This window comes from Chiloscyllium punctatum, chromosome 42, assembly GCF_047496795.1.
Source record: "Chiloscyllium punctatum isolate Juve2018m chromosome 42, sChiPun1.3, whole genome shotgun sequence".
In the NCBI taxonomy this organism is placed as follows: domain Eukaryota; kingdom Metazoa; phylum Chordata; class Chondrichthyes; order Orectolobiformes; family Hemiscylliidae; genus Chiloscyllium; species Chiloscyllium punctatum.
Genome location: NC_092780.1, coordinates 64,855,834 through 64,927,922, shown reverse-complemented (window position 1 = coordinate 64,927,922; position 72,089 = coordinate 64,855,834).

Sequence of the window (72,089 nt, the reverse complement as noted above, 5' to 3'; positions counted from 1 at the left end):
AGTCAGTGATGGGAATACAGTCAGTGATGGGGATAAAGTCAGTGATGGGGATACCGTTAGTGATGGCGACATAGTCAGTGATGGGGATAAAGTCAGTGATGAGCATACAGTCAGTGATGAGGTTACAGTCAGTGATGGGAATACAGTCAGTGATGGGGATAAAGTCAGTGATGGGGATACAGTCTGTGATGGGAATATTGTCAGTGATGGGAATACAGTCAGTGAAGGGCATAAAGTCAGTGATGGCGAAAAAGTCAGTGATGGTGATACAGGCAGTGATAGGGATACAGTCAGTGATGGGAATACAATCATGATGGGAATACAGTCAGTGATGGGGAGAAGGTCAGTGATGGGAATACAGTCAGTGACGTGCATAAAGTCAGTGATGGGGACACAGTCAGTGGTGGGGAAAAAGTCAGTGATGGTGATACAGTCAATTATGGGAATAATGTCAGTGGTGGGAATACAGTCAGTGATTGTAAGACAGTCAGTGATGTGGATACAGTCAGTGATGGGAATACAGTCAGTGATGGGAATACAGTCTGTGATGGGAATATTGTCAGTGATGGGAATACAGTCAGTGATGGGAATAAGGTCAGTAATGGGAATACAGTCAGTGACGTGCATACAGTCAGTGATGGGAATACAGTCAGTGATGGGGACACCGTTAGTGATGGGGACACAGTCACTGATGGGGAAAAAGTCAGTGATGGTGATACAGTCAATTATGGGAATAATGTCGGTGGTGGGAATACAGTCAGTGATTGTAAGACAGTCAGTGATGTGGATACAGTCAGTGATGGGGATAAAATCAATGAAGGGGATACAGTCCATGATGGGAATACAGTCAGTAATGAGATACATTAGGTGATGGGAATAAAATCAGTGATGGGAATAAAATCAGTGATGGGAATTCAGTCATTGATGGGAATATAGTCAGTGATGGGGGTACAGTCAGTGAAGGGGATAATGTCAGTGATGGGAATACAGTCAGTGATGGGGATAAAGTCAGTAATGGGAATATAGTCAGTGATGGGGATAAAGTCAGTAATGGGAATATAGTCAGTGACGGGGATAATGTCAGTGATTGGGAATACAGTCAGTGATGGGAACACAATCAGTGATGGGAATACAATCAGTGATGGGAATACAGTCAGTGATGGGGATAATGTCAGTAATGGGAATATAGTCAGTGACGGGGATAATGTCAGTGATTGGGATAAGGTCAGTGATGGGAATAGAGTCAGTGATGGGGATACAGTCAGTGATGGGAATATAGTCAGTGATGTGAATACAGTCAGTGATGGGAATAAAGTCAGTAATGGGGATACAGTCAGTGATGGGAATACAGTCAGGGATGGGAATAAAATCAGTGATGGGAATACAAGTAGTAATGGGGATACAGTCAGTGTTGGAAATACTTTCAGTGATGGGAATAATGTCAGTGATGGAACTCAATCAGTGATGGGGATAAAGTCAGTGATTGGAATACAGTTAGGTGATGGGGACACGGTCAGAGATGGGAATACTGTCCGTGATGGGGTTAGGGATACCGTTAATGATGAGGTAAGAGTCAGTGATGGGGATACAGTCAGTGAAGGTGATACAGTCAGTGATGGGGATACAGTCAGCAATGGGGTTAGGGATACAGTTAATGTTGGAGTTGCAGTCAATGATAGGAATACATTCAGTGTTGAGGACACAGTCAGTGATGTGGATACCGTCAGTGATGGGAATACAGTCAGTGATTGGAATACAGTCAGTGATGGGGACACGGTCAGAGATGGGAATACTGTCCGTGATGGGGTTAGGGATACCGTTAATGATGAGGTAAGAGTCAGTGATGGAGATACAGTCAGTGAAGGTGATACAGTCAGTGATGGGCATACAGTCAGCAATGGGGTTAGGGATACAGTTAATGTTGGAGTTGCAGTCAATGATAGGAATACATTCAGTGTTGAGGACACAGTCAGTGATGGGGATACAGTCAGTGTTGAGGACACAGTCAGTGATGTGGATACCGTCAGTGAGGGTGATACAGTCAGTGATGGGGATATAGTCTGTGATGGGGTTAGGGATGCAGTTAATGATGGAGTTAAAGTCAGTGCTGTGGATACAGTCAGTGATGTGGATATCACCTGTGATGTGAATACAGTTCATGCTGGGAATACAGTCAGTGATGGGGATACAGTCAGTGATGGGAATACAGTCAGTGATGAGAATACAGTCAATGATGGGGACACAGTCAGTGATGGGGACACAGTTAGTGATGGGGATACAGTCAGTGATGGGGACGCCGTCAGTGATGGGAATACAGTCAGTGATGGGAACACCGTTAGTGATGGGGATACAGTCAGTGAAGGGGATAAAGTCTGTGATGGGAATACAGTCAGTGATGGGGATAAAGTCAGTGATGGGAATACAATCAGTGATGGGGATACAGTCAGTGATGGGCAAACAGTCAGTGATGGGAATACAGTCAGTGATTGGGATCCAGACAGTGATGGGAATAAATTCAGGGATGTGAATACAGTCAGTGATGGGAATACAGTCAGAAATAGGAATACAGTCAGTGACGGGAATAAGGACGGTTATTGGAATACAATCAGTGATGGGAATACAGTCAGTGATCGGGATACAGACAGTGATGGGAATAAAGTGAGGGATGGGAATACAGTCAGTGATGGGGATACAGTCAGTGATGGGAATACAGTCAGAAATGGGAATACAGTCAGTGATGGGATTACAGTCAGTGATGGGAATATAGTCAATGACGGGGATAAAGTCATTGATGGGAATACAGTGATGGGGATACATTCAGTGATGGAAATACAGTCAGTGATGGGGATAAAGTCAGTGATGTGAATACAGTCAGTGACGGGAATACTGTCAGTGAAGAGGATACAGTCAGTGATGGGAATATAGTCAGTGATGGGGATAAAGTCAGTGATGGGGGTAAAGTCAGTGATGGGTGTACAGTCAGTGATGGGAAAACAGTCAGTGATGGGGACAAAGTCAGTGATGGGAATACAATCAGTGATGGGGATACAGTCAGTGATGGGGATACAGTCAGTGATGGGAATACAGTCAGTGATGGGGATACAGTCAGTGATGAGAATGCAGTCAGTGATGGGGATACAGTCAGTGATGAGAATGCAGTCAGTGATGGGGATAAAGTCAGTGATGGGAATACAGTCAGTGATGGGAATGCAGTCAGTGATGGGGTTACAGTCAGTGATGGGGATAAAGAAAGTGATGGGAATACATTCAGTGATGGGGATACAGTCAGTGATGGGGATACAGTATGTGATGGGAGTACAGTCGGTTAGGGGAATACAGTCAGTGATGGGGATAAAGTCAGTGATTGGAATACAGTCAGTGATGGGGTACAGTCAGTGATGGGAATAAAGTCAGTGATGGGGATACAGTCAGTGATGGGAATAATGTCAGTGATGGGAACACAGTCAGTGATGGGGGTAAAGTCAGTGATGGGAATACAGTCAGTGATGCGGATACAGTCAGTGATGGGAATGCAGTCAGTGATGGGAATACAGTCAGTGATGTGGATACAGTCAGTGATGGGAATACAGTCAGTGATGGGGTTACAGTCAGTGATGGGGATAAAGAAAGTGATGGGAATACATTCAGTGATGGGATACATGCAGTGATGACAATACAATCAGTGATGGAGATACAGTCAGTGATGGGGATAAAGTCAGTGATGGGAAAACAGTCAGTGATGGGGATACAGTCAGTGATGAGACTACAGTGAGTGATGAGAATGCAGTCAGTGATGGGGATAAAGTCAGTGATGGGAATGCAGTCAATGACGGGGATACAGTCAGTGATGGGAGTACAGTCAGTGATGGGAATGCAGTCATTGATGGGGATAAAGTCAGTGATGGGAATACAGTCAGTGATGGGGATACATGCAGTGATGGGGATAAAGTCAGTGATGGGAAAACAGTCAGTGATGGGGATACAGTCAGTGATGAGAATACAGTCAGTGATGGGAATACAGTCATTGACTGGGATAAAGTCAGTGATGGCGAAAAAGTCAGTGATGGTGATACAGGCAGTGATGGGGATACAGTCAGTGATGGGAATACAACCATGATGGGAATACAGTCAGTGATGGGGATAACGTCACTGATGGGAATACAGTCAGTGATGGGAATAAAATCAGTGATGGGAATATCGTCAGTGATGGGGATAAAGTCAGTGATGGGAATACAGTCAGTGATGGGGACACTGTTAGTGATGGGGTCACAGTTAGTGATGGGAATACAGTCAGTGAGGGGAATACAGTCAGTGATGAGGATACAGTCATTGATGGGAGGACAGTCAGTGATGGGGATACAGTCAGTGATGGGGAAAAAGTCAGTGATGGTGATACAGTCAATGATGGGAATAATGTCAGTGATTGGAATACCGTCAGTTATTGTAAGACAGTCAGTGATGTGGATAAAGTCAGTGAAGAGAATTCAGTCAGTGATGTGGATACAGTCAGTGAGGGGGATAAAGTCAATGATGGGAATACAGTCCATGATGGGAATAATGTCAGAGATTGGAATACAGTCAGTGATGGGTATAAAGTCAGTGACGGGAATACTGTCTGAGATGGGAATACAATCAGTGATGGGGATAAGGTCAGTGATGGGAATACAGTCAGTGATTGGAATACAGTCAGTAATGGGATACATTAGGTGATGGGAATAAACTCAGTGATGGGAATAAAATCAGTGATGGGGATACAGTCAGTGATGGTGATAAAGGCAGTGATGGGGATACAATCAGTGATGGAATACAATCAGTGATGGGGATACAATCAGTGATGGGAATACAGTCAGTGATGGGAATAAAGTCAGTGATGGGGTTACAGTCAGTGACATGCATAAAGTCAGAGATGGGGATACAGTCAGCGATGGGAATACAGTCAGTGAAGGGGATACAGTCAGTGATGGGGACAAAGTCAGTGATGGGGATACAGTCAGTGATGGGGATACAGTCAGTGATGGGAATACAGTCAGTGATGGGGACATGGTCAGTGATGAGGATACAGTCCGTGATGGGGTTAGGGATACAGTTAATGATGAGGTAACAGTCAGTGATGGGGATACAGTCAGTAAAGGTGATACAGTCAGTGATGGGGATACAGTCAGCAATGGGGTTAGGGATACAGTTAATGTTGGAGTTGCAGTCAATGATGGGGATACATTCAGTGTTGAGGACACAGTCAGTGATGTGGATACCGTCAGTGATGGGAATACAGTCAGTGATTGGAATACAGTCAGTGATGGGGACACTGTCAGTGATGGGAATACTGTCCGTGATGGGGTTAGGGATACAGTTAATGATGACGTAAGAGTCAGTGATGGAGATACAGTCAGTGAAGGTAATACAGTCAGTGATGGGGATACAGTCAGCAATGGGGTTAGAGATACAGATAATGTTGGAGTTGCAGTCAATGATGAGGATACATTCAGTGTTGAGGACACAGTCAGTGATGGGGATACAGTCAGTGATGGGAATACAGTCAGTGATGTGGATACAGTCCGTGATAGGGTTAGAGATACAGTTAATGATGGAGTTAAAGTCAGTGATGTGGCTACAGTCAGTGATGTGGATATCACCTGTGATGTGGATACAGTTAATGCTGGGAATACAGTCAGTGATGGGGATACAGTCAGTGATGAGAATACAGTCAGTGATGAGAATAAAGTCAGTGATGGGGGCACAGTCAGTCATGTGGATACAGTCTGTGAATGGGACACAGTCAGTGATGGGGATACAGTCAGTGATGGGGGCATAGTCAGTGATGGGGACACAGCTAGTGATGGGGATACAGTCAGTGATGGGGACACCGTCAGTGATGGGAATACAGTCAGTGATGGGGACACAGTCAGTGATGGGGACACAGTTAGTGATGAAGGTACAGTCATTGATGGGGACACAGTAGGTTATGGGAATACAGTCAGTGATGTGAATACAGTCAGTGATGGGGATAAAGTCAGTGATGGGAATATTGTCAGTGATGGGAATACAGTCAGTGAAGGGGATAAAGTCAGTGATGGGAATACAGTCAGTGATGGGGATAAAGTCAGAGTTGGGAATACAGTCAGTCATGGGAATACAGTCAGTGAAGGGGATAAAGTCAGTGATGGGAATACAGTCAGTGATGGGGATAAAGTCAGAGTTGGGAATACAGTCAGTGATGGGAATACAGTCAGTGATGGGAATATTGTCAGTGCTGGGAATACAGTCAGTGATGAGGATAAAGTCAGTGATGGGAATACAATCAGTGATGGGAATACAGTCAGTGACGGGAATAAGGACGGTTATTGGAATACAATCAGTGATGGGAATACAGTCAGTGATCGGGATACAGACAGTGATGGGAATAAAGTGAGGGATGGGAATACAGTCAGTGATGGGGATACAGTCAGTGATGGGAATACAGTCAGAAATGGGAATACAGTCAGTGATGGGATTACAGTCAGTGATGGCAATACAGTCAGTGATGGAAATACAGTCAGTGATGGGGATAAAGTCAGCGATGGCAATAAAGTCAGTGATGGGGATACAGTCAGTTAATGGAATAATTTTAGTGATGGTAATACAGTTGGTGATGGGAATGCAGTCAGTGATGGGGATAAAGTCAATGATGGAAATACAGTCAGAAATGGGAATACAGTCAGTGATGGGATTACAGTCAGTGATGGGAATATAGTCAATGACGGGGATAAAGTCATTGATGGGAATACACTCAGTGATGGAGATACAGTCAGTGATGGGAATACAGTCAGTGATGAGGATACAGTCAGTGATGGGAATACAGTCAGTGATGGGGATAAAGTCAGTGATGGGGATACCGTTAGTGATGGCGACATAGTCAGTGATGGGGATAAAGTCAGTGATGAGCATACAGTCAGTGATGAGGTTACAGTCAGTGATGGGAATACAGTCAGTGATGGGGATAAAGTCAGTGATGGGGATACAGTCTGTGATGGGAATATTGTCAGTGATGGGAATACAGTCAGTGAAGGGCATAAAGTCAGTGATGGCGAAAAAGTCAGTGATGGTGATACAGGCAGTGATAGGGATACAGTCAGTGATGGGAATACAATCATGATGGGAATACAGTCAGTGATGGGGAGAAGGTCAGTGATGGGAATACAGTCAGTGACGTGCATAAAGTCAGTGATGGGGACACAGTCAGTGGTGGGGAAAAAGTCAGTGATGGTGATACAGTCAATTATGGGAATAATGTCAGTGGTGGGAATACAGTCAGTGATTGTAAGACAGTCAGTGATGTGGATACAGTCAGTGATGGGAATACAGTCAGTGATGGGAATACAGTCTGTGATGGGAATATTGTCAGTGATGGGAATACAGTCAGTGATGGGAATAAGGTCAGTAATGGGAATACAGTCAGTGACGTGCATACAGTCAGTGATGGGAATACAGTCAGTGATGGGGACACCGTTAGTGATGGGGACACAGTCACTGATGGGGAAAAAGTCAGTGATGGTGATACAGTCAATTATGGGAATAATGTCGGTGGTGGGAATACAGTCAGTGATTGTAAGACAGTCAGTGATGTGGATACAGTCAGTGATGGGGATAAAATCAATGAAGGGGATACAGTCCATGATGGGAATACAGTCAGTAATGAGATACATTAGGTGATGGGAATAAAATCAGTGATGGGAATAAAATCAGTGATGGGAATTCAGTCATTGATGGGAATATAGTCAGTGATGGGGGTACAGTCAGTGAAGGGGATAATGTCAGTGATGGGAATACAGTCAGTGATGGGGATAAAGTCAGTAATGGGAATATAGTCAGTGATGGGGATAAAGTCAGTAATGGGAATATAGTCAGTGACGGGGATAATGTCAGTGATTGGGAATACAGTCAGTGATGGGAACACAATCAGTGATGGGAATACAATCAGTGATGGGAATACAGTCAGTGATGGGGATAATGTCAGTAATGGGAATATAGTCAGTGACGGGGATAATGTCAGTGATTGGGATAAGGTCAGTGATGGGAATAGAGTCAGTGATGGGGATACAGTCAGTGATGGGAATATAGTCAGTGATGTGAATACAGTCAGTGATGGGAATAAAGTCAGTAATGGGGATACAGTCAGTGATGGGAATACAGTCAGGGATGGGAATAAAATCAGTGATGGGAATACAAGTAGTAATGGGGATACAGTCAGTGTTGGAAATACTTTCAGTGATGGGAATAATGTCAGTGATGGAACTCAATCAGTGATGGGGATAAAGTCAGTGATTGGAATACAGTTAGGTGATGGGGACACGGTCAGAGATGGGAATACTGTCCGTGATGGGGTTAGGGATACCGTTAATGATGAGGTAAGAGTCAGTGATGGGGATACAGTCAGTGAAGGTGATACAGTCAGTGATGGGGATACAGTCAGCAATGGGGTTAGGGATACAGTTAATGTTGGAGTTGCAGTCAATGATAGGAATACATTCAGTGTTGAGGACACAGTCAGTGATGTGGATACCGTCAGTGATGGGAATACAGTCAGTGATTGGAATACAGTCAGTGATGGGGACACGGTCAGAGATGGGAATACTGTCCGTGATGGGGTTAGGGATACCGTTAATGATGAGGTAAGAGTCAGTGATGGAGATACAGTCAGTGAAGGTGATACAGTCAGTGATGGGCATACAGTCAGCAATGGGGTTAGGGATACAGTTAATGTTGGAGTTGCAGTCAATGATAGGAATACATTCAGTGTTGAGGACACAGTCAGTGATGGGGATACAGTCAGTGTTGAGGACACAGTCAGTGATGTGGATACCGTCAGTGAGGGTGATACAGTCAGTGATGGGGATATAGTCTGTGATGGGGTTAGGGATGCAGTTAATGATGGAGTTAAAGTCAGTGCTGTGGATACAGTCAGTGATGTGGATATCACCTGTGATGTGAATACAGTTCATGCTGGGAATACAGTCAGTGATGGGGATACAGTCAGTGATGGGAATACAGTCAGTGATGAGAATACAGTCAATGATGGGGACACAGTCAGTGATGGGGACACAGTTAGTGATGGGGATACAGTCAGTGATGGGGACGCCGTCAGTGATGGGAATACAGTCAGTGATGGGAACACCGTTAGTGATGGGGATACAGTCAGTGAAGGGGATAAAGTCTGTGATGGGAATACAGTCAGTGATGGGGATAAAGTCAGTGATGGGAATACAATCAGTGATGGGGATACAGTCAGTGATGGGCAAACAGTCAGTGATGGGAATACAGTCAGTGATTGGGATCCAGACAGTGATGGGAATAAATTCAGGGATGTGAATACAGTCAGTGATGGGAATACAGTCAGAAATAGGAATACAGTCAGTGACGGGAATAAGGACGGTTATTGGAATACAATCAGTGATGGGAATACAGTCAGTGATCGGGATACAGACAGTGATGGGAATAAAGTGAGGGATGGGAATACAGTCAGTGATGGGGATACAGTCAGTGATGGGAATACAGTCAGAAATGGGAATACAGTCAGTGATGGGATTACAGTCAGTGATGGGAATATAGTCAATGACGGGGATAAAGTCATTGATGGGAATACAGTGATGGGGATACATTCAGTGATGGAAATACAGTCAGTGATGGGGATAAAGTCAGTGATGGGAATACAGTCAGTGATGGCAATAAAGTCAGTGATGGGGATACAGTCAGTGATGGCAATACAGTCAGTGATGGAAATACAGTCAGTGATGGGGATACAGTCAGTGAAGGGGATAAAGTCAGTGAAGGGGATACAGTCAGTGATGGGGACAAAGTCAGTGATGGGGATACAGTCAGTGATGGGGATACAGTCAGTGATGGGGACAAAGTCAGTGATGGGAATACAGTCAGTGATGGGGACACGGTCAGTGATGAGGATACAGTCCGTGATGGGGTTAGGGATACAGTTAATGATGAGGTAACAGTCAGTGATGGGGATACAGTCAGTGAAGTTGTTACAGTCAGTGATGGGGATACAGTCAGCAATGGGGTTAGGGATACAGTTAATGTTGGAGTTGCAGTCAATGATGGGGATACAGTCAGTGTTGAGGACACAGTCAGTGATGTGGATACCGTCAGTGAGGGTGATACAGTCAGTGATGGGGATATAGTCTGTGATGGGGTTAGGGATGCAGTTAATGATGGAGTTAAAGTCAGTGATGTGGATACAGTCAGTGATGTGGATATCACCTGTGATGTGAATACAGTTCATGCTGGGAATACAGTCAGTGAAGGGGATAAAGTCAGAGTTGGGAATACAGTCAATGATGGGAATACAGTCAGTGATGGGGATACAGTCAGTGATGGGAATATTGTCTGTGCTGGGAATACAGTCAGTGAAGGGGATAATGTCTGTGATGGGAATACAGTCAGTGATGGGGATAAAGTCAGTGATGGGAATACAATCAGTGATGGGGATACAGTCAGTGATGGGCAAACAGTCAGTGATGGGAATACAGTCAGTGATTGGGATCCAGACAGTGATGGGAATAAATTCAGGGATGTGAATACAGTCAGTGATGGGAATACAGTCAGAAATGGGGATACAGTCAGTGATGGGAATACAAGTAGTGATGGGGATACAGTCCATGAAGGTGATACAGTCAGTGATGGGGATACAGTCAGTGATGGGGATACAGTCAGTGATGGGAATACAAGTAGTGATGGGGATACAGTCCATGAAGGTGATACAGTCAGTGATGGGAATACAGTCAGTGATTGGGATCCAGACAGTGATGGGAATAAATTCAGGGATGTGAATACAGTCAGTGATGGGAATACAGTCAGTGATGGGGATACAGTCAGTGAAGGGGATACCGTCAGTGATGGGGATAAAGTCAGTGATGGGGATACAGTCAGTGATGGGGATAAAGTCAGTGAAGGGGATACAGTCAGTGAAGGGGATACAGTCAGTGATGGGGATAAAGTCAGTGATGGGGATAAAGTCAGTGAAGGGGATACAGTCAGTGATGGGAATACAGTCAGTGAAGGGGATAAAGTCAGTGATGGGAATACACTCAGTGATGGGGATACAGTCAGTGATGGGAATACAGTCAGGGATGGGAATAAAATCAGTGATGGGAATACAAGTAGTAATGGGGATACAGTCAGTGTTGGAAATACTTTCAGTGATGGGAATAATGTCAGTGATGGAACTCAATCAGTGATGGGGATAAAGTCAGTGATTGGAATACAGTTAGGTGATGGGGACACGGTCAGAGATGGGAATACTGTCCGTGATGGGGTTAGGGATACCGTTAATGATGAGGTAAGAGTCAGTGATGGGGATACAGTCAGTGAAGGTGATACAGTCAGTGATGGGCATACAGTCAGCAATGGGGTTAGGGATACAGTTAATGTTGGAGTTGCAGTCAATGATAGGAATACATTCAGTGTTGAGGACACAGTCAGTGATGGGGATACAGTCAGTGTTGAGGACACAGTCAGTGATGTGGATACCGTCAGTGAGGGTGATACAGTCAGTGATGGGGATATAGTCTGTGATGGGGTTAGGGATGCAGTTAATGATGGAGTTAAAGTCAGTGCTGTGGATACAGTCAGTGATGTGGATATCACCTGTGATGTGAATACAGTTCATGCTGGGAATACAGTCAGTGATGGGGATACAGTCAGTGATGGGGACACCGTCAGTGATGGGAATACAGTCAGTGATGGGAACACCGTTAGTGATGGGGATACAGTCAGTGAAGGGGATAAAGTCTGTGATGGGAATACAGTCAGTGATGGGGATAAAGTCAGTGATGGGAATACAATCAGTGATGGGGATACAGTCAGTGAAGGGGATAAAGTCTGTGATGGGAATACAGTCAGTGATGGGGATAAAGTCAGTGATGGGAATACAATCAGTGATGGGGATACAGTCAGTGATGGGCAAACAGTCAGTGATGGGAATACAGTCAGTGATTGGGATCCAGACAGTGATGGGAATAAATTCAGGGATGTGAATACAGTCAGTGATGGGAATACAGTCAGAAATAGGAATACAGTCAGTGACGGGAATAAGGACGGTTATTGGAATACAATCAGTGATGGGAATACAGTCAGTGATCGGGATACAGACAGTGATGGGAATAAAGTGAGGGATGGGAATACAGTCCGTGATGGGGTTAGGGATACAGTTAATGAAGAGGTAACAGTCAGTGATGGGGATACAGTCAGTGAAGTTGTTACAGTCAGTGATGGGGATACAGTCAGCAATGGGGTTAGGGATACAGTTAATGTTGGAGTTGCAGTCAATGATGGGGATACAGTCAGTGTTGAGGACACAGTCAGTGATGTGGATACCGTCAGTGAGGGTGATACAGTCAGTGATGGGGATATAGTCTGTGATGGGGTTAGGGATGCAGTTAATGATGGAGTTAAAGTCAGTGATGTGGATACAGTCAGTGATGGGGATATCACCTGTGATGTGAATACAGTTCATGCTGGGAATACAGTCAGTGAAGGGGATAAAGTCAGAGTTGGGAATACAGTCAATGATGGGAATACAGTCAGTGATGGGGATACAGTCAGTGATGGGAATATTGTCAGTGCTGGGAATACAGTCAGTGAAGGGGATAATGTCTGTGACGGGAATACAGTCAGTGATGGGGATAAAGTCAGTGATGGGAATACAATCAGTGATGGGGATACAGTCAGTGATGGGCAAACAGTCAGTGATGGGAATACAGTCAGTGATTGGGATCCAGACAGTGATGGGAATAAATTCAGGGATGTGAATACAGTCAGTGATGGGAATACAGTCAGAAATGGGAATACAGTCAGTGATGGGGATAAAGTCAGTGAAGGGGATACCGTCAGTGATGGGGATAAAGTCAGTGATGGGGATAAAGTCAATGACGGGGATATAGTCATGGATGGGGATACAAGTAGTGAAGGGGATACAGTCCATGAAGGTGATACAGTCAGTGATGGGGATACAGTCAGTGATGGGAATACAGTCAGTGGTGGGGATACAGTCAGTGATGGGCAAACAGTCAGTGATGGGAATACAGTCAGTGATTGGGATCCAGACAGTGATGGGAATAAATTCAGGGATGTGAATACAGTCAGTGATGGGAATACAGTCAGTGATGTGGATACAGTCAGTGATGGGGATAAAGTCAGTGAAGGGGATACCGTCAGTGATGGGGATAAAGTCAGTGATCCGGTTACAGTCAGTGACAGGGATACAGTCAGTGATGGGGATAAAGTCAGTGATGGGGATACAGTCAGTGATGGGGATAAAGTCAGTGATGGGGATAAAGTCAGTGATGGGGATACAGTCAGTGATGGGAATACAGTCAGTGATGAGAATACAGTCAGTGATGGGGACACAGTCAGTGATGGGGATACAGTCAGTGATGGGGATAAAGTCAGTGACGGGGATAAAGTCAGTGAAGGGGATACAGTCAGTGATGGGAATACAGTCAGAAATGGGAATACAGTCAGTGATGGGATTACAGTCAGTGATGGGATAAAGTCATTGATGGGAATACAGTGATGGGGATACATTCAGTGATGGAAATACAGTCAGTGATGGGGATAAAGTCAGCGATGGGAATACAGTCAGTGATGGCAATAAAGTCAGTAATGGGAATACAGTCAGTGATGGCAATAAAGTCAGTGATGGGGATACAGTCAGTGATGGCAATAAAGTCAGTGATGGGGATACAGTCAGTGATGGCAATACAGTCAGTGATGGAAATACAGTCAGTGATGGGGATAAAGTCAGCGATGGCAATAAAGTCAGTGATGGGGATACAGTCAGTTAATGGAATAATTTTAGTGATGGTAATACAGTTGGTGATGGGAATGCAGTCAGTGATGGGGATAAAGTCAATGATGGAAATACAGTCAGAAATGGGAATACAGTCAGTGATGGGATTACAGTCAGTGATGGGAATATAGTCAATGACGGGGATAAAGTCATTGATGGGAATACACTCAGTGATGGGGATACAGTCAGTGATGGGAATACAGTCAGTGATGAGGATACAGTCAGTGATGGGAATACAGTCAGTGATGGGGATACAGTCAGTGATGGGAATACACTCAGTGATGGGGATACAGTCAGTGATGGGGATACCGTTAGTGATGGCGACATAGTCAGTGATGGGGATAAAGTCAGTGATGGGCATACAGTCAGTGATGAGGTTACAGTCAGTGATGGGAATACAGTCAGTGATGGGGATAAAGTCAGTGATGGGGATACAGTCTGTGATGGGAATATTGTCAGTGATGGGAATATTGTCAGTGATGGGAATACAGTCAGTGAAGGGCATAAAGTCAGTGATGGCGAAAAAGTCAGTGATGGTGATACAGGCAGTGATAGGGATACAGTCAGTGATGGGAATACAATCATGATGGGAATACAGTCAGTGATGGGGAGAAGGTCAGTGATGGGAATACAGTCAGTGACGTGCATAAAGTCAGTGATGGGGATACAGTCAGTGATAGGAATAAAGTCAGTGATGGGACTACAGTCTGTGATGGGAATATTGTCAGTGATGGGAATACAGTCTGTGATGGGAATATTGTCAGTGATGGGAATACAGTCAGTGATGGGAATAAGGTCAGTAATGGGAATACAGTCAGTGACGTGCATACAGTCAGTGATGGGAATACAGTCAGTGATAGGGACACCGTTAGTGATGGGGACACAGTCACTGATGGGGAAAAAGTCAGTGATGGTGATACAGTCAATTATGGGAATAATGTCGGTGGTGGGAATACAGTCAGTGAGTGTAAGACAGTCAGTGATGTGGATACAGTCAGTGATGGGGATAAAGTCAATGAAGGGGATACAGTCCATGATGGGAATACAGTCAGTAATGAGATACATTAGGTGATGGGAATAAAATCAGTGATGGGAATAAAATCAGTGATGGGAATTCAGTCATTGATGGGAATATAGTCAGTGATGGGGGTACAGTCAGTGAAGGGGATAATGTCAGTGATGGGAATACAGTCAGTGATGGGGATAAAGTCAGTAATGGGAATATAGTCAGTGACGGGGATAATGTCAGTGATTGGGAATACAGTCAGTGATGGGAACACAATCAGTGATGGGAATACAATCAGTGATGGGAATACAGTCAGTGATGGGGATAATGTCAGTAATGGGAATATAGTCAGTGACGGGGATAATGTCAGTGATTGGGATAAGGTCAGAGATGGGAATAAAGTCAGTGATGGGGATACAGTCAGTGATGGGAATAAAGTCAGTGATGGGAATACAATCAGTGATGGGAATACAGTCAGTGATGGGGATAATGTCAGTAATGGGAATATAGTCAGTGACGGGGATAATGTCAGTGATTGGGATAAGGTCAGTGATGGGAATAAAGTCAGTAATGGGGATACAGTCAGTGATGGGGATACAGTCAGTGATGGGAATACAGTCAGTGATGGGAATAAAGTCAGTAATGGGGATACAGTCAGTGATGGGAATACAGTCAGGGATGGGAATACAGTCAGTGATGGGAATAAAGTCAGTGATGGGAATACAGTCAGTGATGGGGATACAGTCAGTGATGGGAATACAGTCAGGGATGGGAATAAAATCGGTGATGGGAATACAAGTAGTAATGGGGATACAGTCAGTGTTGGAAATACTTTCAGTGATGGGAATAATGTCAGTGATGGAACTCAATCAGTGATGGGGATAAAGTCAGTGATTGGAATACAGTTAGGTGATGGGGACACGGTCAGAGATGGGAATACTGTCCGTGATGGGGTTAGGGATACCGTTAATGATGAGGTAAGAGTCAGTGATGGGGATACAGTCAGTGAAGGTGATACAGTCAGTGATGGGCATACAGTCAGCAATGGGGTTAGTGATACAGTTAATGTTGGAGTTGCAGTCAATGATAGGAATACATTCAGTGTTGAGGACACAGTCAGTGATGGGGATACAGTCAGTGTTGAGGACACAGTCAGTGATGTGGATACCGTCAGTGAGGGTGATACAGTCAGTGATGGGGATATAGTCTGTGATGGGGTTAGGGATGCAGTTAATGATGGAGTTAAAGTCAGTGCTGTGGATACAGTCAGTGATGTGGATATCACCTGTGATGTGAATACAGTTCATGCTGGGAATACAGTCAGTGATGGGGATACAGTCAGTGATGGGGACACCGTCAGTGATGGGAATACAGTCAGTGATGGGAACACCGTTAGTGATGGGGATACAGTCTGTGATGGGAATACAGTCAGTGATGGGGATAAAGTCAGTGATGGGAATACAATCAGTGATGGGGATACAGTAAGTGAAGGGGATAAAGTCTGTGATGGGAATACAGTCAGTGATGGGGATAAAGTCAGTGATGGGAATACAATCAGTGATGGGGATACAGTCAGTGATGGGGACACCGTCAGTGATGGGAATACAGTCAGTGATGGGAACACCGTTAGTGATGGGGATACAGTCAGTGAAGGGGATAAAGTCTGTGATGGGAATACAGTCAGTGATGGGGATAAAGTCAGTGATGGGAATACAATCAGTGATGGGGATACAGTCAGTGAAGGGGATAAAGTCTGTGATGGGAATACAGTCAGTGATGGGGATAAAGTCAGTGATGGGAATACAATCAGTGATGGGGATACAGTCAGTGATGGGCAAACAGTCAGTGATGGGAATACAGTCAGTGATTGGGATCCAGACAGTGATGGGAATAAATTCAGGGATGTGAATACAGTCAGTGATGGGAATACAGTCAGAAATAGGAATACAGTCAGTGATGGGAATATAGTCAATGACGGGGATATAGTCATTGATGGGGATACAGTCAGTGATGGGAATACAGTCAGTGATGGGGATACAGTCCATGAAGGTGATACAGTGAGTGATGGGGATAAAGTCAGTGATGTGGATATCATCTGTGATGTGGATACAGTTAATGCTGGGAATACAGTCAGTGATGGGGATACAGTCAGTGATGGGAATACAGTCAGTGATGGGGATAAAGTCAGTGATGGGGATACAGTCAGTGATGGGGATAAAGTCAGTGAAGGGGATACCGTCAGTGATGGGGATAAAGTCAGTGATCCGGTTACAGTCAGTGACAGGGATACAGTCAGTAATGGGGATAAAGTCAGTGATGGGGATACAGTCAGTGAAGGGGATACAGTCAGTGATGGGGATACAGTCAGTGACAGGGATAAAGTCAGTGAAGGGGATACAGTCAGTGATGGGGACAAAGTCAGTGATGGGGATACAGTCAGTGATGGGGATACAGTCAGTGATGGGAATACAGTCAGTGATGGGGACACGGTCAGTGATGAGGATACAGTCCGTGATGGGGTTAGGGATACAGTTAATGATGAGGTAACAGTCAGTGATGGGGATACAGTCAGTGAAGTTGTTACAGTCAGTGATGGGGATACAGTCAGCAATGGGGTTAGGGATACAGTTAATGTTGGAGTTGCAGTCAATGATGGGGATACAGTCAGTGTTGAGGACACAGTCAGTGATGTGGATACCGTCAGTGAGGGTGATACAGTCAGTGATGGGGATATAGTCTGTGATGGGGTTAGGGATGCAGTTAATGATGGAGTTAAAGTCAGTGATGTGGATACAGTCAGTGATGGGGATATCACCTGTGATGTGAATACAGTTCATGCTGGGAATACAGTCAGTGAAGGGGATAAAGTCAGAGTTGGGAATACAGTCAATGATGGGAATACAGTCAGTGATGGGGATACAGTCAGTGATGGGAATATTGTCAGTACTGGGAATACAGTCAGTGAAGGGGATAATGTCTGTGATGGGAATACAGTCAGTGATGGGGATAAAGTCAGTGATGGGAATACAATCAGTGATGGGGATACAGTCAGTGATGGGCAAACAGTCAGTGATGGGAATACAGTCAGTGATTGGGATCCAGACAGTGATGGGAATAAATTCAGGGATGTGAATACAGTCAGTGATGGGAATACAGTCAGAAATGGGGATACAGTCAGTGATGGGAATACAAGTAGTGATGGGGATACAGTCCATGAAGATGATACAGTCAGTGATGGGGATACAGTCAGTGATGGGGATACAGTCAGTGATGGGAATACAAGTAGTGATGGGGATACAGTCCATGAAGGTGATACAGTCAGTGATGGGAATACAGTCAGTGATTGGGATCCAGACAGTGATGGGAATAAATTCAGGGATGTGAATACAGTCAGTGATGGGAATACAGTCAGTGATGGTGATACAGTCAGTGAAGGGGATACCGTCAGTGATGGGGATAAAGTCAGTGATGGGGATACAGTCAGTGATGGGGATAAAGTCAGCGAAGGGGATACAGTCAGTGAAGGGGATACAGTCAGTGATGGGGATAAAGTCAGTGACGGGGATAAAGTCAGTGAAGGGGATACAGTCAGTGATGGGAATACAGTCAGTGAAGGGGATAAAGTCAGTGAAGGGGATACAGTCAGTGATGGGGACAAAGTCAGTGATGGGGATACAGTCAGTGATGGGGATACAGTCAGTGATGGGGACAAAGTCAGTGATGGGAATACAGTCAGTGATGGGGACACGGTCAGTGATGAGGATACAGTCCGTGATGGGGTTAGGGATACAGTTAATGATGAGGTAACAGTCAGTGATGGGGATACAGTCAGTGAAGTTGTTACAGTCAGTGATGGGGATACAGTCAGCAATGGGGTTAGGGATACAGTTAATGTTGGAGTTGCAGTCAATGATGGGGATACAGTCAGTGTAGAGGACACAGTCAGTGATGTGGATACCGTCAGTGAGGGTGATACAGTCAGTGATGGGGATATAGTCTGTGATGGGGTTAGGGATGCAGTTAATGATGGAGTTAAAGTCAGTGATGTGGATACAGTCAGTGATGTGGATATCACCTGTGATGTGAATACAGTTCATGCTGGGAATACAGTCAGTGATGGGGATACAGTCAGTGATGGGAATACAGTCAGTGATGAGAATACAGTCAGTGATGGGGGCACAGTCAGTGATGGGGATACAGTCAGTGAATGGGGCACAGTCAGTGATGGGGATACAGTCAGTGATGGGGGCATAGTCAGTGATGGGGACACAGTAGGTTATGGGAATACAGTCAGTGATGGGAATACAGTCAGTGATGGGGACCCAGTCAGTGATGCGGACACAGTCAGTGATGGGAATACAGTCGGTGATGGGAATAGTGTCAGTGATGAGGATACAGTCAGTGATGGGGGCACAGTCAGTGATGGGGACACCGTCAGTGATGAAGATACAGTCGGTGATAGGGACACAGTTAGTGATGGGAATGCAGTCAGTGATGGGAATACAGTCAGTAATGCGGACACAGTCAGTGATGTGGATACCGTCAGTGAGGGTGATACAGTCAGTGATGGGGATATAGTCTGTGATGGGGTTAGGGATGCAGTTAATGATGGAGTTAAAGTCAGTGATGTGGATATCACCTGTGATGTGGATACAGTTCATGCTGGGAATACAGTCAGTGATGGGGATACAGTCAGTGATGGGAATACAGTCAGTGATGAGAATACAGTCAGTGATGGGGGCACAGTCAGTGATGGGGATACAGTCAGTGAATGGGGCACAGTCAGTGATGGGGATACAGTCAGTGATGGGGGCATAGTCAGTGATGGGGACACAGTCAGTGATGGGAATACAGTCAGTGATGAGAATACAGTCAGTGATGGGGGCACAGTCAGTGATGGGGATACAGTCAGTGAATGGGGCACAGTCAGTGATGGGGATACAGTCAGTGATGGGGGCATAGTCAGTGATGGGGACACAGTCAGTGATGGGGACACCGTTAGTGATGGGGATACAGTCAGTGATGGGGACACAGTCAGTGATGGGGACACAGTTAGTGAAGGGGACACAGTCTGTGATGGGGACACAGTCAGTGATGAAGGTACAGTCGGTGATGGGGACACAGTAGGTTATGGGAATACAGTCAGAGATGGGAATACAGTCAGTTAGGGGGACACCATTAGTGATGGGGATACAGTCAGTGATGGGGATACAGTCAGTGATGGGGACTCAGTTAGTGATGGGAATACAGTCAGTGATGGGGACGCCATTAGTGATGGGGATACAGTCAGTGATGGGGACACAGTCAGTGATGGGGACACAGTTAATGAAGGGGATACAGTCAGTGATGGGGTCACAGTCAGTGATGGGGACCCAGTCAGTGATGCGGACACAGTCAGTGATGGGAATACAGTCAGTGATGGCGACAGCATTAGTGATGGGGATACAGTCAGTGATGGGATTACAGTCAGTGATGGGACTAGTGTCAGTGATGAGGATACAGTCAGTGATGGGGGCACAGTCAGTGATGGGGACACAGTCAGTGATGGGGGCATAGTCAGTGATGGGGACACAGTCAGTGATGAAGATACAGTCGGTGATAGGGACACAGTTAGTGATGGGAATAAAGTCAGTGATGGGAATACAGTCAGTGATGGGAATACAGTCAGTGATGCGGACACAGTCAGTGATGGGGATAAAGTCAGTGATGGGAATACAGTCAGTGATGGGGATAAAGTCAGTGATGGGGACACAGTCAGTGATGCGGACACAGTCCGTGATGGGGATAAAGACAGTGATGGGAATACAGTCAGTGATGGGGATAAAGTCAGTGATGGGGACACAGTCAGTGATGGGGATACAGTCAGTGATGGGGACACAGTCAGTGATGGGGACAGTCAGTGATGGGGACACAGTCAGGGATGGGAATACAGTTTTACTTCCTTCTTCCATCAGTGGATTATAATTTGAATTAGAATGGTTTATGACGCAGGCCGGATTAACCGTTTGGGTACTATCTGGCAGTAATAGGGACTCACTGAAACTTCGACACATCTGGACATCAGCATCTGTTGGCAAACACTGTCCACATCCCTCATGGCCTGGCATCTGGAGAACCTCTCAAACAGGGGCTAGCGGACTGTTGGCAGCTCTGCTGTTCCATTCCCCTTTGTGTGCAGATTGTGTGCGTCATTCTCCCCCCTGAGACCCAAAATCACAACAGCAGGCTAAGAGCCAAGCTGGGGATGGAGCGCCTGATATTATGGAGGAGTGGAACTCCCTGCAGTATTGCATATCCAATAACATTGTCAACTTTTTGAGTCTTTATCAGGCTGCGATGTAAGGCTTCGGTTTCTCTCTCAGTGTGTTTTATGTTGGTATTATCGTGCAGCCTGTTGGACTGTCTTGCTGAACTCAAATCTGGGCAGGAGGAAGATGGTGTTATGAAGGAAGAAAGATTCTTACCACAGATGGTATTGTAACCTGACGCACACACACGCTCACCCACACAAAAAACACACACATACTCACACACATACATGCTCACGCACGCACACACACACACACATGCTCACGCACGCACACACACTCACACACATACCTACACACACACAACAAACACACGCATGCTCACACACACACTCACACTCATACACAACACGCATACTCCAACATACGCACACACACTCACACTCACACGCATGCGCACACGCACACACAGAACACAGACACAGACACACACACACACAGACACAGGCACTCCCACATACACACACACAGACATACACACACAGACACACACACACACACACTGACACACAGGCACACACACACACAGACACACACTTGGACACACACACACACAGACACACACACACAGACACACACACACACACACACAGGCACACACACACACAGACACACACACACACAGGCACACACACACACAGACACACACACACACACAGACACACACACACACTGACACACACACACACACACACACACACACACACACACACACACATGCAAGTCTGCACGTGTTCCTGAGGTAGGGTCTAATTGCCAGACCTTAAAAATGTGTTGCTGGAAAAGTGCAGCAGGCCAAGGAGCAGGAGAATCGACATTTTGGGCATAAGCCCTTCTTCAGGAATGAGGAAGGTGTGCCAAGCAGGCTAAGATAAAAGGTAGGGAGGAGGGACTTGGGGAAGGGGCATTGGGAATGTGATAGGAGGAAGGAGGTTAAGATGAGTGTGATAGGCCGGAGAGGGGGTGGGGGCGGAGAGGTCAGGAAGAAGATTGCAGGTCAGGAAGGTGGTGCTGAGTCCGAGGGTTGGGACTGAGACAGGGTGGGGGGAGGGGAAATGAGGAAACTGGAGAAATCTGCATTCATCCCTTGTGGTTGGAGGGTTCCTAGGCGGAAGATGAGGCGCTCTTCCTCCAACCGTCGTGTTACTATGGTCTGGCGATGGAGGAGTCCAAGGACCTGCATGTCCTTGGTGGAGTGGGAGGGGGAGTTGAAGTGTTGAGCCATGGGGTGGTTGGGTTGGTTGGTCCGGGTGTCCCAAAGGTGTTCTCTGAAATGTTCCGCAAGTAGGCGGCCTGTCTCCCCAATATAGAGGAGGCCACATCGGGTGCAGCGGATGCAGTAAATGATGTGTGTGGAGGTGCAGGTGAATTTGTGGCGGATATGGAAGGATCCCTTGGGGCCTTGGAGGGAAGTAAGGGGGGAGGTGTGGGCGCAAGTTTTGCATTTCTTGCAGTTGCAGGGGAAGGTGCCGGGAGTGGAGGTTGGGTTGGTGGGGGGTGTGGACCTGACGAGGGAGTCACGGAGGGAGTGGTCTTTCCGGAACACTGATAGGGGAGGGGAGGGAAATATATCCCTGGTGGTGGGGTCCGTTTGGAGGTGGCGGAAATGACGGCGGATGCTCCAATGTATCTGGAGGTTGGTGGGGTGGTAGGTGAGGACCAGTGGGGTTCTGTCCTGGTGGAGGTTGGAGGGGCGGGGCTCAAGGGCGGAGGAACAGGAAGTGGAGGAGATGCGGTGGAGGGCATCGTCGATCATGTCTGGGGGGAAATTGCGGTCTTTGAAGAAGGAGGCCACCTGGGTGGTACAGTTTTGGAACTGGTCCTCCTGGGAGCAGATGCAGCGGAGACGAAGGAATTGGGAATATGGGATGGCGTTTTTACAGGGGGCAGGGTGGGAGGAGGTGTAGTCTAGGTAGCTGTCAATGCCACTGCCTGCCCCCGCCCCCAAAGCCACTGCCCGCCCCCCATCCCAAAGCCTCTGCCCACCCCCACCCCCAATGCCACTGCCTGCACCCCCGACCCCCTGCCTCTGCCTGCCCCTGCCCCTAATGCCACTGGCTCCCCGCCCCCAAAGCCACTGCCTGCCCCCTGCACCAATGCCACTGCCTGCCCCTGCACCCCCAATGCCACGGCCTTCGCCCCTGCCCCAATGCCACTGACTGCCCCCCGCTCCAATGCCACTACCCAACCCTGCCCCAATGCCACTGCCCCCTGCCCCGAAGCCACTGCCTGCCCCCCTGCCCCGATGCCACTGGCTGCCCCCTGCACCAATGCCACAGCCTGCCACCCACCCACCCACAATGCCACTACCCGCCCCTGCCTTAATGCCACTGCCCCCTGCCCGAATGCCACTAGCCCCCCTCCCCAATGCCACTGCCTGCCCCTGCCCAAATGCCACTACCCCCCCCTCCCCCAATGCCACTGCCTGCCCCAATGTCACTGCTTGCCACTCCGCCCCCAATACCACCAGCCGCCCCTGCCCCAATACCACGTCCCACCCCCACCCCCAATGCCACTGCCCGCCCCCTGCTCCAATGCCACTGCCCCCTGCCCCAATGCCATTGCCCACCCCATGCCCCAATGTCACTGTCCCCCGCCCCAATGCCACTGTCCCCCGCCCCAATGACACTGACCCCCACCCCAATTCCACTGCCTGACCCCCAACCCCCAATGCCACAGCCCGACCCCGCTGCTCCAATGCCACTGCCTCCTGCCCCAATGCCACAGCCCGACCCCGCTGCCCCAATGCCACTGCCGCCCGCCCCAATGCCACTACCCACACCCCGCCCCAATGCCACTGCCCCTGCCCCAATGCCACTACCTACCCCCCTCCCCAATGCCACTGCCCGCCCCCGTCCCAATGCCACTGCCTGCCCCAATGTCACTGCTTGCCACTCCGCCCTCAATGCCACTGCCCGCCCCGCCCCAATACCACTGCCCGCCCCATGCCCCAATGCCACGTCCCACCCCCGCCCCGAATGCCACTGCCAGTACCCCGCCCCAGTGCCACAGCTTCCCCGCCCCAATGCCACTGCCTCTGCACCAATGCCACTGCCCGCCCCCTGCCCCAATGCCACTGCCCCTTACCCAATGCCATTGCCCACCCCACGCCCCAATGCCACTGTCCCCGCCCCAATGCCACTGCCCGACTCCCCGCCCCAATGCCACTGCCCCCTGCCCCAATGCCTCTGCCTGCTCTACGCCCCCAATGCCACTGTCCCCCGCCCCAATGCCACTGACCCCCGCCCCAATTCCACTGCCTGACCCCCCACCCCTAATGCCACTGCCCCCTGCCCCAATGCCACTGCCGCCCGCCCAATGCCACTACCCACACCCCGCTCCAATGCCACTGCCTGCCCCCGACCCCAATGCCACTGCCTGCCCCCTGCCCCAATGCCACTGCCCCCGACCCCAATGCCACTGCCAGTACCCCGCCCCAGTGCCACAGCTTCCCCGCCCCAATGCCACTGCCTCTGCACCAATGCCACTGCCCGCCCCCTGCCCCAATGCCACTGCCCCTTACCCAATGCCATTGCCCACCCCACGCCCCAATGCCACTGTCCCCGCCCCAATGCCACTGCCCGACTCCCCGCCCCAATGCCACTGCCCCCTGCCCCAATGCCTCTGCCTGCTCTACGCCCCCAATGCCACTGTCCCCCGCCCCAATGCCACTGACCCCCGCCCCAATTCCACTGCCTGACCCCCCACCCCTAATGCCACTGCCCCCTGCCCCAATGCCACTGCCGCCCGCCCAATGCCACTACCCACACCCCGCTCCAATGCCACTGCCTGCCCCCGACCCCAATGCCACTGCCTGCCCCCTGCCCCAATGCCACTGCCCCCGACCCCAATGCCACTGCCTGCCCCCCTGCACCAATGCCACAGCCTGCCACCCACCCACAATGCCACTATCCGGACCCTGCCTTAATGCCACTGCCCTGCCCCAATGCCACTGCCCCCCCACCCCAATGCCACTACCTGCCCCTGCCCCAATGCCTCTGCCCACCCACCTGTCCCCAAAGCCACTGCCTGCCCCCCTGCCCCAGTGCCACTAGCCTGCACCCCCACCCCCAATGCCACTGACTGCACCCCACCCCAATGCCACTGCCTGCCCCCCGCCCCAATACCACTGCCTGCCCCCTGCCCCAATGCCATTGCCCCCACCCCAATGCCACTTCCTGCCCCCTGCCCCAATGCCACTGCCTGCCCCCTGCCCCAATGTCATTGCCCCTGCCACCTGCCCCAATGCCACTACCGCCTGCCCCAATGCCACTATCCACCCCCGGCCCCAATGCCACTGCCCCGACCCCAATGCCACTGACGGCCCCCTGCCCCCAATGACACTGCCCCCACCCCAATGCCACTGCCCCTTCCCCCAATGCCACTGCCCCCTGCCAAAATGCCACTGGCCCCGCCCCAATGCCACTGCCCGCCCCCTGCCCCAGTGGCACTGCCTGCCCTCCTGCCCTAATTCCACTGCCCGCCCCTGCCCCCAATGCCACTGCCCCCCTGCCCCAATGCCACTGCCCGCCCCCCTGCCCCAATGCCACGTCCCACCCCCGCCCCCAATGCCACTGGCCACTCCCCCCTGCCCCAATGCCACTGCCTGCCCCTGCCCCGATGCCACTGCCTGCCCCCCGCCCCAATGCCACTGCCCCCCTGCCCCGATGCCACTGCCTGCCCCCCGCCCCAATGCCACTGCCCCCTGCCCCAATGCCTCTGCCTGCTCCCCGCCCCAATGCCACTGACCCCCACCCCAATTCCACTGCCTGACCCCCCACCCCTAATGCCACTGCCCCCTGCCCCAATGCCACTGCCCGACCCCCCTCCCCAATGCCACTGCCGCCCGCCCAATGCCACTCCCCACACCCCGCCCCAATGCCACTGCCCGACCCCCCTCCCCAATGCCACTGCCGCCCGCCCAATGCCACTCCCCACACCCCGCCCCAATGCCACTGCCTGCCCCCTGCCCCAATGCCACTGCCCCCGACCCCAATGCCACAGCCTGCCACCCACCCACAATGCCACTATCTGGCCCCTGCCTTAATCCACTGCCCCCGCCCCAATGCCACTACCCGCCCCTGCCCCAATGCTTCTGCCCACCCACCTGTCCCCAAAGCCACTGCCTGCCCCCCTGCCCCAATGCCACTGCCTGCACCCCCACCCCCAATGCCACTGACCGCACCCCACCCCAATGCCACTGCCCCCCTGCCCCAATGCCACTGCCTGCACCCCCACCCCCAATGCCACTGCCTGCCCCCCACCCCAATGCCACTGCCCACCCCCCTGCACCAATACCACTGCCTGCCCCCTGCCCCAATGCCATTGCCCCCACCCCAATGCCACTTCCTGCCACCTGCCCCAATGCCACTACTGCCTGCCCCAATGCCACTACCCACACCCCGCCCCAATGCCACTGCCTGCCCCCTGCCCCAATGCCACTGCCTGCCCCCTGCACCAATGCCACTGCCCCCATGCCAATGCCACTGCCCCTTCCCCCAATGCCACTGCCCGCTCCCCCTGCCCCCAATGCCACTGCCTGCCACCCTGCCCCAATGCCACTGCCTGCCCCCTGCCCCAATGACATTGCCCCCGCCCCAATGCCCCTTCCCCCAATGCCACTGCCCGCTCCCCCTGCCCCCAATGCCACTGCCTGCCACCCTGCCCCAATGCCACTGCCTGCCACCCTGCCCCAATGCCACTGCCTGCCCCCTGCCCCCATTGCCACTGCCCCCTGCCAAAATGCCACTGGCCCCGCCCCAATGCCACTGCCTGCCCCCGCACCAATGCCACTGCCCGCCCCCTGCCCCAGTGGCACTGCCTGCCCTCCTGCCCTAATTCCACTGCCCGCCCCTGCCCCCAATGCCACTGCCCCCCTGCCCCAATGCCACTGGCCGCTCCCCCTTGCCCCAATGCCACTGCCTACCCCTGCCCCGATGCCACTGCCTGCCCCCCGCCCCAATGCCACTGCCCCCCTGCCCCGATGCCACTGCCTGCCCCCCGCCCCAATGCCACTGCCCACCCATATTGTGAGCAGGATATAACCTCATGGATTAGTGGTGCTGGAAGAGCACAGCAGTTCAGGCAGCATCCAACGAGCAGCGAAATCGACGTTTCGGGCAAAAGCCCTTCATCAGGAATAAAGGCAGTGAGCCTGAAGCATGGAGAGATAAGCTAGAGGAGGGTGGGGGTGGGGAGAAAGTAGCATAGAGTACAATGGGTGAGTGGGGGAGGAGATGAAGGTGATAGGTCAAGGAGGAGAGGGTGGAGTGGATAGGTGGAAAAGGAGATAGGCAGGTCGGACAAGTCACGGAGACAGTAACTGAGCTGGAAGTTTGAAACTAGGATGAGGTGGGGGAAGGGGAAATGAGGAAGCTGTTGAAGTCCACATTGATGCCCTGGGGTTGAAGTGTTCCGAGGCGGAAGATGAGGCGTTCTTCCTCCAGGCGTCGGGTGGTGAGGGAGCGGCGGTGAAGGAGGCCCAGGACCTCCATGTCCTCGGCAGAGTGGGAGGGGGAGTTGAAATGTTGGGCCACGGGGCGGTGTGGTTGATTGGTGCAGGTGTCTCGGAGATGTTCCCTAAAGTGTGGACCTGACCAGGTAGTCACGGAGGGAACGGTCTTTGTGGAAGGCGGAAAGGGGTGGGGAGGGAAATATATCCCTGGTGGCGGGGTCTTTTTGGAGGTGGCGGAAATGTCGGTGGATGATTTGGTTGATGCGAAGGTTTGTAGGGTGGAAGGTGAGAGCCAACTTTAAGACGTTGCCTTATAAGGCAGGAAGCCAGGTTCAGAAAGAGGTGTAAGGTCTCAAGGATACCACTGCTGTGGCCAGGAAGTGAAACCTGTTCAGTCACAGGACGATGTCTGCAGAGGTTGGCGCTGGAATCACTATCAGGGACAGGGTATAACAACTGCAGATAGCACCCAATTGCTGGACTCCTTCCTTCATTTCTGCCATTTGGGACTTACGAGGGCAAGGGGCAAGGGTCATGAACCTGAATGTGACAACCCCTCCCTTTTACCAACTCAGTTGTGAGAGCAGCGGCATTTTAGACCTTCCACTATTTCCATTCAGTCAGGTGTTGTCAACTCATACCAACTCTCTCGTCAATCTCCTTCAGTCCAGGGAGAAGGGCTCAGTCCCTCCAATCTGGCCTTGTCATTAAAACTCCTCCATCCCTGCAACTCTTCTGGTCGAGGGGATGGGCACTGATTAGGCCATTCGGTCCATCCTTAGAAACAATGGGGAGGAAGGAGTAGGAGGGGATTATCAGGAGTGTAACCTCAGCAATGTTACTGCCCAGTGGTGGGGCTGTAGGGAATTGTGAAGGAGGGTTTACAATGGGGTGGGGGTAATATGGTAAAACAAGGCGAGGAAGGGGGACATGAGGTAGGGGGGTGTCAATGGTCAGGAGCCCCAAAGTGGGTGTGGGCAGTGAATGACCACCCCGACTCGGCAGGGTCACTTAAGAAGCCAGGGTCAGGGTCAGGGTGGGGAAGGTGGGCAGGAGCAGGGACATGTGGGATGAGTAAAGGAGACAGATTCATAGCCATCTCGAGGGAAAGGAAATAGCAGAAAGGGAAAAAACAGTAGCAGACATGAAGAGGGTGACTGAGAGAGACTAATGTAGAAATGAAGCTTGGACAGGGGGCATTGGCACTGGCCAGTCTGCCTGTGTCTCTCGGTCCTACTCCAGGGATTCTTGCCAGGTTTGAGATGGGCTTGGCATGGAGATAGATGCATTGCATTCCTGGCAGATAATTGCTGTTTGGTATTTCCAGATTCTGACCCACTCAGAACAATTCCACTATGTCAGATTTAATCATTTCCCCTCACCTCCTGTCTCCCATTGCTTTTGTGATTCACACACTCTCCATGTAAGTGGCTTTTAATTTTCTCAATCTGCCTCCAATCATCTCAGGATCTTGCCACATTTGCTGTTTAACCATCTGCTGCTCTTCATGTGAGCTCTTTACAGATCAATCTATTTATTTTTTGTGTGTGTATAAGTGTGCCTCTGGCTGTGTCTGCCTGCCTGTGTGTGTGTCTGTGCACCTGTGTGTGTGTGTGTGTGTGTGTGTGTGTGTCTGTTTGTGTCTGTGTCTGTGTGTCTGTGTGTGTGTGTCTGTGTGTCTGTGTGTGAATGTGTGTGTGTCTGTGTGTGTGTGTCTGTGTGTGTGTGTGTGTGTGTGTGAGTGTCTGTGTGTGTGTGTGTCTGTCTGTGTGTGTCTGTGTGTCTGTGCACCTGTGTGTGTGTCTGTGTGTGTGTGTGTGTGTGTGTGTCTGTGTCTGTCTGTCTGTTTGTGTGTCTGTGTCTGTCTGTCTGTGTGTATGTGTGTGTCTGTCTGTGTGAGAATGTGTGTGTGTGTGTGAGAGTGTCTGTGTGTGACTGTGTGGGTGTGTCTGTGTGTGAATGTGTGTGTCTGTCTGTGTGTGTGTCTGTGTGTCTGTGTCTGTGTGTCTGTGTCTGTGTCTGTGTGTCTGTGTGTCTGTGTGTCAGTGTGTCTGTGTGTCTGTGTGTGTGTGTGTCTGTGTGTGTGTCTGTGTGTGTGTCTGTGTGTCTGTGTGTGTGTGTCTGTGTGTGTGTCTGTGTCTGTGTGTCTGTGTGTGTGTGTGTGTCTGTGTGTGAGTGAGTGTGTGTGTGTGTGTGTCTGTGTGTGAGTGAGTGTGTGTGAGTGTCTGTGTGTGAGTGTGTGTGTCTGTATGTGTGTGTCTGTCTGTGTGTGTGTCTGTGTGTCTGTGTCTGTGTGCCTGTGTCTGTGTGTCTGTGTCTGTGTCTGTGTGTCTGTGTCTGTGTCTGTGTCTGTGTGTCTGTGTCTGTGTGTGTCTGTGTGTGTGTGTGTCTGTGTGTCTGTGTCTGTGTGTCTGTGTGTCTGTGTGTGTGTGTCTGTGTCTGTGTGTCTGTGTGTCTGTGTGTCTGTGCCTGTGTCTGTGTGTCTGTGTGTCTGTGTGTGTGTGTGTCTGTGTGTCTATGTGTCTGTGTGTCTGTGTGTCTGTGTCTGTATGTCTGTGTGTCTGTGTGTCTATGTGTCTGTGTGTCTGTGTCTGTGTGTCTGTGTGTCTGTGTGTCTGTGTGTGTGTGTGTCTGTGTGTCTATGTGTCTGTGTGTCTGTGTGTCTGTGTCTGTGTGTCTGTGTGTCTGTGTCTGTGTGTCTGTGTGTCTGTGTGTCTGTGTGTGTGTGTGTCTGTGTGTCTATGTGTCTGTGTGTCTGTGTGTCTGTGTCTGTGTGTCTGTGTGTCTGTGTGTCTGTGTGTCTGTGTCTGTGTGTGTGTGTGTCTATGTGTCTGTGTGTGTCTGTGTACCCACATGTGCACCCAGGTGTCAGTCTTCCTCCCCATACCTTTCCCTTTCCTGGTTTTTTTAAAGTTCTGTGCCATTTGTTGAACAGTCCTGTCGAACAAACAAGGCCATCTCCACAGACACTGCGCAACCTCCTGAGAGTTGGCTGTGTGTGTGAACTTAAGCAGAACGTGTTGGTTGAGTGAACCACTTGCGAAGGACAGAGACTGTCAGATGTTCTGCTGCATTGCTACTAGCTTCAGGGCCTTTCAAACACAGATGCAATACTCCTGAGAATGCTGTGGGAAGGTGGTCCCAGAGTCAGAGGGTTGACGCTGTGGGGAGGTGGTCCCAGAGTCAGAGGGTTGACGCTGTGGGGAGGTGGTCCCAGAGTCAGAGGGTTGACGCTGTGGGGAGGTGGTCCCAGAGTCAGAGGGTTGACGCTGTGGGGAGGTGGTCCCAGAGTCAGAGGGTTGACGCTGTGGGGAGGTGGTCCCAGAGTCAGAGGGTTGACGCTGTGGGGAGGTGGTCCCAGAGTCAGAGGGTTGACGCTGTGGGGAGGTGGTCCCAGAGTCAGAGGGTTGACGCTGTGGGGAGGTGGTCCCAGAGTCAGAGGGTTGACGCTGTGGGGACGTGGCCCCAGAGTCCGCAGGGTTGATGCTGTGGGGAGGTGGTCCCAGAGTCCGCAGGGTTGATGCTGTGGGGACGTGGCCCCAGAGTCAGAGGGTTGACGCTGTGGGGACGTGGCCCCAGAGTCAGAGGGTTGATGCTGTGGGGACGTGGCCCCAGAGTCAGAGGGTTGATGCTGTGGGGACGTGGCCCCAGAGTCCGTAGGGTTGATGCTGTGGGGACGTGGCCCCAGAGTCCGCAGGGTTGATGCTGTGGGGAGGTGGCCCCAGAGTCCGCAGGGTTGATGCTGCTTGTCATCCCAGTCTGATTGCTTTTGCTTTTAGTTTTCTGGATCTCACACAGAACATGTGCTCCACATGCACTCTACCCCATGACTCGCTGAAGAAACACCTTCTGGAAAATGAGGAACGTTAACACATAGCACGGCACAGTGGCTCAGTGGTTAGCTCTGCTCTCTCACGGCGCCAATGACATTTGTTCGATTCCAGCCTTGGGCAACTCTCTGTAGTATTTGCACATTCTCCCCGTGTCTGCGTGGATTTGCTCCAGTTTCCTCCCACATTCCAAGGATGTGCAGTTTAGGTGAATTAGCCATGCCAAATTGCCCATCGTGTTCAGGGATGTATAGGTTAGGTGCATTAGTCAGGGGTAAATATCAGGTAGAGGAATGGGTCCGGGTGGGTTAATCTTCTGAGGCTCAGTGTGGACTGGTTGGGCTGAAGGGCCTATTTCCACGCTGTAGGGATTCTAGCACAAATTAAAATAAAAAATGTTACTTAAACCTTTCACATCCCAGGGTAGCAGCTCGGAGAGAGGACGATGGAATCGGTTCAGTCAATGCCCTTCCCTCAGGTTTGACAACAGATCCGGGAATACTGTAATTGTCAGGGCTTCGCTGTCACATTGCTGATGGATGAACTATCCCGTGGCATTGCTCTTAGTTGGAGGGTTACTTAGAGAAGAGGAGCTCATTGTAGGAGTAACTTGCCTCAGCCTTTGCCCATTGTAACGGAAACCCTCCCCAGCAATGCTCATTGTAAAAGAGACTCTCCCGTGGCATTGCTCACTGTGCAGATGACATTTCCATGGAGCTGTCTTATGGCAGGATTACGAAAGATGATGCATAATGCAGAATGCTGCTCATTAGGTTCAACTGGAACTAATCGGTCCTGACTGCTTATGGCTACAGTCTCTACAATAGGAGGTTATTTTGATTATTAGAGTTGAGGTTTTGCGACAAACAGGACAAATGGGAGCTGCTGGGACTCTCAACATGAAACCGATTGCATTAGGAAACAATGATCATTTTGCAAAATAAAAAAATCAGGCACCATTTTGCTCATGGTTTGGGGACTGAATTTTAAGATTTTTGTGCAGAGGTCAGCAAAGGGACATGAAAGCATTTCATATTGCACTCAGTGTTCAAGTGCTCACACTCGGAAAATGCACGATGACAAACAACGATCATTTCAACTCCTCAATCTTAACCCACAGGCTCCTGACACAGGGTTTGTCTTGGTGTTTTGACAGCAACAGATATAGAAACAACAAAACTCTTAACATTGGCAAGAAAGTCTCTGGTCTGAAATGTTAGGAGAGGACCTCCAATGACATTAGGTCATGTTTCCCAATCAGTGTAACTCTGCTGAGAGTGCCATTTCAAATTGGAGCTTTATAAAGTTTGATTACGAGGAGGTACAGAAAGGTCATCAGATACAGAATAATTCTCCCTATACACTGTCACCATAACAAGTTCCCAGGATACATACAGGACAGGGTCAGATACAGAGTAAAGCTTCCTCTGCAGTATCCCCCTTAAGCACTCCCCAGATCATGTGTGGCATGACCTAGAATCTCTCTCTGCACTGTTCCAACAAACACGATCAGCCCTTCATACTGGGATAAGACTGCTCCTTCATGGTTCAGATCGTTCAATCATTATGTTTGTTTGCAATCAGAAACTCATTCGGGCATTCAGGGCGTTTAAAGGCAACGTGATGGTGATATGAGTGAATATATATTTGTTGGAGGGGGGAGTGTAGCTAAGTGTGTTGCATGTCTATGGTCTGTGTAGGTGATGCATCTGAGGATGAATAAGTATGGGTGGTCAGTGCATGTGAGTGAATAGGGTCCTTCGTGAATCTGTATGCTGCGGTGTGTATGAGACTGAGTGTGATGGATCAGGGAGTAACTGTGTGTGTGTGAGAGAGAGTGGCTGTGAGACTGGGTTTGATGCGGTAGGGACTATCTGTGTGTGTGTGTGTAAGAAAGGTTGCACAACAATAACCACAGCATTTTAAGATTTAAGCATTTTTTATTGTCATGTGTACTCAAATCCAGGAGTACAGGAGAACAGTGAAAGTTTTACAATGTTGTCACACATGGTGCCATCTCAGGTATGATGGTACCGAGGTTTAAAATCTTCGGTACACACGGTAACATAGAGAGACAAAACTGTTCTGAGCATAACTGGAAAAATAAAGAAATAAAGGTAAAAGTTAAGATTACTGTCATTCCCAGTATTGAGCAGAAAAGTAAAAGAATAAAGTGCACTCGCTGCTCGGGGATTGATCTGACCCTTGGGCCTGTTCTCTGGGAAACTGGGAGATGTCCTGCTCTGGCCCTGCAGATGCTGGAGGAAACCCCTCGTTGACACTGCAGGCTCACTCTAACAATGATGTGCCCCAGGCCTAGAGCCCGGTACCAGCACCAGGCCCACGATCCTTCCCCAACACCAGGCCCACACTCCTTCCCCAACACCGGGCCCACACTCCTTCCCCAACACCGGGCCCACACTCCTTCAACAACACCGGGCCCACACTCCTTCAACAACACCGGGCCCACACTCCTTCAACAACACCGGGCCCACACTCCTTCAACAACACCGGGCCCACACTCCTTCAACAACACCGGGCCCACACTCCTTCAACAACACCGGGCCCACACTCCTTCCCCAACACCGGGCCCACACTCCTTCCCCAACACCAGGCCCACACTCCTTCCCCAACACCAGGCCCACAGCCCTCCCCCACAGCGGGTCCACACCCTTCCCCCACACCGGGCCCACATCGGGCCCACACCCCTCCCCTACACAGGGCCCACAGTCCTCCCCTACACCGGGCCCACACCCCTCCCCTACACAGGGCCCACAGTCCTCCCCTACACCGGGCCCACACCCCTCCCCTACACAGGGCCCACAGTCCTCCCCTACACCTGGCCCACAGCCCTCCCCTACACCGGGCCCACAGCCCTCCCCTACACCGGGCCCACACCCTTCCCAAACATCGGGCACAAACCCTCCTCCCTCACACCGGGCACACAGCTCTCTCCCACACTGGGCCCACAGCCCTCCCATTCACCGGGCCCAAATCCCCCTCCCCCACACCGGTCCCACACCCTTACCAAACATCGGGCACAAACCCCCCCTCTCTCACACCGGGCCCACACCCTTCCCAAACATCGGGCACAAACCCTCCTCCCTCACACCGGGCACACAGCTCTCTCCCACACTGGGCCCACAGCCCTCCCATTCACCGGGCCCAAATCCCCCTCCCCCACACCGGTCCCACACCCTTACCAAACATCGGGCACAAACCCCCCCTCTCTCACACCGGGCCCACACCCTTGCCCCAAACCGGGCCCACACCCTTGCCCCAAACCGGGCCCACACCCCTCCCCCGACACCGGGCCCACACACCTCCCCCGACACCGGGCCCACCACCCCCTCCCCTACAAACCGGGCCCACTCCCTTCCCCTACACACCGGGCCCACTCCCTTCCCCCATACCGGGCCCACTCCCTTCCCCCATACCGGGCCCACACCCCTCCCCCACACCGGGCCCACACCCCTCCCCCATACCCCTCCCCGACACCGGGCCCACAGCCCACCCCCACACCGGGCCCACATCCTTTCCCCACACCAGACCCACACTCCTCTCACACACCGGGCACACCACCCACCCCCACAACGGGCCCACACCCTCCCCCACACTGGGGCCACACCCCTCCCCCACACTGGGCACACACCCCTCCCACAACACTGGGCACATCCCTGCCCCTGCACCGGGCCCACACCCCCCTGTCCCACACACCGGGCCCACACCCTTCCCCCACACCGGACCCACACCCTTCCCCCAAAACCAGGCCCACACTTTCCCCCACACTGGGCACACACACCTCCTAAACATCAGGCACGCACCCGTCTCTCCCTCACCGGGACCACAACCTTCCCCCACATCAGACCCACACTCCTCCCCCACTCCGGACACACACCCCTCCCCCACACCGGGCCCACGCCCCTCCCCCACACCGGGTTCACACACCTCCCCCAACACCAGGCCCACACCACCCTCCCCCCCACACGGGGCCCACACCACCCTACCCCCCACACGGGGCCCACACCCCTCCCCCACACCCCTCCCCCACACCGGGCACACACCCCTCCCTCACACAGGGCCCACACACCCTTCCCCCACATTGGGCCCACACCCCTCCCCCACACCGGGCCCACACCCCTCCCCCACACCGGACCCACACCCCTCCCCTACACCGGGCCCACAGCCCCCTCCTCCACACTGGGCCCACACCCTTCCCAAACATCGGGCACAAACCCTCCTCCCTCACACCGGGCACACAGCTCTCTCCCACACTGGGCCCACAGCCCTCCCATTCACCGGGCCCAAATCCCCCTCCCCCACACCGGTCCCACACCCTTACCAAACATCGCGCACAAACCCCCCCTCTCTCACACCGGGCCCACACCCTTGCCCCAAACCGGGCCCACACCCTTGCCCCAAACCGAGCCCACACCCCTCCCCCGACACCGGGCCCACACACCTCCCCCAACACCGGGCCCACCACCCCCTCCCCTACAAACCGGGCCCACACCCTTCCCCCACACCGGGCACACACCCTTCCCCCACACTGGGCACACACCCTTCCCCCACACTGGGCACACATCCTCCCCCACACCGGGCCCACACCCCTTCCCCAACACCGGGCACACACCCTTCCCCAACACCGGGCCCACCTCCCTCCCCCACACCGGGCCCACCCCCACACCGGGCCCACCCCCACACCAGGCCCACCCCCCTCCCCCACACCGGGCCCACCCCCCTCCCCCACACCGGGCCCACACCCCGCTCCCGGACAGCGGGCCCACATTCCCCTCCCCCACATGGGACCACACCCCCCTCTCCCCACACACCTGGCCCAAACCCCTCCCTCAAACCGGGACCACACCCCGTCTCCCCACACCAGGCACACACCCCTCTCCCACACCGGGCACACACCCCCTCGCCCACACTGGGCACACACCCTTCCCAACACCCTTCCCCAGCAATGGGCACACACCCCTCCCCCACACCGGGCCCACAGACCCCTCCCCAACAGTGGGCCCACCTCCACCTCCACCTCCACCTCCACTTCCCCTTCCCCCTTCCCCCTTCCCCCTTCCCCCTTCCCCCTTCCCCCTTCCCTGACACCAGGACCACAACCTTCGCCCACACCAGGCTCACACCCTTCTCCCACACCGGGCCCACACCCCTCCCCCACACCGGGCCCAAACCCCTCCCTCATACCGAGCCCACACCCCTGTCCCCCACACCAGGCCCCCACCCCTCCCTCACTCCGGGCTCACAACCCCCCTCCCCCACACCAGGACCACAGCCCTCCCTCACACCAGGTCCACACCCCTCCCCCAGACTGGGCACAAATCTTCGCCCACACCAGGCCCACAACCCTCCCCCACACCGGGCACACACCCTCCCCCACACCGGGCACACACCCTCCCCCACACTGGGCACACACCCTCCCCCACACTGGGCCCACATCCTCCCCCTCACCGGGCCCACACCCTCCCCCTCCCCCACACCATGCCCACACCCTCCCCCACACCAGACCCACACCCCTCCCCCACACCGAGCCAAAAACCCCTCCCCCACACCAGGGCCACACCCCTCCCCCACACCAAGCACACACCCCTCCCCCACAACGGGCCCACACTCCTCCCCCACACCAGGCCCACACCCCTCCCCCACACCAGGCCCACACCCCTCCCCAACACTGGGCAAGCAGCCCTCCCCCACACTGGGCCCACATCCCTCCCCCCACACCGGGTCCACACCCCTCCCCCCACACCGGGCACACACCCCTCCCCCCACACCGGGTACACACCCCTCCCCCAACACTGGGCTCACACCCCTCCCCCAACACTGGGCCCACACTCCTCCCCCACACCGGGCACACACCCCTCCCCCACACCGGGCCCACACTAGGCACACACCCCTCCCCCACACCAGGCACACACCCCTCCCCCACACCGGGCCCACACTAGGCACACACCCCTCCCCCACACCAGGCACACACTCCTCCCCCACACCGGTCCCGCACCCTTCCCCCATACCGGGCCCAGACCCCTCCCCCATACTGGGCCCACACCAGGCCCACACCCCTCCCCCAACACTGGTCACACAGCCCTCCCCCAACACTGGGCACACAGCCCTCCCCCACACCGGGCCCACACTCTTCCCCCACACCGGGCCCACACTCTTCCCGCACACCGGGCCCACACTCCTCCCCCCACACCAGGCACACTCCCCTGCCCCCACACCGGGCCCACAGGCCCCCCCCATACCGGGCACACACCCCTCCCCCACACCGGGCCCACACTCCTCCCCAACACCAGGCCCACACTAGGCACCCACCCCTCCCCCACACCGGGCCCACACTCTTCCCCCATGTGAGAGGTAATTTCGGTTTAAACTTTAAGATGTGCCTGGACCACAGACTGATCTATAATAAAAGACAAAACTTTTGTTTCTTTTCTAAAACATTTTGTATACTCAAAAGTAGAATAGTTTAAATTGTGCAGAATGCTGACAATTTGTGAGCAGAGTAAAAACAAACAGGCCCTTGATTGATGAAACCATTAACACAGGCAGGGAAGGATGAGTCCTTGACTGATAATACTGCAGGGTGAGAGAAACAACTTTGGAGACTCTGAAGACTTTGTGATAAGGGTGCAAATCAAAGAATAATGATGTTTTTAAGAATGTGAACCTCATGGCTTGTTAGAGCCAAGGAGGGGAGGGATTTGTACTGTATATAATGAGAAACTTTGTAAGCCTCAGCGCGCCTTTTACTCAGAAGGGTGCCCGACTCTGCAGACTTGCTAATAAAACTTTGTTTTCCTGAATTTGTCTAGAGCGATTATTAAGAAGCGATTTTCGTTTCTAACAACTTGGGGGCTCGTCGTCCGGGATCAACACTCCGGCCGCGGGGGGAGCTGAGGAAGGACATCGGAGAAGGTGCACCCTGCTGATTTCAGCAGTCCCTGATTCCTTGCTTGTCGCCCCGCGCGGCTTGAGCGAGTGATATCCGGGAGGCTCAGGAAAACAAAGGAGGGGTGTGGCCGAGGCAGTGGGGACGGTTAACGATCGAGTAATTTCGGTGCACCGAACCCAGGTAAGAAAAACTTGCAGGGACCGTGTTTCCGGATGCCTGGGGACCTACGGGGTGCCTGTGGATTTTTCTACAGAGACGTAGGACTCAGGTATCTAGAGACCGGGGCTGGCCTGTGAGGGATTTTGCAGAGACCGTGTTTGCGGAGGAACGTGTACCTACGGGGTGCCTGTGATCTGTGTCACAGAGACGTAGGACACAGGAATCCAAAGACCGGGGGTGCCTGCAAAGGAACCTGGGCGATCACGGGACTGAAGGTCCGGGAATTGGCTACATTGTGATAGATTATCACGGGAGAAATACGAAGTCCTCGGAAATGGGAAATAAGGGATCTAAGGCGATTAAGGGATGGGCTGGGGTATGTTTTGTTATTTGTAGATAGAATAAGTATAAGTAGCAGGAAATGATCTTGGAAACATATGTTGTAAAATCCATATAAGTGGGAGCTTATAAAAATAATGGGTAAAGATGCTGCTGGGAGTTGTCCACAGACCCATCAACAGAAGCTTTCTTTGGGACAGAATAGTTCAGGGAGAAAATAAGGTGTGTAAAAAACAGGCAGTATATTTATCACTGGTGATTTTAATTTTCATGTAGATTGGGAAAATCAAGTTGCCTAAGGAAGTCAGAAGGACACTTTTCTAGAATCATATGTTCTACATCCAAATGGGAATCAAGCTATTTTGCGTCTGATAATATATACTGAGGAAGGTTTAATACATGATCACAAAGTAAAAATAAACTCTAAAGGTTACAGTGACCATAATATGATAGAAGTTAGCATTCATGTTAAGAGTAAGAAACTTGGGTTGAAAACAACTGTGCTATAAACTCGAAGAAGGTAGGCATTGTGCAGAGTTAACTGGAGTGGACTCAGAAAGAAGTTTAATAGAAAAGACAACTAATGAACAACTGCACACTTTTATGAAAATAGTTCATGACTCCCAGTTTCCTCAGTGAGGAAAAATGATTCCAGGAAGGGAATATCAAAGAATGATTAACCAAGGGAAAAAAACAGACAGAGTTGAAAGAAAAGTCATAAAAATGGAAAAGATTGTGAGAGAATCAATGTCTGGAAGGTATCAAAAAAAAACTTAAATTTTGCTGCAAACAAAAAAACATTTATGACAGCAACAGACACACAATGCATGAAAATTGGTCCTATCCACTTAATGATTCAAATGGTTAAACAAGCTTTTGGTGAACACAAAGGACATCATCTGAAAATTGGTTGTGCACGGAGAGAAATTGTATTATTCATAGCCACTGCTCGGATGTTATGCATTTTCCACCAAAGATATTTAATTGTGATTACTTTCCCCAATAATTGCATACAAATTAAGTCTGCGAAGGCTGCCAATTGTTATAACACCACCTTCTTGTGGTCTGTATGAAAATAGAATCTCTGTTGTATACTATTTATTATAAGGGAACACTGTTCCAACTACATGACAGAAAGAATAGCTGGCTTGCTTAACTGTAAGTATAACCTGTCTAAACAATAACTTCTCAGGATTAGTGACAACTGACTGAATTTCTGAATCATACGGTGCATTCTTGTAGTGTGCAGAAAACTGAGAAAGAACTCCATTAGCAGCTAAAAGGGTGTAAACTACTCAATGTATAAAACATACAGGAAACAGTTTGCAGAAAAATTCACCATTGACACGTTTAATTGCTACCATTCAAACACCCAAACTTCAGAAATGTAGGCCATCATTTACCTAACTGTGCAAATGTCCAAATCAACTGGGTTTACAGAAGCCCCGAGAAATTCTAAAGGACTGTTGCAATTTCAGGGAGGTGGGGGGATGGAATGGTGGAGAAGAGAGACCAACTGAAAATGATATTACTTTGAAGAGAGTTAAAGTTTCAATCAACCTCTTCAATTGTTGGTCCACCAGAAGGGTCCTTTCTGACTTGTTCTGAGAATGGCTCTTCGGGCATACCTCCCTGGTAAAGTTTGGCAATGATGGGCTTGCATTTTTTTTTTTCAAATCTTTCAACTGCTGCTCAAAGTCCTCCTTCTCTGCTGTTTGGTTTGCCTCCAGCCAGGAGATGGCCTGGTTACACTTTTCGATGACTTTGTTCTTATCTTCCTCACTGATCTTGCCTTTCGTTTTCTCTTCCTCCACTGAACTCTTCATGTTAAATGCGTACGACTCCAGGGAATTCTTGGCTGTAATTTTCTCACGCTGCATATCATCCTGACCTTTGTACCTCCCCGCTTCCTGCACTATCCTCTCGATCTCCTCCTTACTCAACCTGCCCTTGTTATTGGTGATGGTGATTTTGCTCTCTTTGCCAGTGCTCTTGTCCACAGCAGAGACATTCAAGATGCCATTTGCGTCAATATCAAAGGTGACCTCAATCTGTGGTACACCACGTGGCGCAGGAGGGATCCCACTGAGGTCAAATTTGCCCAAGAGAACTCCGGAGGAAAGGTCTCCTGGCTCACACTCCGCCGCTCGACTTCCTCTTGCATAAGGTGGAGCCCGGAGATTGGGTACTTGTTAAGACCTGGAAGGCCGAAAAGCTCCAGCCGCGGTGGGAAGGACCGTTCCTGGTTCTGTTAACAACTGAAGCAGCTGTTCGGACGAAAGAGAAAGGGTGGGTCCACGCATCAAGGATAAAGGGGCCTGTTCCGTCTGAAGGAGAAAGCACTTGGAAATGCGAGCAAGGGGACAAGCCGTTGGTGGTCAAACTGAAAAGACAGCGATAATGAACTCTACTTGGACTGTATTGGTGGGGATATTGATCAATTTACTCCTGTATGTGGGGGAGAGTGAGGGGAGATGTGACAAATGTCGAACTATAGTAAGACTTGGGATTCGAATCTACTCGGGATCATTTGTGTCCCATTCCTATGTGGACGATAGGTGTTACGATGTGAGTGCACGACACGAATGTTGGGAGGATGGGAGACCCTATTATCAGGTATATAATAAAGGATACGGTGGCAAAATCCGTGGATGCCCTATAAATGACCGCTGGGTGTCTATTAGCAAAACTGGGAGGTGGGACCTATCCTCCGTGTTGCTCAGGGAGCAGGTTGACAGAGTCAAGGAGACCAAGATACAGATCACTGATCGGGGGTTGGGGAAGGAGCAAGACCGTTAGGGAACGGTCGTGCTCCCTAAAGTGCCATCCGTATACGAAGAGGTAGAAGGAAAAATTGAACTCCCTGATGTTACACAAAACCTGTTTATTGATCTCACCTCTAGAATAGCCACTGTTTTAAATGTTAGCAATTGCTGGGTTTGTGGGGGGCCGCATATGTCGGAACAATGGCCGTGGACTGGTCAAAGCTTAGACATAGGGGAATTGCAGCAAACCACTTGGACTCATGTCAACGACAGAAAAAGCCAGGGGTGGAGACTGACAAACAGCCCTGAGGGCCAGTTCTGTATTGAAGGCAAGGGGACCGTGGAGGTAGGGATTAGTCCCTGTCAGAATATATTGGATGCAACCACGCGAGTATGGTGGCCTGAGGATATTACTTGGTACATTGCAAACCGAGGTCATAAAAATTGCGTTCCATTACGTACTGATTCCTCCTCTGACGAACTAGGTTCTGATTCTTCCGATGGCATGATGAGAGTCTGGAGTGGTGGTTGTCGGGGGAATCGATGCTGGGATACTCCTGTCCAGACTCTGGGTCAGGAGTCCGAATACTGGAATTGCAGTGGTCCTGGTCCTTATGAGGGCGTCCCCGGGGTAAAGGAGCTGTGGGATGACGTTGTGAGGCAGGGAGGGCCTGCTCCAGATGGCCTATTTTGGATATGCGGTAATCGGGCATACTCCAAACTGCCCATGGGATGGGCTGGGGTATGCTTCCTGGGTCTAATACGACCTGCGTTCTTCCTATTACCCCGGGAGGAAGGCGATGATTTGGGGATTAAACTCTTTGACTCCCTCCGTAGGTCACCAAGGGATATCCAAGTCAGTGATTGGGGGGATGAGTGGCCACCGGCCCGGATTATTGAATACTACGGGCCAGCTACATGGGCACAGGACGGATCATGGGGATATCGTACTCCTATCTATATGTTAAATCGAATTATCAGGCTCCAAGCAGTCGTAGAGGTTATTACTAACCGGACTGCCCTGGCCCTGGAGTTGCTGGCTAAGCAGCAGGATCAAATGAGGGCTGCTATATATCAAAACCGACTTGCCTTGGATTATCTGTTGGCCTCGGAGGGGGGTGTGTACGGGAAGTTTAACCTGACTAACTGCTGTCTAGAAATTGACGACAATGGTAAAGCGGTTTTGAAAATTTCCGATGAAATTCGGAAATTGGCCCATGTGCCAGTACAATCTTGGCGTCCTCTTAGTGGCATCGGATGGTGGGATGGTCTCCTAGGTGGTAGCTGGTGGCGCACGGCGTTGCTGGTGGTTGGGGGGGGGCATGATTCTTCTTCTCGTACTACCCTGCCTAATCCCCTGTATTCAGTTTTTAATTCAGAAAAATATTTCCCGACTCCAGGCAGTGGTGGTTCCACAACATGGGACACGGGAACTTAAAGTGATGTTGCTGCGAAAGACCAAGGATTTCCCGGGCCCTTGAGGAGGGGGGGCTATCTTGGTCAGGCACATCTTAAAGAAAGAAAAGGGTGGAATTGTGAGAGGTAATTTCGGTTTAAACTTTAAGATGTGCCTGGACCACAGACTGATCTATAATAAAAGACAAAACTTTTGTTTCTTTTCTAAAACATTTTGTATACTCAAAAGTAGAATAGTTTAAATTGTGCAGAATGCTGACAATTTGTGAGCAGAGTAAAAACAAACAGGCCCTTGATTGATGAAACCATTAACACAGGCAGGGAAGGATGAGTCCTTGACTGATAATACTGCAGGGTGAGAGAAACAACTTTGGAGACTCTGAAGACTTTGTGATAAGGGTGCAAATCAAAGAATAATGATGTTTTTAAGAATGTGAACCTCATGGCTCGTTAGAGCCAAGGAGGGGAGGGATTTGTACTGTATATAATGAGAAACTTTGTAAGCCTCAGCGCGCCTTTTACTCAGAAGGCTGCCCGACTCTGCAGACTTGCTAATAAAACTTTGTTTTCCTGAATTTGTCTAGAGCGATTATTAAGAAGCGATTTTCGTTTCTAACACCCCACACCGGGCCCACACTCTTCCCCCACACCGGGCCCACACTCTTCCCCCACACCGGGCCCACACTCTTCCCGCACACCGGGCCCACACTCCTCCCCCCACACCAGGCACACTCCCCTGCCCCCACACCGGGCCCACAGGCCCCCCCCATACCGGGCACACACCCCTCCCCCACACCGGGCCCACACTCCTCCCCAACACCAGGCCCACACTAGGCACCCACCCCTCCCCCACACCAAGCACACACTCCTCCCCCACACCGGTCCCGCACCCTTCCCCCATACCGGGCCCAGACCCCTCCTCCATACTGGGCCCACACCAGGCCCACACCCTTCTCCCACACCACGCCCACACCCCCCCCCCCCCACACCGGGCCCACACCCCTCCCCCACACCAGGCCCACACCCCTCCCCCACACCGGGCCCACACCCCTCCCCCACACCGGGCCCACAGGCCCCCCCCCACACCAGGCCCACAGCCTCTGCCTATGCCCATTGCTGCTCTCTCCGGAACTCTTGGAGGAAGATCAGGAAAAGACAAGAAGCAGAGAGAAGAAAATAAAAGCCTGTGGCTGATGTCCATCTTGAATTACTGGCCCACTCCCCGTTCCACACTCTCCTGTTTATCTGTTGATGTTTTCCTGAGGTGACCCCAAAACCCAATGAGTGAAGGTGATAAACTCCCCTCCACCCCACCCCCCCATCTGCTTGTTCAGGCAAATACCAAAGAAAAAACTGACACTAGGGACTTCATGAGAAAAAAGACAAGATAATAGTCTCCAGATACAGATGCCCCACCTCACCAGATTGTTTGGGATATATATAATAAATGTCCTGTAAGCTATCTGACTGTGAGTATGGGAATGTTGGAAAATGTACTCAGTAATCTCAGAGGGGAGCTGACTGCCCTCTCGTGCTAAACTTCTGTAAATACAAAACCTTCCCAAACTGCCTTTTCCTGAATGTTGTTGTACAGCTTTTCCTAAACTTGCTTTGGAATAGAGCAGCCCAGAAATAAATCAAATATTGGACTGAATTCTCTCAATGAGCCAGATTTTCACATCCAGGTTTAAGCTGAAAAGTGGGTAACATTTGTACGACATTAATGCCAGGCAATGATCATCTCCAACGAGAGAGAATCGAGCCCCTCCATATTAAATGATGCTGCCATTGCTAAATCCCACAATATCAACAGCCTGGAGGTTACAATCGAAACCTTATTGGACTAGCCACATCTACCCAGTGGCTACAAGAGCAGGTCCGAGGCGAGGACTCCTGCAGTAAGTACCTCATCTCCTGACTCCCCAGTGTCGGGATTCCCGAAACGTTGATTCTCCTGCTCCTCGGATGCTGCCTGACCTGCTGTGCTTTTCCAGCACCACTCTGATCTCCAGAATCTGCAGTCCTCACTTTCGCCTCCGGACTCCCCAAAGCCTGTCCAACACCTACAAGGCACAAGTCACTTTCCTGGATGAGCACAGTTCCATTCCGTTATAAACAGACCACTTGTACCACCTCCAGACACACATTCCCCTCCTTTCCCTTGTCAGCCTTCTGCAGGAACCATTCACTCCGGCACACCCTGGTACACTCCTCGTTCACTCCCGACACCTCCACACATCCCTACGGCATCTACCCCTGCAACCACAGGAGGTGAAACACCCGCCCCGTTTACCTCCTCCTTCCTCAGTATCTAAAGGCTCAAACACACCTTCCAGTTGAAGCAATGATTTACTTGCACTTCACACAATCTACCTGCTGGATTCAATATGGTCTCCTCTATGCCGGGGAAACGCCACGACCACTTCACAGAATATCTACGCTCTGCCAGCAAAAAAGACCCTGAGCTTCCAGTTGCCTGCCCCTTTAACCCCCCCCCCAGCCTGTTCCCTGACCAATATCTCTGTCCCAGGCTTGCTGCCGTGTTCCAGGGAAGCTCAGCACAAGCTGGAAGAGAAACACCTCACTTTCTGCTCAGGACCTCGACAGGCCCCGGCCTCAATATTGGCTTCAATAATTTGTGAGCTTGTAGGACCATCCCCTATGTCCTTACCCCAACCCCCACACACCAGGCCGAATTACCACATGGTCTGCTATTAAACACTAATTAGACCCAATTAGTAACCTTTCATTCTTCATTATTTACTCCTTTGTCTGTCCAAAAGTTCTGGTCTCTCTTTGGGCTCTACCGCCACCTATCGTTTATTCCTTATCGCCTCCCTCCCCCGCCCTATCTTCACTATCCCCTCCCTAACCCCGCCCTATCTTCACTATCACCTCCCTCCCCTTCCCTATCTTCACTATCACCTCACTCCCCCGCCCTATCTTCACTATCGCCTCCCTCCCCCACCCTATCTTCACTATCCCCTCCCTCCCCCGCCCTATCTTCACTATCACCTCCCTCCCCCGCCCTATCTTCACTATCACCTCACTCCCCCGCCCTATCTTCACTATCGCCTCCCTCCCCTTCCCTATCTTCACTATCACCTCCCTCCCCCGCCCTATCTTCACTATCGCCTCCCTCCCCCACCCTATCTTCACTATCCCCTCCCTCCCCCGCCCTATCTTCACTATCACCTCCCTCCCCCGCCCTATCTTCACTATCACCTCACTCCCCCGCCCTATCTTCACTATCACCTCACTCCCCCGCCCTATCTTCACTATCGCCTCCCTCCCCTTCACTATCTTCACTATCACCTCCCTCCCCCACCCTATCTTCACTATCGCCTCCCTCCCCTTCACTATCTTCACTATCACCTCCCTCCCCCGCCCTATCTTCACTATCCCCTCCCTCCCCCGCCGTATCTTCCCTATCACCTCCCTCCCCGCCCTATCTTCACTATCACCTCACTCCCCCGCCCTATCTTCACTATCGCCTCCCTCCCCCACCCTATCTTCACTATCGCCTCCCTCCCCCACCCTATCTTCCCTATCCCCTCCCTCCCCCGCCCTATCTTCACTATCCCCTCCCTCCCCCGCCCTATCTTCACTATCACCTCCCTCCCCCGCCCGTTCTTCACTATCACCTCCCTAACCCCGCCCTATCTTCACTATCCCCTCCCTCCCCCGCCCTATCTTCACTATCACCTCCCTCCCCCACCCTATCTTCACTATCGCCTCCCTCCCCGCCCTATCTTCACTATCGCCTCCCTCCCCCACCCTATCTTCACTATCACCTCCCTCCCCCACCCTATCTTCACTATCGCCTCCCTCCCCACCCTATCTTCACTATCACCTCCCTCCCCCGCCCTATCTTCACTATCGCCTCCCTCCCCCACACTATCTTCACTATCGCCTCCCTCCCCCGCCCTATCTTCACTATCACCTCCATCCCCCACCCTATCTTCACTATCACCTCCCTACCCCGCCCTATCTTCACTATCACCTCCCTCCCCGACCCTATCTTCACTATCGCCTCCCTCCCCCACCCTATCTTCACTATCGCCTCCCTCCCCTTCCCTATCTTCACTATCGCCTCCCTCCCCCACCCTATCTTCACTATCACCTCCCTCCCCCACCCTATCTTCACTATCCCCTCCCTCCCCCGCCCTATCTTCACTATCACCTCCCTCCCCGACCCTATCTTCACTATCGCCTCCCTCCCCCGCCCTATCTTCACTATCACCTCCCTCCCCCGCCCTATCTTCACTATCACCTCCCTCCCCGCCCTATCTTCACTATCACCTCCCTCCCCTGCAATAGCTTCACTATCACCTCCCTCCCCTGCAATAGCTTCACTATCACCTCCCTCCCCCGCCCTATCTTCACTATCACCTCCCTCCCCCGCCCTATCTTCACTATCACCTCCCTCCCCTTCCCTATCTTCACTATCACCTCCCTCCCCCGCCCTATCTTCACTATCACCTCCCACCCCCGCCCTATCTTCCCTTATCGCCTCCCTCCCCCGCCCTATCTTCACTATCACCTCCCTCCCCTTCCCTATCTTCACTATCACCTCCCTCCCCCGCCCTATCTTCACTATCACCTCCCTCCCCCGCCTTATCTTCACTATCGCCTCCCTCCCCCGCCCTATCTTCACTATCACCTCCCTCCCCGCCCTATCTTCACTATCACCTCCCTCCCCCGCCCTATCTTCACTATCAACTCCCTCCCCCACCCTATCTTCACTATCACCTCCCTCCCCCTCCCTATCTTCACTATCAACTCCCTCCCCCGCCCTATCTTCACTATCACCTCCTTCCCCCGCCCTATCTTCACTATCACCTCCCTCGCCCGCCCTATCTTCACTATCACCTCCTTCCCCCGCCCTATCTGCGCTATCGCCTCCCTACCCCGCCCTATCTTCACTATCACCTCCTTCCCCCGCCCTATCTTCACTATCACCTCCTTCCCCCGCCCTATCTTCACTATCACCTCCTTCCCCCGCCCTATCTGCGCTATCGCCTCCCTACCCCGCCCTATCTTCACTATCACCTCCTTCCCCCGCCCTATCTTCACTATCACCTCCTTCCCCCGCCCTATCTTCACTATCACCTCCTTCCCCCGCCCTAACTTCACTATCGCCTCCCTACCCCGCCCTATCTTCACTATCAACTCCTGCCCTTCCCTATCTTCACTATCACCTCCCTCCCCTTCCCTATCTTCACTATCACCTCCCTCCCCCGCCCTGTCTTCACAATCACCTCCCTCCCCGCCCGATCTTCACTATCACCTCCCTCCCCCGCCCTCTCTTCACTATCACCTCCCTCCCCTTCCCTATCTTCACTATCACCTCCGTCCCCTTCCCTATCTTCACTATCACCTCCCACCCGCGCCCTATCTTCCCTTATCACCTCCCTCCCCGCCCTATCTTCACTATCCCCTCCCTCCCCCGCCCTATCTTCACTATCACCTCCCTCCCCCACCCTATCTTCACTATCACATCCCTCCCCCGCCCGATCTTCACTATCACCTCCCTCCCCCGCCCGTTCTTCACTATCACCTCCCTCCCCCTCCCTATCTTCCCTTATCGCCTCCCTCCCCTTCCCTATCTTCACTATCACCTCCCTCCCCCGCCCTATCTCCACTGTCCCCTCCCTCCCCCACCCTATATTCACTATCAACTCCCTCCCCCTTCCCTATCTTCACTATCGCCTCGCTCCCCCGCCCTATCTTCACTATCACCTCCCTCCCCCTTCCCTATCTTCACTATCACCTCCCTCCCCCGCCCTATCTTCACTATCACCTCCCTCCCCCGCCCTATCTCCACTATCCCCTCCCTCCCCCACACTATCTTCACTATGACCTCCCTCCCCCGCCCTATCTTCACTATCGCCTCCCTCCCCTGCCCTATCTTCACTATTGCCTCCCTCATCCACCCTATCTTCACTATCGCCTCCCTCCCCCGCCCTATCTTCACTATCGCCTCCCTCCCCCACCCTATCTTCACTATCGCCTCCCTCCCCTGCCCTATCTTCACTATCACCTCCCTCCCCCGCCCTATCTTCACTCTCACCTCCCTCCGCTTCCCTATCTTCACTATCACCTCCCTCCCCCGCCCTATCTTCACTATCACCTCCCTCCCCCGCCCTATCTTCACTATCACCTCCCTCCCCCGCCCTATCTTCACTATCACGTCCCTCCCCCGCCCTATCTTCACTCTCACCTCCCTCCCCCGCCCTATCTTCACTATCGCCTCCCTCCCCCGCCCTATCTTCACTCTCACCTCCCTCCCCCGCCCTATCTTCACTATCACCTCCCTCCCCCACCCTATCTTCACTATCACCTCCCTCCCCCACCCTATCTTCACTATCACCTCCTTCCCCCGCCCTATCTTCACTATCACCTCCCTCCCCCGCCCTATCTTCACTATCACCTCCCTCCCCCGCCCTATCTTCACTATCGCCTCCCTCCCCCGCCCTATCTTCACTATCAACTCCCTCCCCCGCCCTATCTTCACTATCACCTCCCTCCCCCGCCCTATCTTCACTATCGCCTCCCTCCCCTTCCCTATCTTCACTATCACCTCCCTCCCCCGCCCTATCTTCACTATCGCCTCCCTCCCCCGCCCTATCTTCACTATCACCTCCTTCCCCCGCCCTATCTTCACAATCACCTCCCTCCCCACCCTATCTTCCCTTATCACCTCCCTCCCCCACCCTATCTTTACTATCGCCTCCCTCCCCCGCCCTATCTTCAATATCACCTCCATCCCCTTCCCTATCTTCACAATCACCTCCCTCCCCGCCCGATCTTCACTATCACCTCCCTCCCCCGCCCTGTCTTCACTATCACCTCCCTCCCTGCCCTATCTTCACTATCACCTCCCTCCCCCGCCCTATCTTCACTATCGCCTCCCTCCCCCGCCCGATCTTCACTATCACCTCCCTCCCCCGCCCTATCTTCACTATCACCTCCCTCCCCCACCCTATCTTCACTATCACCTCCCTCCCCCTCCCTATCTTCACTATCACCTCCCTCCCCCTCCCTATCTTCACTATCACCTCCCTCCCCCGCCCTATCTTCACTATCTCCTCCCTCCCCCGCCCTATCTTCACTATCACCTCCCTCCCCCACCCTATCTTCACTATCTCCTCCCTCCCCCGCCCTATCTTCCCTTATCGCCTCCCTCCCCTTCCCTATCTTCACTATCACCTCCCTCCCCCGCCCTATCTTCACTATCACCTCCCTCCCCCGCCCTATCTTCACTATCTCCTCCCTCCCCCGCCCTATCTTCCCTTATCGCCTCCCTCCCCTTCCCTATCTTCACTATCACCTCCCTCCCCCACCCTATCTTCACTATCACCTCCCTCCCCCACCCTATCTTCACTATCACCTCCCTCCCCCACCCTATCTTCACTATCACCTCCCTCCCCCGCCCTATCTTCACTATCGTCTCCCTCCCCCGCCCTATCTTCCCTTATCGCCTCGCTCCCCCGCCCTATCTTCACTATCACCTCGCTCCCCTTCCCTATCTTCACTATCACCTCCCTCCCCCGCACTATCTTCACTATCACCTCCCTCCCCCGCCCTATCATCACTATCACCTCACTCCCCCGCCCTATCTTCACTATCACCTCCCTCCCCCTCCCTATCTTCACTATCACCTCCCTCCCCCGCACTATCTTCACTATCACCACCCTCCCCCGCCCTATCATCACTATCACCTCCCTCCCCCGCCCTATCTTCACTATCGCCTCCCTCCCCTTCCCTATCTTCACTATCGCCTCCCTCCCCTTCCCTATCTTCACTATCCCCTCCCTCCCCCGCCCTATCTTCACTATCACCTCCCTCCCCCGCCCTATCTTCACTATCACCTCCCTCCCCCACCCTATCTTCACTATCCCCTCCCTCCCCTTCCCTATCTTCACGATCAACTCCCTCCCCCGCCCTATCTTCACTATCGCCTCCCTCCCCCGCCCTATCTTCACTATCGCCTCACTCCCCCGCCCTATCTTCACTCTCACCTCCCTCCCCCGCCCTATCTTCACTATCGCCTCCCTCCCCCGCCCTATCTTCACTCTCACCTCCCTCCCCCGCCCTATCTTCACTCTCACCTCCCTCCCCCGCCCTATCTTCACTCTCACCTCCCTCCCCCTCCCTATCTTCACTCTCACCTCCCTCCCCCGCCCTATCTTCACTCTCACCTCACTCCCCCGCCCTATCTTCACTCTCACCTCCCTCCCCCGCCCTATCTTCACTCTCACCTCCCTCCCCCGCCCTATCTTCACTCTCACCTCCCTCCCCCACCCTATCATCACTCTCACCTCCCTCCCCCACCCTATCTTCACTATCACCTCCCTCCCCTTCCCTATCTTCACTATCCCCTCCCTCCCCTTCCCTGTCTTCACTATCGGCTCCCTCCTCCGCCCTATCTTCACTATCACCTCCCTCCCCCGCCCTATCTTCACTATCGCCTCCCTCCCCCGCCCTATATTCACTATCGCCTCCCTCCCCCACCCTATCTTCACTATCGCCTCCCTCCCCCACCCTATCTTCACTATCGCCTCCCTCCCCCGCCCTGTCTTCACTATCGCCTCACTCCCCCGCCCTATCTTCACTATCGCCTCCCTTCCCCACCCTATCTTCACTATCGCCTCCCTCCCCCACCCTATCTTCACTATCACCTCCCTCCCCCGCCCTATCTTCACTATCACCTCCCTCCCCCGCCCTATCTTCACTATCGCCTCCCTCCCCTCCCTATCTTCACTATCACCTCCCTCACCCGCCCTATCTTCACTATCGCCTCCCTCCCCCACCCTATCTTCACTCTCACCTCCCTCCCCCGCCCTATCTTCACTATCACCTCCCCCCCCGCCCTATCTTCACTATCACCTCCCTCCCCTTCCCTATCTTCACTATCCCCTCCCTCCCCCGCCCTATCTTCACTATCGCCTCCCTCCTCCGCCCTATCTTCACTATCACCTCCCTCCTCCGCCCTATCTTCACTATCACCTCCCTCCCCCACCCTGTCTTCACTATCACCTCCCTCCCCTTCCCTATCTTCACTATCGCCTCCCTACTCCGCCCTATCTTCACTATCACCTCCCTCCCCCGCCCTATCTTCACTATCACCTCCCTCCCCCTCCCTATCTTCACGATCCCCTCCCTCCCCTTCCCTATCTTCACTATCGCCTCCCTCCCCCACCCTATCTTCACTATTGCCTCCCTCCCCCACCCTATCTTCACTATCACCTCCCTCCCCCACCCTATCTTCACTATCACCTCCCTCCCCCACCCTATCTTCACTATCGCCTCGCTCCCCCGCCCTATCTTCACTATCACCTCCCACCCCTTCCCTATCTTCACTATCACCTCCCTCCCCCTCCCTATCTTCACTATCCCCTCCCTCCCCCACCCTATCTTCACTATCACCTCCCTCCCCCACCCTATCTTCACTATCACCCCCCCCCTCCCTATCTTCACTATCCCCTCCCTCCCCCGCCCTATCTTCACTTATCGCCTCCCTCCCCCGCCCTATCTTCACTATCACCTCCCTCCCCCACCCTATCTTCACTATCGCCTCGCTCCCCCGCCCTATCTTCACTATCCCCTCCCTCCCCTTCCCTATCTTCACTATCACCTCCCTCCCCCACCCTATCTTCACTATCGCCTCGCTCCCCCGCCCTATCTTCACTATCACCTCCCTCCCCCGCCCTATCTTCACTATCGCCTCCCTCCCCCGCCCTATCTTCACTATCACCTCCCTCCCCCGCCCTATCTTCACTAACGCCTCCCTCCCACGCCCTGTCTTCACTATCACCTCCCTCCCCCGCCGTATCTTCACTATCACCTCCCTCCCCTTCGCTATCTTCACTATCGCCTCCCTCCCCCGCCCTATCTTCACTATCACCTCCCTCCCCCGCCCTATCTTCACTATCACCTCCCTCCCCCGCCCTATCTTCACTATCACCTCCCTCCCCCGCCCTATCTTCACTATCACCTCCCTCCCCTCCCTATCTTCCCTTATCGCCTCCCTCCCCTTCCCTATCTTCACTATCACCTCCCTCCCCGCCCGATCTTCACTATCACCTCCCTCCCCCGCCCTATCTTCACTATCGCCTCCCTCCCCGCCCGATCTTCACTATCACCTCCCTCCCCCGCCCTATCTTCACTATCACCTCCCTCCCCCGCCCTATCTTCACTATCACCTCCCTCCCCCGCCCTATCTTCACTATCACCTGCCTCCCCCGCCCTATCTCCACTGTCCCCTCCATCCCTCACCCTATATTCACTATCAACTCCCTCCCCCTTCCCTATCTTCACTATCACCTCCCTCCCCCACCCTATCTTCACTATCACCTCCATCCCCCGCCCTATCTTCACTATCAACTCCCTCCCCCGCCCTATCTCCACTATCACCTCCCTCCCCCTTCCCTATATTCACTATCAACTCCCTCCCCCTTCCCTATCTCCACTATCCCCTCCCTCCCCCACACTATCTTCACTATCACCTCCCTCCCCCTCCCTATCTTCACTATCACCTCCCTCCCCCTTCCCTATCTTCACTATCACCTCCCTCCCCCACCCTATCTTCCCTTATCGCCTCGCTCCCCCGCCCTATCTTCACTATTGCCTCCCTCATCCGCCCTATCTTCACTATCGCCTCCCTCCCCCGCTCTATCTTCACTCTCACCTCCCTCCCCCGCCCTATCTTCACTCTCAACTCCCTCCTCCGCCCTATCTTCACTATCCCCTCCCTCCCCCACCCTATCTTCACTATCACCTCCCTCCCCCGCCCTATCTTCACTCTCACCTCCCTCCTCCGCCCTATCTTCACTATCCCCTCCCTCCCCCACCCTATCTTCACTATCACCTCCCTCCCCCGCCCTATCTTCACTATCACCTCCCTCCCCTTCCCTATCTTCACTATCACCTCCCTCCCCCGCCCTATCTTCACTATCCCCTCCCTACTCCGCCCTATCTTCACTATCACCTCCCTCCCCCGCCCTATCTTCACTATCGCCTCCCTCCCCCGCCCTATCTTCACTATCCCCTCCCTCCCCCGCCCTATCTTCACTATCCCCTCCCTACTCCGCCCTATCTTCACTATCGCCTCCCTTCCCCGCCCTGTCTTCACTATCGCCTCACTCCCCCGCCCTATCTTCACTATCGCCTCCCTCCCCCGCCCTATCTTCACTATCACCTCCCTCCCCTTCCCTATCTTCACTATCACCTCCCTCCCCCGCCCTATCTTCACTATCGCCTCCCTCCCCTCGCTATCTTCACTATCACCTCCCTCCCCCACCCTATCTTCACTATCCCCCCCCTCCCCCGCCCTATCTTCACTATCACCTCCCTCCCCTTCCCTATCTTCACTATCACCTCCCTCCCCCGCCCTATCTTCACTATCGCCTCCCTCCCCTCCCTATCTTCACTATCACCTCCCTCCCCCACCCTATCTTCACTATCCCCTCCCTCCCCCGCCCTATCTTCACTATCGCCTCCCTCCCCCACCCTATCTTCACTATCACCTCCCTCCCCTTCCCTATCTTCACTATCACCTCCCTCCCCCGCCCTATCTTCACTATCGCCTCCCTCCCCCACCCTATCTTCACTATCACCTCCCTCCCCCTCCCTATCTTCACTATCACCTCCCTCCCCCACCCTATCTTCACTATCACCTTCCTCCCCCGCTCTATCTTCACTATCACCTCCTTCCCCCACCCTATCTTCACTATCACCTCCCTCCCCCTCCCTATCTTCACTATCACCTCCCTCCCCCACCCTATCTTCACTATCACCTTCCTCCCCCGCCCTATCTTCACTATCACCTCCCTCCCCCGCCCTATCTTCACTATCGCCTCCCTCCCCCGCCCTATCTTCACTATCACCTCCCTCCCCGCCCTATCTTCACTATCACCTCCCTCCCCCACCCTATCTTCACTATCGCCTCCTTCCCCCACCCTGTCTTCACTATCACCTCCATCCCCCGCCCTATCTTCACTATCACCTCCCTCCCCCGCCCTATCTCCACTGTCCCCTCCATCCCTCACCCTATATTCACTATCAACTCCCTCCCCCTTCCCTATCTTCACTATCACCTCCCTCCCCCTCCCTATCTTCACTATCCCCTCCCTCCCCTTCCCTATCTTCACTCTCAACTCCCTCCCCCACCCTATCTTCACTATCACCCCCCACCTCCCTATCTTCACTATCCCCTCCCTCCCCCACCCTATCTTCACTATCGCCTCCCTCCCCTGCCCTATCTTCACTATCACCTCCCACCCCTTCCCTATCTTCACTATCCCCTCCCTCCCCTTCCCTATCTTCACTCTCAACTCCCTCCCCCACCCTATCTTCACTATCACCCCCCACCTCCCTATCTTCACTATCCCCTCCCTCCCCTACACTATCTTCACTTATCACCTCCCTCCCCCGCCCTATCTTCACTATCACCTCCCTCCCCCGCCCTATCTTCACTATCACCTCCCACCCCTTCCCTATCTTCACTATCACCTCCCTCCCCCGCCCTATCTTCACTATCACCTCCCTCCCCCGCCCTATCTTCACTAACGCCTCCCTCCCACGCCGTATCTTCACTATCACCTCCCTCCCCCGCCCTATCTTCACTATCGCCTCCCTCCCCCGCCCTATCTTCACTATCCCCTCCCTCCCCCGCCGTATCTTCACTATCACCTCCCTCCCCCTCCCTATCTTCACTATCACCTCCCTCCCCCGCCCTATCTTCACTATCACCTCCCTCCCCCGCCCTATCTTCCCTTATCGCCTCCCTCCCCCGCCCTATCTTCCCTTATCGCCTCCCTCCCCTTCCCGATCTTCACTATCACCTCCCTCCCCCGCCCTATCTTCACTATCACCTCCCTTCCCCGCCCTGTCTTCACTATCGCCTCACTCCCCCGCCCTATCTTCACTATCGCCTCCCTCCCCCGCCCTATCTTCACTATCACCTCCCTCCCCTTCCCTATCTTCACTATCACCTCCCTCCCCCGCCCTATCTTCACTATCGCCTCCCTCCCCTCGCTATCTTCACTATCACCTCCCTCCCCCACCCTATCTTCACTATCCCCCCCCTCCCCCGCCCTATCTTCACTATCACCTCCCTCCCCTTCCCTATCTTCACTATCACCTCCCTCCCCCGCCCTATCTTCACTATCGCCTCCCTCCCCTCCCTATCTTCACTATCACCTCCCTCCCCCACCCTATCTTCACTATCCCCTCCCTCCCCCGCCCTATCTTCACTATCGCCTCCCTCCCCCACCCTATCTTCACTATCACCTCCCTCCCCTTCCCTATCTTCACTATCACCTCCCTCCCCCGCCCTATCTTCACTATCGCCTCCCTCCCCCACCCTATCTTCACTATCACCTCCCTCCCCCTCCCTATCTTCACTATCACCTCCCTCCCCCACCCTATCTTCACTATCACCTTCCTCCCCCGCTCTATCTTCACTATCACCTCCTTCCCCCACCCTATCTTCACTATCACCTCCCTCCCCCTCCCTATCTTCACTATCACCTCCCTCCCCCACCCTATCTTCACTATCACCTTCCTCCCCCGCCCTATCTTCACTATCACCTCCCTCCCCCGCCCTATCTTCACTATCGCCTCCCTCCCCCGCCCTATCTTCACTATCACCTCCCTCCCCGCCCTATCTTCACTATCACCTCCCTCCCCCACCCTATCTTCACTATCGCCTCCTTCCCCCACCCTGTCTTCACTATCACCTCCATCCCCCGCCCTATCTTCACTATCACCTCCCTCCCCCGCCCTATCTCCACTGTCCCCTCCATCCCTCACCCTATATTCACTATCAACTCCCTCCCCCTTCCCTATCTTCACTATCACCTCCCTCCCCCTCCCTATCTTCACTATCCCCTCCCTCCCCTTCCCTATCTTCACTCTCAACTCCCTCCCCCACCCTATCTTCACTATCACCCCCCACCTCCCTATCTTCACTATCCCCTCCCTCCCCCACCCTATCTTCACTATCGCCTCCCTCCCCTGCCCTATCTTCACTATCACCTCCCACCCCTTCCCTATCTTCACTATCCCCTCCCTCCCCTTCCCTATCTTCACTCTCAACTCCCTCCCCCACCCTATCTTCACTATCACCCCCCACCTCCCTATCTTCACTATCCCCTCCCTCCCCTACACTATCTTCACTTATCACCTCCCTCCCCCGCCCTATCTTCACTATCACCTCCCTCCCCCGCCCTATCTTCACTATCACCTCCCACCCCTTCCCTATCTTCACTATCACCTCCCTCCCCCGCCCTATCTTCACTATCACCTCCCTCCCCCGCCCTATCTTCACTAACGCCTCCCTCCCACGCCGTATCTTCACTATCACCTCCCTCCCCCGCCCTATCTTCACTATCGCCTCCCTCCCCCGCCCTATCTTCACTATCCCCTCCCTCCCCCGCCGTATCTTCACTATCACCTCCCTCCCCCTCCCTATCTTCACTATCACCTCCCTCCCCCGCCCTATCTTCACTATCACCTCCCTCCCCCGCCCTATCTTCCCTTATCGCCTCCCTCCCCCGCCCTATCTTCCCTTATCGCCTCCCTCCCCTTCCCGATCTTCACTATCACCTCCCTCCCCCGCCCTATCTTCACTATCACCTCCCTCCCCCGCCCTATCTTCACTATCACCTCCCTCCCCCACCCTATCTTCACTATCGCCTCCCTCCCCCACCCTGTCTTCACTATCACCTCCATCCCCCGCCCTATCTTCACTATCACCTCCCTCCCCCGCCCTATCTCCACTGTCCCCTCCATCCCTCACCCTATATTCACTATCAACTCCCTCCCCCGCCCTATCTTCACTATCACCTCCCTCCCCTTCCCTATCTTCCCTTATCGCCTCCCTCCCCTTCCCTATCTTCACTATCACCTCCCTCCCCCGCCCTATCTTCACTATCACCTCCCTCCCCCGCCCTATCTTCCCTTATCGCCTCCCTCCCCTTCCCTCTCTTCACTATCACCTCCCTCCCCCGCCCTATCTTCACTATCACCTCCCTCCCCCGCCCTATCTTCACTATCACCTCCCTCCCCCGCCCTATCTTCACTATCGCCTCCCTCCCCCACCCTGTCTTCACTATCACCTCCATCCCCCGCCCTATCTTCACTATCAACTCCCTCCCCCGCCCTATCTCCACTGTCCCCTCCCTCCCCTTCCCTATCTTCACTATCACCTCCCTCCCCCGCCCGATCTTCACTATCACCTCCCTCCCCCGCCCTATCTTCCCTTATCGCCTCGCTCCCCCGCCCTATCTTCACTATCACCTCCCTCCCCTTCCCTATCTTCACTATCGCCTCGCTCCCCCGCCCTATCTTCACTATCACCTCCCTCCCCCTTCCCTATCTTCACTATCACCTCCATCCCCCGCCCTATCTTCACTATCAACTCCCTCCCCCGCCCTATCTTCACTATCGCCTCCCTCCCCCACCCTGTCTTCACTATCACCTCCCTCCCCTCCCTATCTTCACTATCACCTCCCTCCCCCGCCCTATCTTCCCTTATCGCCTCGCTGCCCCGCCCTATCTTCACTATCACCTCCCTCCCCCGCCCTATCTTCACTATCACCTCCCTCCCCCACCCTATCTTCACTCTCACCTCCCTCCCCCACCCTATCTTCACTATCACCTCCCTCCCCCGCCCTATCTTCCCTTATCACCTCCCTCCCCCACCCTATCTTCACTATCACCTCCCTCCCCCGCCCTATCTTCCCTTATCACCTCCCTCCCCCACCCTATCTTCACTATCACCTCCCTCCCCCACCCTATCTTCACTCTCACCTCCCTCCCCCACCCTATCTTCACTATCACCTCCCTCCCCCGCCCTATCTTCCCTTATCGCCTCGCTCCCCCGCCCTATCTTCACTATCGCCTCCCTCCAACGCCCTATCTTCACTATCACCTCCCTCCCCTTCCCTATCTTCACTATCACCTCCCTCCCCCGCCCTATCTTCACTATCACCTCCCTCCCCCGCCCTATCTTCACTATCACCTCCCTCCCCCGCCCTATCTTCACTATCACCTCCCTCCCCCGCCCTATCTTCACTCTCACCTCCCTCCCCCGCCCTATCTTCACTCTCACCTCCCTCCCCCGCCCTATCTTCACTCTCACCTCCCTCCCCCGCCCTATCTTCACTATCCCCTCCCTCCCCTTCCCTATCTTCACTATCACCTCCCTCCCCAACCCTATCTTCACTATCCCCTCCCTCCCCCGCCCTATCTTCACTATCCCCTCCCTCCCCCGCCCTATCTTCACTATTCCCTCCCTCCCCCGCCCTATCTTCACTATCACCTCCCTCCCCCGCCCTGTCTTCACTATCCCCTCCCTCCCCCGCCCTATCTTCACTATCACCTCCCTCCCCCGCCCTATCTTCACTATCACCTCCCTCCCCCACCCTATCTTCACTCTCACCTCCCTCCCCCGCCCTATCATCACTATCCCCTCCCTCCCCCGCCCTATCTTCACTATCCCCTCCCTCCCCCGCCCTATCTTCACTATTCCCTCCCTCCCCCGCCCTATCTTCACTATCACCTCCCTCCCCCGCCCTGTCTTCACTATCCCCTCCCTCCCCCGCCCTATCTTCACTATCACCTCCCTCCCCCGCCCTATCTTCACTATCGCCTCCCTCCCCTTCCCTATCTTCACTATCACCTCCCTCCCCCGCCCTATCTTCCCTTATCGCCTCCCTCCCCCGCCCTATCTTCACTATCACCTCCCTCCCCCGCCCTATCTTCCCTTATCGCCTCCCTCCCCCGCCCTATCTTCACTATCACCTCCCTCCCCCGCCCTATCTTCACTATCACCTCCCTCCCCCGCCCTGTCTTCACTATCCCCTCCCTCCCCCGCCCTATCTTCACTATCACCTCCCTCCCCCGCCCTGTCTTCACTATCCCCTCCCTCCCCCGCCCTATCTTCACTATCACCTCCCTCCCCCGCCCTGTCTTCACTATCACCTCCCTCCCCCACCCTATCTTCACTATCGCCTCCCTCCCCTTCCCTATCTTCACTATCGCCTCCCTACTCCGCCCTATCTTCACTATCACCTCCCTCCCCCTCCCTATCTTCACTATCCCCCCCTCCCCCGCCCTTTCTTCACTATCACCTCCCTCCCCCTCCCTATCTTCACTATCCCCCCCTCCCCCGCCCTATCTTCACTATCGCCTCCCTCCCCCGCCCTGTCTTCACTATCGCCTCACTCCCCCGCCCTATCTTCACTATCGCCTCCCTCCCCCACCCTATCTTCACTATCACCTCCCTCCCCCGCCCTGTCTTCACTATCCCCTCCCTCCCCCGCCCTATCTTCACTATCACCTCCCTCCCCCGCCCTATCTTCACTATCCCCTCCCTCCCCCGCCCTATCTTCACTATCGCCTCCATCCTCCGCCCTGTCTTCACTATCACCTCCCTCCCCTTCCCTATCTTCACTCTCACCTCCCTCCCCCGCCCTGTCTTCACTATCCCCTCCCTCCCCCGCCCTATCTTCACTATCACCTCCCTCCCCCGCCCTATCTTCACTATTCCCTCCCTCCCCCGCCCTATCATCACTATCACCTCCCTATCCCCGCCCTATCTTCACTATCACCTCCCTCCCCAACCCTATCTTCACTCTCACCTCCCTCCCCCGTCCTATATTCACTATCGCCTCCCTCCCCCACCCTATCTTCACTATCACCTCCCTCCCCCACCCTAATTTCACTATCACCTCCCTCCCCCACCCTATCTTCACTATCACCTCCCTCCCCTTCCCTATCTTCACTATCACCTCCCTCCCCCACCCTATCTTCACTATCACCTCCCTCCCCCGCCCTATCTTCACTATCGCCTCCCTCCCCCGCCCTATCTTCACTATCACCTCCCACCCCTTCCCTATCTTCACTATCACCTCCATCCCCCGCCCTATCTTCACTATCACCTCCCTCCCCCGCCCTATCTTCACTAACGCCTCCCTCCCCCACCCTATCTTCACTATCACCTCCCTCCCCCGCCCTATCTTCACTATCCCCTCCCTCCCCGCCCTATCTTCACTATCACCTCCCTCCCCCGCCCTATCTTCACTATCACCTCCCACCCCTTCCCTATCTTCACTATCACCTCCATCCCCCGCCCTATCTTCACAATCACCTCCCTCCCCCACCCTATCTTCACTATCGCCTCCCTCCCCCGCCCTATCTTCACTATCACCTCCCTCCCCCGCCCTATCTTCACTATCACCTCCCACCCCTTCCCTATCTTCACTATCACCTCCATCCCCCGCCCTATCTTCACAATCACCTCCCTCCCCCACCCTATCTTCACTATCGCCTCCCTCCCCCGCCCTATCTTCACTATCACCTCCCTCCCCCGCCCTATCTTCACTATCGCCTCCCTCCCCCGCCCTATCTTCACTATCACCTCCCTCCCCCGCCCTATCTTCACTATCACCTCCCTCACCTTCCCTATCTTCACTATCACCTCACTCCCCCGCCATATCTTCACTATCGCCTCCCTCCCCCTCCGTATCTTCACTATCACCTCCCTCCCCTTCCCTATCTTCACTATCACCTCCCTCCCCCGCCCTATCTTCACTATCACCTCCCTCCCCCGCTCTATCATCACTATCACCTCCCTCCCCGCCCTATCATCACTATCACCTCCCTCCCCCGCCCTATCTTCACTATCCCCTCCCTCCCCCTCCCTATCTTCACTATCACCTCCCTCCCCCTCCCTATCTTCACTATCACCTCCCTCCCCCACCCTATCTTCACTATCACCTCCTTCCCCTTCCCTATCTTCACTATCACCTCCCTCACCCGCCCTATCTTCACTATCGCCTCCCTCCCCCACCCTATCTTCACTATCACCTCCCTCCCCCACCCTATCTTCACTATCACCTCCCTCCCACACCCTATCATCACTATCACCTCCTTCCCCTTCCCTATCTTCACTATCACCTCCCTCCCCCGCCCTATCTTCACTATCAACTCCCCCCTCCACCCTATCTTCACTATCACCTCCCTCCCCGCCCTATCTTCACTATCGCCTCCCTCCCCCACCCTATCTTCACTATCACCTCCCTCCCCCGCCCAATCTTCACTATCACCTCCCTCCCCCTCCCTATCTTCACTATCAACTCCCTCCCCCTCCCTATCTTCACTATCACCTCCTTCCCCTTCCCTATCTTCACTATCACCTCCCTCACCCGCCCTATCTTCACTATCACCTCCCTCCCCTTCCCTATCTTCACTATCACCTCCCTCCCCCGCCCTATCTTCACTATCACCTCCCTCCCCCACCCTATCTTCCCTTATCGCCTCCCTCCCCCGCCCTATCTTGACTATCACCTCCCTCCCCTTCCCTATCTTCACTATCACCTCCCTCCCCCGCCCTATCTTCACTATCACCTCCCTCCCCCGCCCTATCTTCACTATCACCTCCCTCCCCCGCCCTATCTTGACTATCACCTCCCTCCCCCGCCCTATCTTCCCTTATCGCCTCCCTCCCCTGCCCTATCTTCACTATCCCCTCCCTCCCCTTCCCTATCTTCACTATCCCCTCCCTCCCCTTCCCTATCTTCACTATCACCTCCCTCCCGTTCCCTATCTTCACTATCCCCTCCCTCCCCCGCCCTATCTTCACTATCACCTCCCTCCTCCGCCCTATCTTCACTATCACCTCCCTCCTCCGCCCTATCTTCACTATCACCTCCCTCCCCCGCCTTATCATCACTATCACCTCCCTCCCCTTCCCTATCTTCACTATCACCTCCCTCCCCCACCCAATCTTCACTATCACCTCCCTCCCCCTCCCTATCTTCACTATCACCTCACTCCCCCTCCCTTTCTTCACTATCCCCCCCCTCCCCCGCTCTATCTTCACTATCCCCCCCCTCCCCCGCCCTATCTTCACTATCACCTCCCTCCCCCTCCCTATCTTCACTATCACCTCCCTCCCCCACCCTATCTTCACTATCACCTCCCTCCCCCGCCCTATCTTCACTATCACCTCACTCCCCCGCCCTATCTTCACTATCACCTCCCTCCCCCGCCCTATCTTCACTATCACCTCCCTCCCCCACCCTATCTTCACTATCACCTCCCTCCCCCGCCCTATCTTCACTATCACCTCACTCCCCCGCCCTATCTTCACTATCACCTCCCTCCCCCACCCTATCTTCACTATCGCCTCCCCCCCCGCCCTATCTTCACTATCCCCCCCCTCCCCCGCCCTATCTTCACTATCACCTCCCTCCCCCACCCTATCTTCACGATCACCTCCCTCCCCCACCCTATCTTCACTATCACCTCCCTCCCCCGCCCTATCTTCACTATCGCCTCCCTCCCCCTCCCTATCTTCACTATCCCCTCCCTCCCCCGCCCTATCTTCACTATCCCCCCCCTCCCCCGCCCTATCTTCACTATCACCTCCCTCCCCCACCCTATCTTCACTATCACCTCCCTCCCCCGCCCTATCTTCACTATCACCTCCCTCCCCCACCCTATCTTCACTATCGCCTCCCTCCCCCGCCCTATCTTCACTATCACCTCCCTCCCCCGCCCTATCTTCACTATCACCTCCCTCCTCCGCCCTATCTTCACTATCACCTCCCTCCCCCGCCCTATCTTCACTATCACCTCCCTCCCCCGCCCTTTCTTCACTATCACCTCCCTCCCCCGCCCTATCTCCACTATCGCCTCCCTCCCCCTCCCTATCTTCACTATCCCCTCCCTCCCCCGCCCTATCTCCACTATCCCCTCCCTCCCCCGCCCTATCTCCACTATCACCTCCCTCCCCTTCCCTATCTTCACTATCACCTCCCTCCCCCACCCAATCTTCACTATCACCTCCCTCCCCCGCCCTATCTTCACTATCACCTCCCTCCCCTTCCCTATCTTCACTATCACCTCCCTCCCCCTCCCTATCTTCACTATCCCCCCCTCCCCCGCCCTATCTTCACTATCACCTCCCTCCCCCTCCCTATCTTCACTATCACCTCCCTCCCCGCCCGTTCTTCACTATCACCTCCCTCCCCTTCCCTATCTTCACTATCACCTCCCTCCCCCTCCCTATCTTCACTATCACCTCCCTCCCCCTCCCTATCTTCACTATCCCCCCCTCCCCCGCCCTATCTTCACTATCACCTCCCTCCCCCGCCCTATCTTCACTATCACCTCCCTCCCCCTCCCTATCTTCACTATCACCTCCCTCCCCGCCCTATCTTCACTATCACCTCCCTCCCCCTCCCTATCTTCACTATCACCTCCCTCCCCCACCCTATCTTCACTATCACCTCCCTCCCCCACCCTATCTTCACTATCACCTCCCTCCCCCGCCCTATCTTCACTATCCCCTCCCTCCCCCACCCTATCTTCACTATCACCTCCCTCCCCCACCCTATCTTCACTATCACCTCCCTCCCCCGCCCTATCTTCACTATCCCCTCCCTCCCCCGCCCTATCTTCACTATCACCTCCATCCCCCGCCCTATCTTCACTATCACCTCCCTCCCCCACCCTATCTTCACTATCACCTCCCTCCCCCACCCTATCTTCACTATCACCTCCCTCCCCCACCCTATCTTCACTAACACCTCCCTCCTCCGCCCTATCTTCACTATCACCTCCCTCCCCCGCCCTATCTTCACTATCACCTCCCTCCCCGCCCTATCTACACTATCACCTCACTCCCCCGCCCTGTCTTCACTATCACCTCCCTCCTCCGCCCTATCTTCACTATCGCCTCCCTCCCCCTCCCTATCTTCACTATCCCCTCCCTCCCCCGCCCTATCTTCACTATCCCCCCCTCCCCCGCCCTATCTTCACTATCACCTCCCTCCCCCACCCTATCTTCACTATCACCTCCCTCCCCCGCCCTATCTTCACTATCACCTCCCTCCTCCGCCCTATCTTCACTATCGCCTCCCTCCCCCGCCCTATCTTCACTATCACCTCCCTCCCCCGCCCTATCTTCACTATCACCTCCCTCCTCCGCCCTATCTTCACTATCGCCTCCCTCCCCCGCCCTATCTTCACTATCCCCCCCTCCCCCGCCCTATCTTCACTATCACCTCCCTCCCCCGCCCTATCTTCACTATCACCTCCCTCCTCCTCCCTATCTTCACTATCCCCTCCCTCCCCCGCCCTATCTCCACTATCACCTCCCTCCCCCGCCCTTTCTTCACTATCCCCTCCCTCCCCCGCCCTATCTCCACTATCACCTCCCTCCCCCGCCCTTTCTTCACTATCACCTCCCTCCCCCGCCCTATCTCCACTATCACCTCCCTCCCCCTCCCTATTTTCACTATCACCTCCCTCCCCCGCCCTATCTTCACTATCACCTCCCTCCCCCTCCCTATCTTCACTATCACCTCCCTCCCCCTCCCTATCTTCACTATCCCCCCCTCCCCCGCCCTATCTTCACTATCACCTCCCTCCCCCTCCCTATCTTCACTATCACCTCCCTCCCCCTCCCTATCTTCACTATCCCCCCCTCCCCCGCCCTATCTTCACTATCGCCTCCCTCCCCCGCCCTATCATCACTATCACCTCCCTCCCCCGCCCTATCTTCACTATCACCTCCCTCCCCCTCCCTATCTTCACTATCCCCCCCTCCCCCGCCCTATCTTCACTATCACCTCCCTCCCCCGCCCTATCTTCACTATCACCTCCCTCCCCCGCCCTATCTTCACTATCGCCTCCCTCCCCCGCCCTTTCTTCACTATCACCTCCCTCCCCCGCCCTATCTTCACTATCACCTCCCTCCCCCGCCCTATCTTCACTATCACCTCCCTCCCCCTCCCTATCATCACTATCACCTCCCTCCCCCGCCCTATCTTCACTATCACCTCCCTCCCCCTCCCTATCTTCACTATCCCCCCCTCCCCCGCCCTATCTTCACTATCACCTCCCTCCCCCGCCCTATCTTCACTATCACCTCCCTCCCCCGCCCTATCTTCACTATCGCCTCCCTCCCCCGCCCTTTCTTCACTATCGCCTCCCTCCCCCGCACTATCTTCACTATCACCTCCCTCCCCACCCTATCTTCACTATCCCCTCCCTCCCCCGCCCTATCTTCACTATCACCTCCCTCCCCACCCTATTTTCACTATCACCTCCCTCCCCCGCCCTATCTTCACTATCACCTCCCTCCCCCGCCCTATCTTCACTATAAACTCACTCCCCCGCCCTATCTTCACTATCACCTCCCTCCCCCCGCCCTATCTTCACTATCACCTCCCTCCCCCGCCCTTTCTTCACTATCACCTCCCTCCCCTTCCCTATCTTCACTATCACCTCCCTCCCCCGCACTATCTTCACTATCACCTCCCTCCCCCGCCCTATCTTCACTATCACCTCCCTCCCCCGCCCTATCTCCACTATCACCTCCCTCCCCCGCCCTTTCTTCACTATCACCTCCCTCCCCCGCCCTATCTCCACTATCCCCTCCCTCCCCCGCCCTATCTCCACTATCCCCTCCCTCCCCCGCCCTATCTCCACTATCACCTCCCTCCCCTTCCCTATCTTCACTATCACCTCCCTCCCCCACCCAATCTTCACTATCACCTCCCTCCCCCCGCCCTATCTTCACTATCACCTCCCTCCCCTTCCCTATCTTCACTATCACCTCCCTCCCCCGCCCTATCTTCACTATCACCTCCCTCCCCCCGCCCTATCTTCACTATCACCTCCCTCCCCTTCCCTATCTTCACTATCCCCACCCTCCCCTTCCCTATCTTCACTATCCCCCCTCCCCCGCCCTATCTTCACTATCACCTCCCTCCCCCACCCTATCTTCACTATCACCTCCCTCCCCGCCCGTTCTTCACTATCACCTCCCTCCCCTTCCCTATCTTCACTATCACCTCCCTCCCCCTCCCTATCTTCACTATCACCTCCCTCCCCCGCCCTATCTTCACTATCACCTCCCTCCTCCGCCCTATCTTCACTATCACCTCCCTCCTCCGCGCTATCTTCACTATCACCTCCCTCCCCCGCCCTATCTTCACTATCACCTCCCTCCCGTTCCCTATCTTCACTATCACCTCCCTCCCCGCCCGTTCTTCACTATCACCTCCCTCCCCTTCCCTATCTTCACTATCACCTCCCTCCCCCGCCCTATCTTCACTATCACCTCCCTCCCGTTCCCTATCTTCACTATCCCCTCTCTCCCCCACCCTATCTTCACTATCACCTCCCTCCCCCTCCCTATCTTCACTATCACCTCCCTCCCCCGCCCTATCTTCACGATCACCTCCCTCCCCCGCCCTATCTTCACTATCACCTCCCTCCCGTTCCCTATCTTCACTATCCCCTCTCTCCCCCACCCTATCTTCACTATCACCTCCCTCCCCCTCCCTATCTTCACTATCACCTCCCTCCCCCACCCTATCTTCACTATCACCTCCCTCCCCCACCCTATCTTCACTATCACCTCCCTCCCCCGCCCTATCTTCACTATCCCCTCCCTCCCCCACCCTATCTTCACTATCACCTCCCTCCCCCGCCCTATCTTCACTATCCCCTCCCTCCCCCGCCATATCTTCACTATCACCTCCCTCCCCCGCGCTATCTTCACTCTCACCTCCCTCCCCCGCCCTATCTTCACTATCACCTCCCTCCCCCGCCCTATCTTCACTAACACCTCCCTCCTCCGCCCTATCTTCACTATCACCTCCCTCCCCCCGCCCTATCTTCACTATCACCTCCCTCCCCCGCCCTATCTACACTATCACCTCACTCCCCCGCCCTGTCTTCACTATCACCTCCCTCCTCCGCCCTATCTTCACTATCGCCTCCCTCCCCCTCCCTATCTTCACTATCCCCTCCCTCCCCCGCCCTATCTTCACTATCCCCCCCTCCCCCGCCCTATGTTCACTATCACCTCCCTCCCCCGCCCTATCTTCACTATCCCTCCCCTCCCCCGCCCTATCTTCACTATCACCTCCCTCCCTTCCCTATCATCACTATCACCTCCCTCCTCCTCCCTATCTTCACTATCACCTCCCTCCCCGCCCTATCATCACTATCGCCTCCCTCCCCCGCCCTATCTTCACTATCACCTCCCTCCCCCGCCCTATCTTCACTATCACCTCCCTCCTCCGCCCTATCTTCACTATCGCCTCCCTCCCCCTCCCTATCTTCACTATCCCCTCCCTCCCCCGCCCTATCTTCACTATCCCCCCCTCCCCCGCCCTATCTTCACTATCACCTCCCTCCCCCACCCTATCTTCACTATCACCTCCCTCCCCCGCCCTATCTTCACTATCACCTCCCTCCTCCGCCCTATCTTCACTATCGCCTCCCTCCCCCGCCCTATCTTCACTATCCCCCCCCCTCGCCCGCCCTATCTTCACTATCACCTCCCTCCCCCGCCCTATCTTCACTATCCCCCCCCTCCCCCGCCCTATCTTCACTATCACCTCCCTCCCCTTCCCTATCTTCACTATCACCTCCCTCCCCCGCCCCTATCTTCACTATCGCCTCCCTCCCCCGCCCTATCTTCACTATCCCCCCCCTCGCCCGCCCTATCTTCACTATCACCTCCCTCCTCCGCCCTATCTTCACTATCGCCTCCCTCCCCCGCCCTATCTTCACTATCCCCCCCCTCGCCCGCCCTATCTTCACTATCACCTCCCTCCCCCGCCCTATCTTCACTATCCCCCCCCCTCCCCCGCCCTATCTTCACTATCACCTCCCTCCCCTTCCCTATCTTCACTATCACCTCCCTCCCCGCCCTATCATCACTATCGCCTCCCTCCCCCGCCCTATCTTCACTATCACCTCCCTCCCCCGCCCTATCTTCACTATCACCTCCCTCCCCCGCCCTATCTTCACTATCACCTCCCTCCCCTTCCCTATCTTCACTATCACCTCCCTCCCCTTCCCTATCTTCACTATCACCTCCCTCCCCCGCCCTATCTTCACTATCGCCTCCCTCCCCCGCCTTTTCTTCACTATCACCTCCCTCCCCCGCCCTATCTTCACTATCGCCTCCCTCCCCCGCCCTTTCTTCACTATCCCCTCCCCTCCCCCGCCCTATCTCCACTATCACCTCCCTCCCCCGCCCTTTCTTCACTATCCCCTCCCTCCCCCTCCCTATCTTCACTATCACCTCCCTCCCCCCTCCCTATCTTCACTATCCCCCCCTCCCCCGCCCTATCTTCACTATCGCCTCCCTCCCCCGCCCTATCATCACTATCACCTCCCTCCCCCTCCCTATCTTCACTATCACCTCCCTCCCCCTCCTATCTTCACTATCCCCCCCTCCCCCGCCCTATCTTCACTATCACCTCCCTCCCCCGCCCTATCTTCACTATCCCCCCCCTCCCCCGCCCTTTCTTCACTATCACCTCCCTCCCCCTCCCTATCTTCACTATCTCCTCCCTCCCCCGCCCTTTCTTCACTATCGCCTCCCTCCCCCCGCACTATCTTCACTATCACCTCCCTCCCCCGCCCTATCTTCACTATCACCTCCCTCCCCACCCTATCTTCACTATCGCCTCCCTCCCCCGCACTATCTTCACTATCACCTCCCTCCCCACCCTATCTTCACTATCCCCTCCCTCCCCCGCCCTATCTTCACTATCACCTCCCTCCCCACCCTATCTTCACTATCACCTCCCTCCCCACCCTATCTTCACTATCGCCTCCCTCCCCCGCACTATCTTCACTATCACCTCCCTCCCCCTCCCTATCTTCACTATAAACTCACTCCCCCGCCCTATCTTCACTATCGCCTCCCTCCCCCGCACTATCTTCACTATCACCTCCCTCCCCCCGCCCTATCTTCACTATCCCCTCCCTCCCCCGCCCTATCTTCACTATCACCTCCCTCCCCCGCCCTTTCTTCACTATCACCTCCCTCCCCTTCCCTATCTTCACTATCACCTCCCTCCCCCGCACTATCTTCACTATCACCTCCCTCCCCCGCCCTATCTCCACTATCACCTCCCTCCCCTTCCCTATCTTCACTATCACCTCCCTCCCCCACCCAATCTTCACTATCACCTCCCTCCCCCGCCCTATCTTCACTATCACCTCCCTCCCCTTCCCTATCTTCACTATCACCTCCCTCCCCCTCCCTATCTTCACTATCACCTCCCTCCCCCGCCCTATCTTCACTATCACCTCCCTCCTCCGCCCTATCTTCACTATCACCTCCCTCCCCCTCCCTATCTTCACTGTCCCCTCCCTCCCCCGCCCTATCTTCACTATCACCTCCCTCCCCCACCCTATCTTCACTATCACCTCCCTCCCCCGCCCTATCTTCACTATCCCCTCCCTCCCCCACCCTATCTTCACTATCCCCTCCCTCCCCCACCCTATCTTCACTATCACCTCCCTCCCCCTCCCTATCTTCACTATCCCCTCCCTCCCCCACCCTATCTTCACTATCACCTCCCTCCCCCACCCTATCTTCACTATCACCTCCCTCCCCCGCTCTATCTTCACTATCCCCTCCCTCCCCCGCCCTATCTTCACTATCACCTCCCTCCCCCGCGCTATCTTCACTATCAACTCCCTCCCCCGGCCTATCTTCACTATCACCTACCTCCCCGCCCTATCTACACTATCACCTCACTCCCCCCGCCCTATCTTCACTAACACCTCCCTCCTCCGCCCTATCTTCACTATCACCTCCCTCCCCCGCCCTATCTTCACTATCACCTCCCTCCCCGCCCTATCTACACTATCACCTCACTCCCCCGCCCTGTCTTCACTATCACCTCCCTCCTCCGCCCTATCTTCACTATCGCCTCCCTCCCCCTCCCTATCTTCACTATCCCCTCCCTCCCCCGCCCTATCTTCACTATCCCCCCCCTCCCCCGCCCTATCTTCACTATCACCTCCCTCCCCCACCCTATCTTAACTATCACCTCCCTCCCCCGCCCTATCTTCACTATCACCTCCCTCCTCCGCCCTATCTTCACTATCGCCTCCCTCCCCCGCCCTATCTTCACTATCACCTCCCTCCCCCGCCCTATCTTCACTATCCCCCCCCTCCCCCGCCCTATCTTCACTATCACCTCCCTCCCCCGCCCTATCTTCACTATCACCTCCCTCCCCCGCCCTATCTTCACTATCCCCCCTCTCCCCCGCCCTATCTTCACTATCACCTCCCTCCCCCGCCCTATCTTCACTATCACCTCCCTCCTCCTCCCTATCTTCACAATCACCTCCCTCCCCTTCCCTATCTTCACTATCACCTCCCTCCCCTTCCCTATCTTCACTATCACCTCCCTCCCCCCGTCCTATCTTCACTATCGCCTCCCTCCCCCGCCCTATCATCACTATCGCCTCCCTCCCCTTCCCTATCTTCACTATCACCTCCCTCCCCTTCCCTATCTTCACTATCACCTCCCTCCCCCGCCCTATCTTCACTATCACCTCCCTCCCCTTCCCTATCTTCACTATCACCTCCCTCCCCTTCCCTATCTTCACTATCACCTCCCTCCCCCGCCCTATCTTCACTATCGCCTCCCTCCCCCCGCCCTTTCTTCACTATCACCTCCCTCCCCCCGCCCTATCTTCACTATCCCCTCCCTCCCCCCGCCCTTTCTTCACTATCCCCTCCCTCCCCCGCCCTATCTCCACTATCACCTCCCTCCCCCGCCCTATCTTCACTATCACCTCCCTCCCCCGCCCTATCTCCACTATCGCCTCCCTCCCCCTCCCTATCTTCACTATCCCCTCCCTCCCCCGCCCTATCTCCACTATCCCCTCCCTCCCCCGCCCTATCTCCACTATCCCCTCCCTCCCCCACCCTATCTTCACTATCACCTCCCTCCCCCGCCCTATCTTCACTATCACCTCCCTCCCCTTCCCTATCTTCACTATCACCTCCCTCCCCTTCCCTATCTTCACTATCACATCCCTCCCCCCGCCCTATCTTCACTATCGCCTCCCTCCCCCGCCCTATCTTCACTATCACCTCCCTCCCCCGCCCTATCTTCACTATCACCTCCCTCCCCCCGCCCTATCTTCACTATCACCTCCCTCCCCTCCCTATCTTCACTATCCCCCCCTCCCCCGCCCTATCTTCACTATCACA